The sequence below is a fragment of the Corythoichthys intestinalis genome, chromosome 14 (assembly GCF_030265065.1).
Source record: "Corythoichthys intestinalis isolate RoL2023-P3 chromosome 14, ASM3026506v1, whole genome shotgun sequence".
NCBI lineage: Eukaryota > Metazoa > Chordata > Actinopteri > Syngnathiformes > Syngnathidae > Corythoichthys > Corythoichthys intestinalis.
Genome location: NC_080408.1, coordinates 14,467,658 through 14,539,052, shown reverse-complemented (window position 1 = coordinate 14,539,052; position 71,395 = coordinate 14,467,658). Strand labels below are relative to the sequence as shown.

At 38.4% G+C, this 71,395-nt stretch overlaps 5 protein-coding genes across 8 annotated transcripts in view; 3 read left to right on the top strand and 2 right to left on the bottom strand.

The window, feature by feature from the left end:
• LOC130930410 (serine/threonine-protein kinase NIM1-like) overlaps positions 1-9,745 on the bottom strand; it is an 11,982-nt gene extending 2,237 nt beyond the window's left edge. Inside the window, exons 1-6 of one of the 2 annotated variants that reach the window (XM_057858357.1) lie at positions 8,077-9,745; positions 7,912-7,950; positions 7,554-7,829; positions 2,173-2,441; positions 1,173-1,889; positions 1-309 (exon numbers count right to left, since the gene is read on the bottom strand). The exon at positions 1-309 is cut by the window's left edge and continues 2,237 nt beyond it. In XM_057858357.1, coding sequence (XP_057714340.1) covers positions 298-309; positions 1,173-1,889; positions 2,173-2,441; positions 7,554-7,829; positions 7,912-7,950; positions 8,077-8,131 — 1,368 coding nt within the window. In that variant the 5' untranslated portion in view covers positions 8,132-9,745 and the 3' untranslated portion in view covers positions 1-297. Of the gene's footprint in view, positions 310-984; positions 1,890-2,172; positions 2,442-7,553; positions 7,830-7,911; positions 7,951-8,076 lie in introns of those variants that run through there. The other variant, XM_057858356.1, reaches the window with a different exon arrangement.
• Positions 9,746-19,326: 9,581 nt separating this feature from the next.
• Positions 19,327-27,630, top strand: pnhd (pinhead). The gene is made up of 6 exons (XM_057858040.1): positions 19,327-19,571; positions 19,669-19,811; positions 19,935-20,217; positions 22,553-22,734; positions 23,999-24,057; positions 27,422-27,630. Exons 2-6 carry the CDS (start codon positions 19,785-19,787, stop codon positions 27,570-27,572), a joined length of 702 nt encoding a protein of 233 aa, XP_057714023.1. The 5' UTR covers positions 19,327-19,571; positions 19,669-19,784; the 3' UTR covers positions 27,573-27,630.
• Positions 27,631-33,259: 5,629 nt separating this feature from the next.
• Positions 33,260-42,848, top strand: admp (anti-dorsalizing morphogenic protein). 3 transcript variants are annotated; one of them, XM_057857789.1, is made up of 6 exons: positions 33,260-33,299; positions 33,861-34,180; positions 37,425-37,561; positions 37,629-37,751; positions 37,838-38,030; positions 42,067-42,848. In XM_057857789.1, the coding sequence occupies exons 2-6, from the start codon at positions 33,871-33,873 to the stop codon at positions 42,495-42,497; spliced, it is 1,194 nt and encodes a 397-aa protein (XP_057713772.1). In that variant the 5' UTR covers positions 33,260-33,299; positions 33,861-33,870; the 3' UTR covers positions 42,498-42,848. The 3 variants fall into 3 exon arrangements, with proteins under 3 accessions (XP_057713772.1, XP_057713771.1, XP_057713773.1); XM_057857790.1 differs by lacking the exon at positions 33,260-33,299 and adding an exon at positions 33,530-33,826 and having other exon boundaries at positions 33,914-34,180; positions 42,067-42,847; XM_057857788.1 differs by lacking the exon at positions 33,260-33,299 and having other exon boundaries at positions 33,529-34,180.
• A 3,002-nt stretch (positions 42,849-45,850) lies between these two features.
• Positions 45,851-56,571, top strand: cib3 (calcium and integrin binding family member 3). The gene is made up of 6 exons (XM_057857908.1): positions 45,851-45,949; positions 49,509-49,543; positions 49,634-49,745; positions 52,570-52,717; positions 52,812-53,007; positions 56,353-56,571. The coding sequence occupies exons 1-6, from the start codon at positions 45,899-45,901 to the stop codon at positions 56,372-56,374; spliced, it is 564 nt and encodes a 187-aa protein (XP_057713891.1). The 5' UTR covers positions 45,851-45,898; the 3' UTR covers positions 56,375-56,571.
• Positions 56,572-58,196: 1,625 nt separating this feature from the next.
• Positions 58,197-69,055, bottom strand: LOC130930151 (ras-related protein Rab-8A-like). Its single transcript, XM_057857907.1, has 8 exons — positions 68,890-69,055; positions 68,411-68,471; positions 68,136-68,196; positions 64,655-64,732; positions 64,478-64,567; positions 63,675-63,740; positions 63,531-63,581; positions 58,197-62,211 (listed from the first exon to the last, which is right to left on the bottom strand). The coding sequence occupies exons 1-8, from the start codon at positions 69,011-69,013 to the stop codon at positions 62,122-62,124; spliced, it is 621 nt and encodes a 206-aa protein (XP_057713890.1). The 5' UTR covers positions 69,014-69,055; the 3' UTR covers positions 58,197-62,121.
• Positions 69,056-71,395: the final 2,340 nt, after the last annotated feature.

Here is a 71,395-nt window from a genome sequence, read left to right as displayed (position 1 = left end):
CAAAAGTTCAAGGGTTTATTAAATACAAACAAAAATACACGCGATCGCGGAAAAGGGGGAATAACACAATGGGTCCGTGACAGCAGATCGATGGGGATCAATGATACTAACCTAAGCGGTAGGCAGAGAGCCAATAAGACAACAAAACAAATACACTCAAATACCAGCACAACATAGGGGATTTCAAAACAAGTGCCCATCAAGTTAATATCTCGGCACCCTTCTCTTGGATCACCTGGGCTTAAATACAGTCTTGATGAGCTTGAATTGGCTGCAGTTACAATGTCGGGAACGCTCCTACAAACAGCTCTGTAAAAAAAAAAACAGGATTTGACCAACATTGTGACAGCCAATGCTGACCAAAAATGACGTAATGTCCGGGTTATAAAATCGTGCCAGCAGCCCTCCCTGCACTGAGAGCGCCAGTGGGCAACACGGGACAAGCCTGTGAAAGTGTCCAACTCGCGTCATTGCCGGGATATCTCTACATACGTAAAAGCAATGACGCGAGTAAATCCCGCATCACCTTACACGGGAATTTACCGGGATATGTTTGTGAAAGGGGTTCAAGTGTTGTTATTATCTCATCAGGAACGTGCATATGTTCTCTTCTGCCTCACCTCCCAACTCCACCCCCATGCACCCCCACTCTTTGTCTTCTCTCTGGCTGTTGACCCAATCCAAATTCTTGTCTTTCAATTGTCAAACATTGTAAGGTTGTGTTCTAGCTATATACATATGTCCTATGTATAAAAATATCATGCTACATTCGAGCTATTTCAGAGAACTTGTTGGTCATTGGTTGATTTCATGCTTCTCTTCAGTAGAGGAAATCTAGAATCACCTGGGAGCAATTTACCATTTCAGGACAGATTTAGAAAACAGTAATGGAAATGTGAAGAAACATGCTTGGCATATTATCAGAACATGTTGCATGTAAAGACATATGCAATCAACAAATGCCGAAATGTTGTGGGGGGTGAGACTATTAAATATGGTCCCATGATAATAAATTTTGAGCAATGTTTTGATAATTTCAGTTCTGATCTGAGAAATGTACCCAAGTGACAGAAAAAACCTGTAAATTCAAGCCAAATACACGAAATTTCCTCCTATTGAACGCTGGACTAAATGAGGGAAAGCATGCAGAGGGTTTACATGAGGATACAAACCGCAGAAGTACGTTTGTCCAGCTGCTTGAGTTTATTGCGCGTCTCCGTCATGCTCACGTAACCATAGCCCGCTGCTTCCACCGACGTCTTTCTCTGGAGGCGGTGCAACAGGATCCGGTAGGCACCGGTGACGGGGCTCCTCAAGTCTCGACTGTTGTCCAGAAGGTGGCGCTCTGTGACGCCCAGCTCTTCCAGCGCCGCTTTGACTCTCAGGTCGTCTGAGCTGAGGACTGTGGACGGCACGGCGAGGTGCGAGGGTGTAGGGCGGCAAGCGAGATACGCTTCGGGGTAGTCCAGACCCTTCATCCACTCGCCCATCATGATTTTAGCCACGCTGATGCGGTCCGCGGGCACTGGTCTCAGCAGGCCCCGGATGACCTCCCTGCAGGGTCCAGGCACATAGGAGGGGATGCTGTAGGAGCCTTGCAGAATGCAGCGCCTCAGCCTACTCGTGTTGGTGGCTCTGAAGGGCATGGTGGCAGTGGTCATAAAGTAGAGCAGGACGCCCAAAGCCCACATGTCCACATAGCGGCCAACGTAACCACAGCGGCCAAAGAGCTCGGGCGCGGCGTACGGCGGGGAGCCGCAGAACGTGTGCAGCACGTCATCGGGGCGGCACCATGTACTGAAGCCGAAGTCGCCCACTTTGACGCAGCACATGCTAGTGAACAACACATTTTCCGCCTTCATGTCACGGTGTACGATGTTGCTGTCATGCTGCCGTGAGAGGACATGTGGTTAGGTTAGTAAACTAAAAGAATAGAAGGAAAGCCACAAATATCACATACATATGAGAAAGGTACAATAAATAATTAAGGATAGGCTTCAGTTAGCCTTTGATCCTAGTGAGGACAAACGGATGATTGTTTGAGAAGCACCATAAGGCTAAGAATTTTTTTTTTATTCAATACAAAATACAATACGCATAACATAATACCAAATCAGAATTTTAAAGGACAAATATTACATTTGTATCATTCCTTGTGTGAGTGACATTTACCATGTGCTTGATTGCTGCCAGCAGCTGAGCAAACACCAGCTTGCTCTCCCTGTCGGAGAGGCGCCCCCTAGTGCAGATGCGTGAGAAAAGCTCCCCTCCACTGGCGTACTCCATGACCAGATAAAGCCTCTTGTTGGTCTCCACTACTTCGTAGAGACGCACGATGTTTGGGTGCACAAGCTTCTCCATGCACAAGATTTCTGAGGCGAACAGCACTTGGGAACACTTGTCCAGGCGCGCCTTGTCCAGGATTTTCACCGCCACTCGCTCTGAAAAAAACATTTTTTACATATCAACTTCATAGGCGGAGTTTGACTTTCGGGGCAGGGGGGGCACAATATGTTGATGACCCCTAAACGCAGTGCAATAAAATTAACTTACAAGTTTATAATAACAAGTTGAAAATGAGTATTTTTTTGTTTCCCATCATTCTTGAGGGGAATTCTAAAATCAGTCTGCTTTGGCTATATATTTCGCCAAGATCGTCATCCATTGAATATGGTACGCCCACCGGTGTCGTGCCAGTGTAATTACCCCAGTCTGGGTGGAGCCACTGCACTGCATGGATTTGCTTGATTTCCGTGTTTTGGTGATGTAGTTTTCTACGAGGTTTTAAAACATGGCACATCCATCATAAAAAAACTTTTTTTTCTGTCGTATACAGTGACTAATGTACTGAACGTTAAAAGAGGCAATAATTCACTGTTTTACTCGTAGGATGACCTACAGTGCCCTCCATAATTATTGGCACCCCTGAAAAAGATGTGTTTTTTAGTTTCTAATTAGGGCTGTCAAAATTATCGCGTTAACGGGCGTTAATTATTTTCTAAATTAATCACGTTAAAATATTTGACGCAATTAACGCACTAGGCCCGCTCAGACAGATTTAAATGTCAGTACAGTGAAAGGCCAACTTGTTAATTGTGTTTTATGGAGTTTTTCCGCCCTCTGCTGGCGCTTGGGTGTGACTTGAATATGTTATGTGGCGTAATGTCGCCCTCTGCTGGCGATTCAGTGCAGCTGATTATTTGGGTTTCGGCGCGCTTTTCTGACGTGATTATATGTCGACGCGAACTCACACTAATAGACAGTAGAGGTTAGATTTTGTGCCCGAACCCGAACCCGACCCGACATTCGGGTCGGGTCGGGCCCACATTTTAAGCATTCACGTTCGAGTCGGGCCGCCATGCCGGACTAATAAATTATTTAAAAAAAAAAAAAAAAAAAAATTGGGAGAGCAGGCTCTCTGTATTGCGCTTCTGCTTGTACGTGTGCACGAACGCTGTGGCGCCGGCCGCTTTTTCATTTCCTTGTCAGAGAGGCGCGTCCATGTGAGAACAATATCCCACACACTCAGAAATATGTTTAACAAACTTTCCCAGCGTTATTTCGTTGTGTGAATGCTTTGATAATTCTCAAAAAAATATGTAGATTATTTAAACATTAAGAAAACTTGCGTTTTTTTCTGCCAACTCGAAGAAATGAAAATAAATTGCTGCTGCTGCGTTTTTTTCCGCGTCACTCCAAAAAAAATAAATAAATGGAGAGCAGGCTCTCTGTATTGCGCTTTTGCTTGTGCGTGTGCACGAACGCCGTGGCGCCGGCCGCTTTTTTATTTCCTTGTCAGAGAGGCGCGTCCATGTGAGAACAATATCCCACACACTCAGAAATATGTTTAACAAACTTTCCCAGCGTTATTTCGTTGTGTGAATGCTTTGATAATTCTCAAAAAAATATGTAGATTATTTAAACATTAAGAAAACTTGCGTTTTTTTCTGCACACTCGAAGAAATGAAAATAAATTGCTGCTCCTGCGTTTTTTCCGCGTCACTCAAAAAAAAAAAAAAAAAAAAAAAAATCGGGTTTTTCGGGCTCGGGCCTGCAAATCTAGTTAAGTGATCGAGCTCGGGCCGGGTCGGGCCTCAATACCAGCGGGCCGTGTCGGGTCGGGCTGGATTTTTTAGGCCCGAACTAGGCTCTAATAGACAGTGCTATTCAGACCAGCTAACGTCCGCATCCAGTATTCAGTGGCAGTTCTCATAGCCCCATCACACTGTTTGTGTCTAATACATGCATCGCTTGTGAGTTATATTCCTCCTTTGTTTATATTCATGAGCATTAGATAGTTATTGATGATGTGTATTTGAATTTGTTCACATATATGGTGAAATGCAGTTACATTGTTAGATGCTTGTGAGCTAATTGGCTAGTGCTACTGCTCAAATGGACACGTGTGTGTACATTTTATGTTATTTTGTGATTTATGCAAGTTATTGACACATTGCCTTGTTATTTTCAGTTTTACAAAAATACAACAAACGTGCTCCTGTCAAAAAGAGATGACTTCAGTAAAGCCCATGCAACTTTGCCACACCGTCTGATTTCTTTTTGGAACTTATGTTCGCTATCTGTCAATTTGTGTACTCACACACATTGAGGACAGAATAGGGCTACTAGTTTATTTTTTGATTGAAAATTTTACAAATTTTATTAAAACGAAAACATTAAGAGGCGTTTTAATATAACATTTCTATAACTTGTACTAATATTCATCTTTTAAGAACTGCAAGTCTTTCTATCCATGGATCACTTTAACAGAATGTTAATAATGTTAATGCCATCTTGTTGATTTATTGTTATAATAAACAAATACAGTCCTTATGTACCGTATGTTGAATGTATATATCCATCTTGTCTTATCTTTCCATTCCAACAATAATTTACAGAAAAATATGGCATATTTTAAAGATGGTTTGAATTGCGATTAATTGCGATTAATTACGATTAATTAATTTTTAAGCTGTAATTAACTCGATTAAAAATGTTAATCGTTTGACAGCCCTACTTCTAATATTTTTTTAAAATTCAAATAATATGGGACCTTAATGGAAAAAAAGAGAAAAATCCAACCTTCAATACAAGGTCTCATCTGACCAAAGCACACGGTCCCAGTTGAAGCCTGGGACCGTGTGTATTTTTGTGTGAGACCAAGATTGAGCTTTTTTGGCAACAAACACTCAAAGTGGGTCTGGCGTGCCACGAAAGATGCGCATGCTGAAAAGCACCTCATACCCACTGTGAAGTATGGGGGTGGGTCAGTGATGCTGTGGGGCTGTTTCGCTTCCAAAGGCCCTGGGAACCTTGTTAGGGTGCATGGGATCATGAATGCTTTGAAATACCAGGACATTTTAAATCAAAATCTGATGCCCTCTGCCCGAAAGCTGAAGATGGGTCGTCACTGGGTCTTTCAGCAAGACAATGACCCTAAACATATGGCCAAATCTACACAGAAAGGGTTCACCAGACACAAAATCAAGCTCCTCCCATGGCCATCTCAGTCCCCAGACCTTGTTTTGTTGGCAAAAGGGGGTTGTGCAAAGTATTAACACCAGGGTGCTAATAATTGTGACACACATTATTTGATGTCACATAATTTTTTCTTTATGTGGGATTTTTTTCCCCACTGAATGAATGCACTTGTATTGAAGGTTGGATTTTTCTCTTTTTTTCCATTAAGGTGCCATATTATTTGAATAAAAAAAAAATATTAGAAGCTAAAAAACACATCTTTTTCAGGGGTGCCAATAATTATGGAGGGCACTGTATAACTGTTCTTACTGTCGATGCCCAAAATATATAACTGTGGTCCTTTTCTGGCTTCAATTAATTGTTTAAGTCGACAACCCTCATCATACCTAATGCGGCCAGGGGACACAATTTTTGACGGGGGTAACTATATTGGCAAGACACCGGTGGTGGCTCTGTTGTACAATTAGCGTCTTTAGTGGGCAAATTGAAACTTTGCTCACCATTTTGACAGTGGTCTCTAGCGTTTCACGGTCCACATTTTCAATCCTCGGTTCCTGCTCAGTAGTTGTTGTCGCTTTGAAAGCTTAAGTTTAATAAAAAATTACGTATAGCCTTTCCAGCTTGCCTTTTCGGTCCTCGAGTGGTTTTGGCTAAGCATACAAATGACCGTCTAAGGCAGGGCTCCCCAAACTTTTTCCTGTGAGGGCCACATAACCCTTCCCTTCTCTGATGAGGGGCCGGGGTCAGTTAATCACAGCTTAAAAATTAATTAATTGTAATTAATCGCAATTCAAACCATCTCTAAAATATGCCTTATTTTTCTGTAAATTATTGTTGGAATGGAAAGACACAAGACGGATACATACATTCAACATGCTGTAAATGAGTACTGTATTTGTTTATTATAACAATAAATCAACAAGATGGCATCAACATTCTGTTAAAGCGATCCATGAATAGAAAGACTTGAAGTTTTTAAAAGATAAATTTTAGTACAAGTTATAGAAATTTTATATTAAAACCCCTCTTAATGTTTTCGTTTTGATAAAATTTGTAAAATTTTCAATCTAAAAATAAACTAGTAGCTCGCCATTGTTGATATCAATAATTACACAATGCTTATGGTGCATAAAGTCAGTCGCATCCAAGCGCCAGCAGAGGGAGACAAAAAACACAAGTAACAAGTGGACATGACACTCTGCTGTCATTTTAATCTGTTTGAGCGGGGCATGTGCGTTAATTGCGTCAAATATTTTAACGGGATTAATGAAAAAAATTAATTACCGCCCGTTAACGCGATAACTTTGACAGCCCTAAATATAATATAATATAATATAATATAACATAATATAATATAATATAATACTGTATAATATAATATGATAATAAAACTATTAATTAAATAGATAATAACGCAATAACCCTGAGTTCTTCACAGAAAAAAGCCAGGAAATAAATAACACTATTGAGAAAAAAAAAAATAATAATAATTGTTTCTTTTTTTTTTTTTCGTTCAGGGAGCCGGACCAAATGTGGCTGCGGGACGTGTCTGGCCGGCGGGCCGTAGTTTGGGGAGCCCTGGTCTAAGGTGCAAGTCAGATGATCTGCTCGAAAAATAATTTTGGCCCATTATAAAAAAAAATTTTTTTTTGTTCATTTCATTCTTTTTTTTTTGTTTTGTTTTATTGCTTTACAGCTTTTATAGACAATATTTTACCGGAAAATTCTTAATTTTGAAATCATATATTGTATAGGAGAGTCAATTATATGCATTGACACTTTTCGGCTACCGGGGGGGCGTGGCTCCCCTGGTCCCCCCCACTGAAAATCCGCTTATGAGCCAGCTCCTATTTTATGGTTGTCATCACTCACTTTGTGGTAAAATGACAGGAAAGCCAAAGGGGAAAAAAGGCATAAAATCTGCTTGGAACTGAATATTCAACATGAAATGAACATAGAAGTTATTTAATCAAGTCTGAAATCATTATCATACAATCAAACAGTAGTTCATTCTGGGAATCTCTTTTACTGTCTTTAAGTAAGGACAACTAAAACCTAACAGTCTGACTCACCTTTGGTCAGGTCATGTATTCCGAGTCGGACCTGGGAGAAGTTCCCCGATCCAATCTCCCCTCTGAGTTCATAGAAGCCCACTCGTCGCCCAAAGGTGAGCTCGTCCATTACTCTCTCTGAGTGACTCAGGTCATGGGACGCCTTGGAAAATGCAGTGTGCTGCACTACCTCATGTTCAGCTCTGCTCTCCTTCCTTTCTGGGTTCTTGCTCTTTTCCATGACATTCCGGGATGTTCGCTTTAACACCTTCTCCGTGTGTTGTCGAGGGGGACCCCCTGAGAAGAAGAGGAACATAAAAGTTCGAGGGAAATAATATGTTTCTCTAACCTGCTTAACATTGATCATGCTTAAACACACCTGCTTTGTTCGGAGTCTTTGCTAAAGCCTTTCGTTTAGCTATCAATGTTGGAGTCAGATAAGTGGTAAGAGTTAGAACGAACGCGCAGCGTTTGACTGAAGAGATTTCACGTCAAAATATTTGTACATGTATACTTGCAAATGTATCACTTTAAATGTACTTACATGATTTTAGGTTGGTTTTGTTGTGCTCTGCACTGTTCTTGTTGTTCAAATACATAATGACGTTCGTTAACAACAGTCCTACAAAGAAGGAGGAGGCAATAGAGTTGGTGTGAAAGCACTCTCAGGTGATGTTGCCCATATCTCCCAACGCTTTTCAGGTGTCACTGTCGTTGCTGCTCGCCGTCCACCACTGTGGTGGGATCATGAGACAGCCTGTAATGTCCTAAGGGCTGTAATCCGGTCTCCTCCTTCATAGACCACAGAGAGGCTTTGCAGAAGCTTCCGAAACTGAACGATGAGACATGCTGGTGGGATTATCCTTTTGTTATGTGTGAGCTGTAAGTGACTGGGTCACGCCAAGCTGACAGTGGCTCTTAATTGAATGGAAAAACTTTCACTGTATGAATTGCTAATGAACCCTAAAGTGCCTATGACAACAAAAATCAAGTTTATTTCCTATTTCACGCGGTATTTTATGCTCCTGAATGATATGGACCGCTTGGATGTGTGTGGACGCCATCGTTTTATTATTTCAATTTTTTAAATCCAGCGCCATGAAAATTAGTGACTTCCAGCTCCAGTCTCGGGTTGAGGAAGAATGCAAATGCGACATTCCTGGGTCGGCATCTCAAAACATATCCAATGTTTTACAGCATGCAGGTGGACTGAGGATTCAGCTGATTTTGCGGATTAATTTTGTTTATTTTTCACATCACGCCAGTCCAATGTGCTGCAGGCTTTTGTTGTTGCACTAGGAAGAGTGGTATGAGGCTTTTTGGATTTCCAAAAGATTCTTGTTCACCGCGATGGGCAAAACAAGTCCGACAATCACGAGACCAGTGGACGGATGACTAAGTGAGTAAGCTTCGTGTTTTATATTATGTCAAATGCTGGGATCATGGTAAACGTTTTAATAGGGAGGTGGCTTGCATTTTGTGGGTGATCATACTACTCCTGTTTTTTTTACATTTTCGGCGTTTCCCCTTCTCTCCCCGGCAACGAGCACTGCCTGCCCTCTACCGTGGGCCGGCCGATCGGTCAAGACAATCAACCCCGCCGCCGTGTGTGACATGAGTTGTGATGTTTTTGTGTAAATTGTCATTTTCGGCATTTCCCCTTCCCGTTGCAGAAAAAAAAAAATGCCGCTCGGTTTGGGTTAGCATGTCGGCTAGCTGTCACGCCTCCTGCTTTGTTTACGCTCTTTTCTCCATCTCCGAAGCCAGGGCTGGGAAATGACAAAAGCCTGACTAAATCCGGTGGCATAAAATACCGTTCGGGAGGTGCAAGAAGTCGACAGCTTTGAACATTATGCAGTAATTTTGCCCTGTTGTATTGAATAAATGCATTTTTAGTATTTCATATTCTATTTAGCACAATATTGCTATTTGTCATGACCATACCATTGATTTAGCAATTGCGGCCAAATACCTGGATAAAAAGAATATCCTGTAAAAATACTGGAGTAGAGAGATTGAAACAATGACCTTTTGCTGCTCTCTGTCGCAATTTTTCTCGTTCTGAATCATCCCCCTCAATGGGCTGAATTCTAAATCAGCTGAAATTGTGACCCTGCCCACGTCATCCTCCAGCTGGGGACGCTAGAGAGCTATAATGACAGGCAAGGCTAAACAGAAGATTAAAAGACTAATTTCTCATCATCTGCGCTTTGCCACATTGTTGTATATAGTCAAATCGTCTAAAAATATGATTCTAATTCACATAATAAGGCTTTTTTTTTTTTTTTTAATGCTGTCACATTAGTTTTCTGAGATACAAGGAAGACGATTTCCAATTTTGCCGAAAATTAACCTGTCATTCAGATGATTTTTTGTTGTTGTCGTTGTTGTTGTTGCTTTGACTGCAAGGAGCAGTGAAATGTTCTTTTAAAGATGGTTCAAGCTGTTAACATTCATTCCCAGTTGGATTTAATTGTCAAACCAAACAAAAAACAAATACATTTACATGATGTGGATTTTAAACAACCACACAGCTTTCGTCACTATGTACAAAGTCATTAATGGGCGAACAAATAGTATCTGGGAGACAGTGTATTTCATAAAAGCATAGATACGTAGATAGATAGTATTGCACTGTACTATTCAGTGTGTTTTTCTTGTCAATGGTGATTAAAAAATTAAAAAAAAGAGAAACTACAATATTGCATTTTCCGTTATAAAATTGCACGTATATCTTACATGACAAAAGAGATTTTTAATAATTATGTACACAATACAACTTTTGCCCTAAAGTTGTGCATAGGGAAGCGTTTAATACCTAACTTAAAATGGATAACTAACCATAAATAAGATCTCCTCCACTATGTCACATGATTTTTAAGACAGTCAACATAACCTTTCCCACCCTAGGGGAAATGATAACCCTTTGACACAGTGACCCAGACACATGGCAATATAAGACCAGACAAGACACACAACATAACACCAGACAGTCGGTTACATGTCACTGGACTGCGAAGACTTCATCAAGAATAAGCCTTACATACTTACAGTACATGTTGCCAGTGTATAATCCAATTATCTCCTGCATGGTGAGCAAGTCAGCACGTGATGACACTGCAAGTAAGATTTGAACGTCATAATTCACAATGACAGTAACGTGCAAGCCTAAACATTTTAAGGTACACCTGCACGCAATACAATCTGACATCTTGTAGTGAATATTCAGATGTGGTAATGAGGTAAACAACAACTATTTTGAATTACTGTTAGATAAGTAGTGGATTGTGATCGTTTACTTATTGTATTTGTTTTTATTAACTTAAATCAATAGTTTTGGTCATTTTATTCAATATTTCAGTTATAGTAAGATTCAACTAGTGATGAAAAATATTGGAAAAAACTGACATGCAACTTTTTGGGGGTTTGCAATATATTGCCCTATATATTGCGATATTAAAACTATAAGAATTTTCACCAGATGACTTGAATAGCTCTGTTTGGGAAGACTTTGGTTGACTCACTAGGACCACAGTTTTTATATTAGAGATGTCCCGATTCGATCACATGATCGGAAATCAGGCCAATTACACCATTTTTCAATTAATCAGAATCGGGTGAAAATGATGTTTTTTAATTTAAAAAATATATTTGTTTTTCTCCTTCATGCTTATCTTATTTGCTCCCAAAAACGTATAAATATGTTCTATTTTTAACTGTTTCAATGTCCCAAAGGCGTATAAATACGTCTTTTACGTTTTTTTTTTTTTACAAGAGACATCTCTGGGTTCTGATTCAATTTAGCTCCAAAGCACAAAGCTGAAAATCCATTTTAAAGCAATAAAACTGGCCACTGGATGGCAGTTACGCATTTGGTAAGACCCGCAATCCGATTCAACGGCAACTAACGGCCGGGCCGCACGGCTGGGGCGCCGGCGGAAGACGACCGAATGGAAAACAACCCAGAGGACACCCGGGATGCCAGGCGCTGGACGACCGAGCAGAACGACCGGGACCACCAGTGCAGCGGAAAATGCCGTTGAGTCCGTGCTGCTCGGCGAGCAGACCCCGCAGAGACTCAAAAAAATCCATCTTTATAACACAGGCGGCGATGTGGGAAAAGTTTAACCGGCTGTCGCAGCGACAACAGCATCATCTCTCAGTTAGTTATGTGTAAATAAATTGTTACTTTGCGATCAAAAGCTCTATTTGTCTTGTTGTTTATGTTATTTTGTAAAAGGAAAACATTATTCAGATGTTTGGGATGTAACTAAAGCAAAAAAAAAAAGCTGTGTTATAGTCAAAGTTATGTTTGAAATGTATGCTTTCACAAAAAGCTAATTTTCTGTTTTTTCATCAGAAATTGGAAAATTGCTCAAACTAAGCTATTTTTTAATGCTAATTTCTAAAGAATGGAAAAAGATATTTAATGCTGATTTCTAAAGAATGGAAAAAGATATGAACTTACTTTTTTTTGTCTTGCTGAAAGAAGAGAGTCTAATCTTTCTTTCGGTGGGTTCCATGTTTATATAGCAATAGAACAGAATTTTCTGTGTGCCTTGCAAAATCAATCAAAAGCCAGTAAAACGAAGGGCCTTGCTCCGGTGAAAATGGCTGGGAGTGAATGAGTTAAATAGCCTCTCACCCTCCCTCCAGCTAAGAGGTGTGACCGACCTGTTTTTCGTTGTCACCAGTGCAGCTGGCGTTTGGTACTTAAAGTTAACGATGATCGACAGGTTTGTAGCATCGATCTGGCCAGAGACACTTTGGTAGCTCTACGACCAAAGGCACAAACGTCTTTATTATCGTTAAGGTTGGTACACCGTCTGAAGTCTGCTGTGGCAACTCATTCATTGTCTAAGTGAGAGTCTGTTTTCGGTATCGGATCGGGACTTGGTATTGGCAGATTCTCAAAATCAGGTGACTCGGACTCGGGTGCAACAACAGGTGATCGGGACATCCCTAGTATTCATATAAAACTGTTTACTCCAGGTTTAGAGGGTTTATCAGTGAATGATGAAGGCTGGTGTATATAAGAGGGACCCGGGAAGTAATATCTCTTCACAATTGCCGCTTTTATAAAGAAAAACAAAGTCTACCTTTAAAAAAAACAAAAAAAAAAAAACAATCGCACGTCCTGAGATGGGACTATTGCGCATGGGCACATTCTGATGGCGATGATCAAACGATACAGTATATTGTTCAGGCCTAGATTCAACCATTCATTTTGTATACCGCTTATCCTCACATGGTTCACAGGTGTGTGTGCTGGAGCCTATCCAAGCTAACTATAGACAGAAGTCAGGGTATACACTGAACTGGTTGCCAGCCAATTGTGCAGTGTGTCCTAAGATATTGTAATTATTTATTCATAATTATATCACTAAAGCCTGAAATTCAGTCATCAGTGAGGTTTAATAAGTACGATTACAGCAATAGGAATTGCTGCCAGAATTTGTTTTGTAAAGAAATGCAGAAGTAAAACTTGTCTTTGATAAAGCTGTCTGAGTGCTGACAATGATGCGATGAAGTTTGGGGGGCACATCAGCATATCAAATGCGGACTAACACCCGATTAGCACGTGAGGGTGTAGTCAAATTTCATTTGTTGACAGCTAACTGTTGGTGTCTCCCTTATTAAACCACAGCCAACACTGCATTGAGAGGCAACAGTAAAAAATGTTCTAACATTTCATATTTGACAGTCGTTCACTTGTCTTCGAACTCTAGTTTGACATTAATGAACTGTCACTAGGTCACAAATAAAAGCACCATGAATTGATACGAGCCTGAAAGAATTTTTTTTCCCAAGCTGAGTTCTCATGTTTGACGTGGGACACAACTGGTAAGGCCTCACAAAAATGTTTTACAAAAATATGAAACGTAGAAGAATCTGAGCCATTTGTTTGATACGCCAGTTTGAAAGCTACATATTCATTTAAGTTGCTAAGTTTGACTATGAAGCTTGAAAAATTAGATTTAAAGAGAAATGAAGTGTTCGTTTTTAGTGCTGAAACGATTAATCGATTAATATGAGTAATTGAATTAAAAAAAGCTTCGAATCAAATTTTACTGATTCGAGTAATCGTTTAATTAGAATGCCGTTGTCATAGTTTGTTTTGAAAGTGTTTGCATTTAGTTTTATTGATCTGGGTGAATGTGGTTCCCTCTAGTGGCAACAGTGAATATGACATAACTCATTTAACAAGGTTGAATCCGGCTGCTCCTTGTTATGACCAACCAAGTTAAGTTTTTGTTTGAGCTAATATGTATATTTTATGCTTTCGTAATTTAGTTTAAAGGCATATTTAGCTGTTTTTTGTGGGAATATGTGTGTTGACCGATTTGTTAATAATATTGTGGGGGGAAAAAAAACTTTAGCATTTTATAGCATTTAAGCTAGCGGACTTTTGCTTTGCAAGTAAGCAAATTGTTCTTTTGTTTTACTTAGATCCTCATTCATTGATTTATTCATTTAATACCATTTGAGGCTAAACTCAGATATTTTTCATTTTTAAATGAAAGTGCAATTCTGCACAGTATGAAGAAACACTCAGGAATTTTATTTTGTATTCGCATTTAATGGTTTTTTTGAAAGCGCAAACTTGGCAAGCCTTTGTTTTACATCTCCTAAAATTTAATCTTCAGTGCATTAAATGTTCCTAATCGAATAACGCGATTATTCGAACTAACGATGATATATAGATTAATCAACTTCTAAAATAATTGATAACTGCAGCCCTACTTGTCTGGTTTTATTTCTAACAAATATACTGTCCTTCGACTCGAGAAGTGAAAAATGTAGTCATCGAGCGGAAAGCCTGTATGCCGAAAACCATCACATTTCAGGAAACAAACGGAAAACGACATTGGTCGAGCCATTGACATTGCATCGTCAAAGAAAGTGTGTCATTGTTTACACTTAAGATAGGTCAAGAATTTATAGAAAAAAAAAAGACACACATGGAGACAGACCAAGAATGTTGATTTGTGAAAAAGAAGTGACATTTTTTAGGCCACAGCGAGTGATACTTTCCATGCAAAAAATACTGAAGTCAGTGATGTGAAGCAATCTTGAAATGTGTTTCTCGTTTGAAAAAGAAGTAGCTCTGTGACCATTTGTCGCCGGGCTGAATAAACACAAAGGTGCTGGAGGACAGTCCGGGAAGGTGAGGCCCAGGGCGCCCCCACGCTGATCCTGTTTATGTGTTGGGGCCGGGTTTTTGTTTTAAGTCGGAGGTGCTAAATACCTTCCCCCTGAGATAAAAGATGATTAATGCCTTTGATTGAGTGTCATGTTTAATGGCTGCGGGGCTACTTAAGGCACTTTATTAGGCCGAGCCGAGGCTCCGTTCGACACACTCGAGCAAGCTGGAAAATTGGGCGCTGAGCTTTTTTGGGGAGGTTTCCCTTTGAAGTGGCTTACAGGAGAACAAGTGTCCCCAACAAAAGCATGGAAATTTGATTAGCTCTCACTTGCTTCTTTTGACTCCACACCGGTGACATTTAAGGCCGAAGCTCGTATAAATAACGGAGGAGTTGTCTGTGGCACAGGGACACTCGGGGTCTGGCAAGCCAAGGAGAAGTTTGGAGAACTTTAAAGCAATGGACTTATCCCAACACTGCCTGGTGCTGTTGTGCGCACTCCACATGACATGTAAGTACTGTTTGCTTTGTGGAGTACTCCTAAGCTCCTTGTTTACTCAGCGTCATTCATCTGCATTTTTTTAGAGGGACTTGTGTCAGGATTTGGGGCAAAACAATGGCATCTGATCACAATTTGAATGGACTTAAAAAATTATATGGATAAAACACCTTTTTGGGACAAGCCAGTATGGAGACTGGCAGCAGGAACCAACAGGAAGTTGTAGACCGATTGAGATAATCATTTCCTGTAGGTTTTTGTTTTCCATAAAATAAATACATTTAATCTGTTAACTAATTTTCCATTATTTTTGTAATTTTTCTCTCATTAATTTTCAAAAATTTGTATGATTTTTTAAAAATTCAAGTTTATTTAAATACCATAGTTTGGTACATTTTTTGAGATAGTCTTATAATGATTACAGTCAATAAATTTTGGGGTGCGAGTCTAAAGTAAATGTTTGATTCTTTTTGTGTGCCTTTTATTTATTCTTTTTTTTTTTTTTTGCCATTACCACATTTGGATGAATAAAATACTTTTTTTTTTTTTTTACTGCATTTCCATATCAAAATAAAATGAGAATTAAATCTTGTGCTGGGTTGTTTAAAAACTTTTAATGGGGAAATCTTTAAAGCTGCCACTATTACTGTGACAATTCATTTTAGCAAGAATTGTTTTGGATGAATCAATTGATCAAATTTAAATATGTTTTTAAGGATCTCCGTATGGCTTAATGGCAAGGGCGTAGGTTTGGTTTCAACATTGGTAGGGATGATATAACCGCAGAACCTGCATGAACACTTTTTGCCGGGGCCGAGACATTAATAAGACCAAACAGATTGGGTGAACACAGCTCAGGGCTACATTTCTCACGAATATGAACCTAATTAATTTTACGATAAATGATCAATCCCGGAATAAATCTGTATTTACTTGTGTATTGGTTCAGGTGATACACCGTTTGTTTCAAACATTTGTTTTAAAAAACTACTATAGAACCATTTTGAAAACTTTCAGAATAAATGTCTGGATTTTATTAGCAAGTTTAAACTGAAATATTTGAACATAACTGAAATTATATTAACATACATAATAAATACACTCTTGGTAATAATCTCTTAACTATCCCTGAATGCAAAAAAAAAAACTACAAAAAAACCTCTCGGGGTATAACAATTTTTTTTTAAAGTGTAGCCTTCCTTTAGGTAAAACAGGATTGTGTTTATCCACAAGTACAGCTAAACGCAACAAAAAATGAAAACCTTTTAACTCGACTATGATTAATGTATGATTATATGAAAAAAATGTCTGCATAGGCTAGAAATCAAAACATTTTTAAATAAACAGTGTAGAAAAATAAATCAATACATTTTAAATAAATGCAAGTCATCAGCTAATCAAACGTGCGTTTGACGGGAAAAAATGGACCGGCTCACTCAGAAACTGAAAAAGGGTAAATATAAGGTGTGAACATAACAAAAATAATTCACTTAATATTGGTAGGGTCAATTCTATCCTTACAATATAAGTGAAGACGATCTAAATGACCTATCGAACTGAACTCATTTTATATAATGCAAATAAGGTAGTTTAAAAGTTGGTGGGGACAATTTGGCTACGTTCATACTACAGGTCTTAATGCACGAATCCGATTTTTTCGTGTTTTTCCGACTCGAGTGAGGCATTAACTTGACGGTCTGAACGTGACAAGTCGCATAGAACGGGACCATTTCAAATCTGATATGGGTCACTTTGGCTATGTTCATACTACAGGTCTTAATGCACGAATCCGATTTTTTGTCATATCCGTTTTTTTGGCGTGCCCGTTCAGACTGCCTTTATCCATTGAGACCGTTCAAGTATTAAGCATGCGCACTAATTCGCAGTCCGACACGCGCTAAGCAAGAAGACCCGCATGCGCAGAACCATCAAAACAAATGACAGATGTCATCCGTCATTCCAGGGATATCATATTTTGCTTTTCAAAAGGTGGACACAAATAACAGACATAAATAATCCCCGTTTAGGCTTATATTCAAAGTTTATATTGATCGATAGATAGCATGCACGCACTGTCCGTGCACGTCACACACACATACGGGCAGTTTGTCCCGACTCTCGGCCGTGGAGGCAATGTTGAAATATTGCTCACTTGGAACAGAGAGAAAACTGAGCATTCTCAGGCTTATCCTCAACCCATTTATATTTTTAATGACTGCTGTCAAGCTCAGCCCTTCCTCAAAAGCCGTGTTCACTGCAAGCTAGGCGCTAATAACGCACAGGTGCATCGCTACGGTAACTACTCTCTCGCTATTTGATGACGTAATTGCTGCATTAAATCCGATTTGCGGGACTGGACAGTACAGACCGCCGCGACAGTCTGGAAAAATGTGGCCCAGATCGGATTTAGACCACATACGAAAGTGATCCAGATCGGATTTGAAATGGTCCCGTTCTATGCGACTTGTCACGTTCAGACCGTCAAGTTAATGCCTCACTCGAGTCGGAAAAACACGAAAAAATCGGATTCGTGCATTAAGACCTGTAGTATGAACGTAGCCTTTCGTATGTGGTCTAAATCCGATCTGGGCCACATTTTTCCAGACTGTCGAATATAAGCCTAAACGGGGATTATTTATGTCTGTTATTTGTGTCCTCCTTTTGAAAAGCAAAACATGATATCCCTGGAATGACGGATGACGTGTGTCATTTGTTTTGATGCTTCTGCGCATGCGGGTCTTCTTGCTTAGCGCGTGTCGGACTGCGAATTAGTGCGCATGCGTAAAACTTGAACGGTCTCAATGGATAAAAGCAGTCTGAACGGGCACGCCAAAAAAACGGATATGACAAAAAATCGGATTCGTGCATTAAGACCTGTAGTATGAACGTAGCCTTTGAGCATCCTGAAAAGTTGGTAGTGTTATGTCCATACCGTCCCGATCCAAACTTACACCCTTGCTTAATGGATATTAATTGAAATCGACAGTGCAGAAAATTTGATAGATGAAGATTCAGTTGATGGTTTGCATGTCACATTTTTAATCGTCACCAAGTGATAAATCAATTATGAAAATAGTTTCAGAATCAATTAGAGCTGAAACGAATACTCTAGCAACTCGAGTAACTCGAGTTTAAAAACTGATCCGAGTAATTTTATTCACCTCGAGGAATCGTTTAATTTTGCCAGCTCTAACCATCAGGTTTTGGCCGGACTAATTTTAATGCGGGACAACACGCTGACGTCACGTGTGTAGAGGAAGACGCAAAAAAAAAAAAATATACGCTACAAACTACGCTGACGTTGCTAAAAACTACGCCGCATGATGCTAGTGCGGTAGAAGCTAGTATCCGATGAGTCTCATAGATATCGCATGGATTTCGGACTAGATGCGAAATGGCAGACTTGGCCGCGTCCGGGCAGCGTTAGTAAACAGCCGCCATCTTTAAGCAGTAGACTTCTCTTCACTAATAAATATAACGTTACTGTCACACGCTCACGTAACATTAGCCCTTCGGAGGGCTAGGTTTCTATTGATTATGACCACTGTCGATGCATGGCTAACGTGTCTTACATACAGGCTTTATTTAATCTGTAAAAACACAGCGCTGTAGAGTGATGAGGGTGTAAAATTCAAACATAATAAAGCTAACTGTCAGTTTTAGCTCAGTAGTCATTGCTGAATAAAACACCAAGTAGCACTGGTCCCTAATGTGCTCCAATACAGCAGGTATTATACATTTATTTTGAACACTGCAAAAACTCAAAATCCTATCAGTACTTACAGTTTAAACTTAAAACTTAACTAGAACTTAAAAATAGCTTGACAGAAATAGAATTTAAATTAGCTTTCAAGTGATGTGTGTTATCAAGCGTAATTACATTTTTAGGTAAGAAATATGTTTTGTTTTTTTTATAAGCTCTAGAAGTTTTTTGAGTGAAAGCAGTGATTTTTTTTCTAGTCAAATCTTAGATGCAATTGTTGGCTGTTATCAACAATGTACATCTTAAAGACATTGATTGACTGAAAATGGTTCAATATTGGATTAAATGTCTTTTATTCTCATGTATATTTGTAATTGCTCTTTACCTTAAAAAAAAAAAAAAAAAAAAGATGTTTTATCTGATTACTCGATAAATCGATAGAATTTTCAGTCGATTACTCGATTACTAAAATATTCAATAGCTGCAGTCCTAGAATCAATTAATAAATTGATGTTGCACCCCGCAAAAATCTTTCGCAACTGCTTAGAAGTGTTTTAGAGGCGTTAATCAGACAAATTTTTGTTGTGGGTTTGCAGTGGCAGCGGTGCTCAACAAACACACGGACCACCGGAACCTATTCACTCAGAGGGCCTGCTGCAGGCGGCAGACTCACTTTGTCTACATTGGTCAAGGTAGAGACCTAAAACTTTCTATCCAAACACCCATCCATTACCCGTACCACTTCTTCATCTTTACAAGCTATGATTACTGCCCCCCCTTTAATTTTAGACATTTCAGGCAGTCCTATCAGTGTGGACGTGGGCATATGCAGGTCTCACTGTGGAGGGGCAGCAGCCAGGCCATCCCTTGAGGCCAGTGCGCTAGACTACACGCAACACGTATCCATGTTGGAATTCCTCAGGAACAAAAAAGTAGGTGCACTGCAGTAGCCTCTAGCTACCACAAGAGGGCGTTATGTCTCTCATCTTGTACCCTTGAGGCCCCATTATATTTCCAATGCCCTATTCTGACTTGGAACCCTATTTCTGAATCAGCAGAGGATGCACAGACCTGTCGGCCAAGCCCAAGTCGGACAGCTTCAGAAAACATCGCTATCTTCGTGTAGCGTAAATCACGCTTGCGAGCCTACGGGCATGCGTGTGGACAGGGTGCTCCTGTTCGAGGGCCCCCATGAGGTGGAGGTGATACAGGAGTGCCACTGCGAGATTCAGCCAGCTCAATGCATGCGTGTACCCTCACTGAGGACCTTTTTCTCAGAGACGCCCTACGAGAGTGTGGTGGATGTGGGCAGGTGCTCGAGATCCAAGGGTGTTCCGGGTAACTGATTTCTTAAACAATTTTTTTTTCTGTAGCTTATGTGAAATTTTACCAAATTATAATGTAGGCTTTAGATTTCTAATGAGATTTTCCCTGAAAAAGTGTGATTTAGTTTCATTTATAAATATAACTTTTAGTGTATTTTTATTCCAATTTCAATAAACTATTTATTATAATTTAAATAATAATATAATATAATAAAAATATTTTTGTGTTTTTTCCAATTTATACAAATATTTTTAATAAAAGTAAATTAAATGGACTTGTACTTTTAGTGTATTTTCGAAATTTGGATCACATATCTTTGGTGCACCAGGTGGGTGTAACTTTGAATTTTAATCAGGTTGTACACAAACTAATGCAATATAATGTAATTATTCGAAAACTAAGTCTATAAACCAAGGGCGTAGGTTTGGTCTCAATATAGGTAGGGACGATAACACTAACTCTAACAAAAATAAATAAAAATGTAGCCTTCCTTCAAGTAAAATACTACTGCTTTTTTTCCACAAGCACAGCCAAACTCAACCAAAAATGAAAGCTCCTTTGGGCTGCTTTAAGACCACATAAATAAAATAAAAATGAAAACTGGGAAAAAGGGGTTAAACCTTGGTTCACTACATTTCTTACAGTTTAACATTAACAGCAGAAAACATACAGGAGAATATTTCTCTCAAAGCAGCTTCCTTCTAACATTAACAGCAGAAAACATACAGGAGAATATTTCTCTCAAAGCAGCTTCCTTCTCGAATTCGAGAAATTCACATGGATTAATTTCATGCTAACTGATGCAGGTCGGACTTTCAGTAGCAAAAGAAGTGGTGTGTTCCCCACCTCCACAACATTGACATCTTTTTACATTACTTACAGTGGCTGCTGCTATCGGAAAAAACTTCTAATATCAGTCGTATTCGAAGGGGGCGGAGGAGGCGGCATGTTGTATTTCTGTCGGGGCTGTGAGTGCATGTGTGTGTGGGGGGGCTTAATCAAGTCATCGGCCAATCGAACGTGTGTTTGAGGGGGAAACATTCAGCAAGTGAAAAGGGGTCAGTGTAAGTCTGAACATAATGAAAATACTGTAATTCACTTAATAATCGTAGGGTCAATTCTATCCTTACAACATATGGGAAGACAATCTAAGTTACCTATACACCTGAAGTCATTATATAATGCAAATTAGGTTGCTTAAAAGTTTGTGGAGACAATTTCAGCAAAAGTTTCTGAAAAGTTGTTAGTGTTATGTCCTTACTGTCCCTATGCAAACCTATGCCCTTGCTATAAATATATTACTAAATATAACTTGGATGGCACTGAGTTTCGCCTTTTCAAGCTAGATGCATATCCTTAGACGTTGGTTAACCCTAACCTTAGGCCTCCAAAACCCATACTACATTTTTTTTTTTTTTTTTATACTTATGACGAAACATCTTTTAAGGTTTGTTTTCAGAGTCTATGTACGTCTCCTATGGCTCGTTTTGGCTGGTCGGCACTCTTCAAAACCCTAAAACTGTACTTGCAAATACTGTATTTTAGAGTGGGTAATGAAACAAGCGAATGCAAAAGGCACTTTGTCAAGGCGTTTTATTCCCTTGAAAATATCTTTCGTGTCATGCTGACCCCAGGCGATTTTCCTCCAATGACTACCATTGAGTTTTCCGTTTCAGCCTAATTTTCATTCTTAAAATATCATGTAATGACTGTATCTGCCAAAAGCACTTAAAAAAAAAAAAAAATTATAGTACTGTGTCGACAGAGCAAATTTAACAAGTCAAAGTCAAATACTCTTGTTTGAAAAAGTGGCTTGGCATAGCTTTCTTTGACATTACTAATTTATGATTAATACTAACTAATTAATGATTATGCTTAATTCTGTCTGACCACCAAATAGAACGAGAACTATACTGAATTAGTGTAATTATATTCTTTAGATACGTGATATTAATTGATTTTCTAAAGTATTATTGATACTGTATAAGACCCTTGAGTTCTACACCTAAAACTTATTTAAGTGACTTATGTAGTAATGCAATAAGATGTATTGCCATGTTTTTGCAACGGTTGACATTAAATTCTAGGACTTACGGTAATACAATGACCGTCACATGACGACCACTATACAAACTGAATTTCCTCCACTGATTTCCCATCGTGTTAAGGTTAAAGCCCTCATTTTCATTTGAGACAATAATAAATTGAACTATTTTCCCATTTGTGTCACCAAAACAAAGAAATTCAGAAAACAATCTTATGTTTCTTTTTCAAAAAGCAGGCTTTAGCACATTTTTTACATTTAAATTAGACATGTTCAAAGCGTACTAACTCAGCTTTTCAACAGAAGGATTCTCCTGCATGCCCACCAAATTTGACTCGGCCTTGGTGGACACGCCCAACAAAGTGAATGTGATCCCCACTGTGGCAGCCTGCGAGCTGAAGGAGAGCTGCTACCGTGTCCCTTACGTTGAGTACCACTACGAAATTGTGCACCATGGTGACGGCGTCAAGGAGGAAAGACTCAGGGTACGTTTAAAATGAGGACAGGCTCTCCTGGTTAACTTTTCTTCCCCTTAGCAAATGCAAAGCGGCCTCAATTGTGATTCTACTTTCACAAGTCGAGAGGAAATGCTGATCATGCTGGTGCCAGACACTAATGAAGTAGTTTTATTCGTACTGGCCTGTGTGCAACAGACAGCACTTAATCAGCCTCGTGACTTCCTCTTGCTTTTTCACACCACAACTACAGGCACCATGCTAGATATGCTATATGTTGACGGAATAAAATAAGAAAACAATTGATTTCATGTGGTTTTACTGTAGGGGGAACCCATAAATGAGGAAATTAAGCCTTTTAGACAGGGCTGGAGGAACTGGAGAACTGGCCCAACATATCATTTGATCTGACGCACGCGCCATGCGATTTACAGTATGGTTTCAATGTTATCCGCCACAAATGCACACCAAACAAGATAATAACTCAATTTAAGTTTACTATTAAATAACAACAACTTTAAAGCCAATGTTGTTCAAATTTCAAATGTCTTATGTGAGACAATATTCTACCATAGTATTTTTTTATATGTATTAATATAGTCTTAACTAATTGCACTAGGTAACGTGAAACTTGTGCATTTTTAAAAACAATGAATTGTGTATTCAGGCTGGAGTGTATTGTTTAAGACCTAATAATAACATTTTGGAATGATAAAACTATTCAAATTACTTTTACACACTGCATTTGATGCATGCACGTACACGAATATATTACAAAAAGTTCAAAGTCAAGCTTTTAAAATGGGAAAGCAACAACAGTGATATAAAGAATACTAAAAATTACAATCGATAATTTACATTTTAAAGCACAGTATTATTATCTCTTACTTGTGTTATTACTTATTTTGATTATTCACGAAGATAATCAGCCTGCTCTCCTGGAGGACAACAGAAGACTGAATATTTAATGTTGAGAGTCTAATATAAAGTTAAACAAGGCGATTAATCATTTAGCAAAACAGTTTTCAATTAATTGATCACTTGCTGTGCCTCTTTAGGCAAGGTTAAAACCTGAAATTTAGAAAGATGTCCACATGTATTAACTTAGCTTAACTGATTTGGCTACTTTGATGGGTGTGTGGGGGTGCTATGATCTCAGCAGTGAAGGTGCGAGCATGGAGGGCAAACACAAATGGGCCCCTGCAGATGTCAAATCAAAGCGGCGAGCCATACTAAACGACGTCAATATTTGTAAGTTGACGGCCCGTCTCTCTGTGTTGCTAATGTTCCGCAGGAAGTGGACGTGGGCAGATGTTTGGGAGGCTGCGCCACAGGAAACCGGTGCCTTCTTAGGTACGTATGAGCACAGCTGCGACCGACACACACAAGCGACCATCACTTCGCAATAACCCGCGAGCTCTGACACCCACTCAAGCACACTCTTTTAAGTTTCGTCTTTAAACACCAAATGTTCTTTTTAACACCCCAGCTCTCCTCTGGGGCTTGGGTGAATACATGAAATACTTTTTTAAAGTTGTTTGAAATTTATATATAGAATGAACTACAGTGTTATGAAAAAGTATCGGAACCTTTTGGAATTTCTAACATTTCTGCATAAACTCACCATCAAATGTGATCTGATCTTTGTTAAAATCACACAGATGAAAACACAGTGTCTGCTTTAACTAAAACCACCCAAACATTTATAGGTTTTCATATTTTAATGAGGATAGTATGCAAACAATGACGGGGGGGGGGGGGGGGGGGGGTTAGGTAAGTGAACAATCACATTTAATATTTTGTGGCCTCCTTTGGCAGCAATAACTTCAACCAGACGCTTCATGTAGCTGCAGATCAGTCTGGCACATCGATCAAGACTAATCTTGGCCCATTCTTCTCTACAAAACTGCTGCAGTTCAGTCAGATTCCTGGGATGTCTCGCATGAATCGCTATCTTTAGGTCATGCCACAGCATCACAATGGGGTTCAAGTCTGGACTTTGACTTGGCCACTCCAGAACGTGTATTTTGTTCTCCTGAAACCATTCTGAAGTTGATTTGTTTCTGTGTTTTGGATCGTTGTCTTGTTGCAGCATCCATCCTCTTTTTAGCTTCAACTGTCTGACAGACGGCCTCAGGTTTTCCTGCAAAACATCCTGATAATTTTTTAAATTCATTCTTCTATTAATGATTGCAAGTTGTTCAGGCCCTGAGGCAGCAAAACAGCCCCAAATCATGATGCTCCCTCTACTATGCTTCACGGTCGGGATGAGGTGTTGATCTTGGTAAGCTGTTCCATTTTTCCTCCACTCATGAAGTTGTGTGTTACTCCCAAACAATTACACTTTGGTTTCATCCGTCCACAATACATTTTGCCAAAACGTCTGTGGAGTGTCAAAGTGTCTTTTTGTTAACATTAAACGAGCAACAAAGTTTTTTTTAGACAGCAGTGGCTTCCTCCGTGGAGTCCTCCCATAAACACTATTCTTGGCTTTAGTTTTACATATAGTTGATGTGTGCACAGAAATATTGGACTGTGCCAGTGATTTCTGTAAGTCTTTAGCAGACACTCTCTGGTTCATTTTTACATCTCTGAGTATTCTGCGCAGAATTCTTGGCGTCATCTATGGTGGACGGCCACTCCTTGGGAGAGAAGCAACAGTGCCAAACTCTCTCCATTTGTAGACAAGTTCTTTGACTGTCGATTGATGAACAGCCAGACTTTTAGAGATGGTTTTGTATCCTTTCCCAACTTTATACAAATCAACAATCCTTGATCACAGGTCTTCAGACAACTGTTTTGACTGAGCTATTATGCACATCAGACAATGCTTCTCGTCAAGACATTTCTTACCGGCTGTGTGTTTTGTAGTGGTCAGGGCAGCTTTAAACCACTCATCAGTGATTGGGCACACACCTGAATTTAAGTGTTTGGTAAAAAATTCACTTACTTATTTTTTTCCCCTTCAGTCATTGTTTGCATGCTATCCTCATTAAGATATGAAAACCTATAAATGTTTGGGTGGTTTTAGTTAAAGCAGACACTGTATTTTCATCTGTGTGATTTTGACAAAGATCAGATCACATTTGATGGTGATTCTATGCAGAAATGTGAGAAATTCCAAAAGGCTCAGATACTTTTCATACCACTGTATGTTCTATGGCTTGTATGAGTAACCATCACTACAATAAGGTAGTCGCATTAAAAATTGTTTTTACAACATAAGGGCACTCATCTAACATACTTGCAAATGCTCTAACTATGATATTAATTTCTTCTACATTTAAATGAATTCAAGAGAGAAGAGTAACTTTTTCAAATTGTAGCGAAAAAGTATTTCAAAACAAATTAGAAAAATAGTTTTAAACCATTTTTTATTTTGAAAATGATTGCATTATTGTAACTAAATTATATATATAATATGACCATGTTATAATGTAGTGCTGCAACGATTAATTGATTAATTCGAGTAATTCCATTAGGAAAAAGCTTTGAATCAAATTTTGCTGTTTCAAGTATTCGTTTAATTAGCGTGGCATTTTTATGGTTAGTTTTGAAAGTGTTTGCATTTAGTTTTATTGATTTGGGTGGGTACACTGCCTTCTAGTGGCAACGGTGAATATCACATAACTCATTTAACATGGCTGACTCCAGCTGCTCCCTGTTAAGACTAACATACCTTATGTTTTTGTTTGAGCTAATATGTTTTTTTTTAAATGCATTTGTAATTTAGTTGATAGGCATATTTACAATTTTTATGAGAATATGTGTTTGAACGATTTGTTGAGAGCACTGTTAAAAAACGTTAGCATTTTATAGCATTAAAGCTAGTGGACTATCTAGCCAATTGTTCTTTTGTTGTACTTAGATCCTCATTCATTTATTTATTTATTTTTATTTTTATACCATTTGAAATTGAGCTCATGTATTTTTTATACATGATATAATGATATGTTATTTTAGTTTTAAATGAAAGTGCTGCATAGTTTGAAGAAACACTCGGGAATTTTATTTTGAAACTGCAAGCCTTTGTTTTACAAACCTAAAATTGATTCTGCAACGCAATAAATGTTCCTAATCTGATTACTCCACTATTCGGGCTAACTAACTAGCTAAAATAGAATAATCGATCGCTGCAGCCTTATCATATTGCTCATTTAAATACTCTAAACCTTTTTCAGTGGTCACTACAACACTAGCAAATTTCAAATGTAAAAAGGTTTTTAACGTAGAATACATAGGGAAAACAATCTAAAGATTTGTTTTTAAAAATACACTTTGTTACTATTCAGCCAATATGAAATTTATAAATAACTTCAAATTTCACTTTAATAACAACAATTATAATTTGATTTATGAATAATACATCATTTAATAACTGTTTGATTCAGTCTATTTAATAATACTTTTTTTAAATTAAGTAATAACTCGCCTTTTTAAAAATAAAAATTGAATAGAAGTTGTGATTTTCCATCTGTAGTTTGGTGTCTTGCAAAGCCCGGGTTCTTCAACTGTTCCTTTTCAATTCGGTACTACAATACACACGCACATAACAACCATAATTCTATTTTGGTTTATGTATTCTGTTGTCTGCCATAGCACTTTGTTAACTTTTTTTTTTTTTGAGTGCCACAAAATATAACTGGGTATTAGTAAAAACATTACTGGAGGACAGCATTAGAATTCCAATCTTATTGACTTAATTTCCTTTCTCCAGGAGTCCGTCAGACCCTGAAATCTGCCACTTGTGGGCCAAGAAACAATCTAGCTCATGTGTACCTCAAGGATATGAGAGCCACAGCTTCCTGAGCCAGCATGGCAAGATTAGCACCATCCTATCAATCACTTCCTGCCACTGCCCAAACTGAACAGCCATAAAGAGACACAGCCCCCACCTGGATAGATCTGCACATCACATGCTTGATAAGCAACACCTTAAAATATTATTGTATAATATGTAATATAGGTATATAAAAAGTGATAATTCTTGTAAATAAACAGAATGCTGAAATAAATGTGCCAGTTTGTGTATTAATGTGAACTTTAGTTTTGAATACGTGAATGTATACAAGTCGGCAAATTCCCAAGTTGGAGTCTTTCTAAGTAAGACAGAGCCCCCATTCATGCAGATTTAAAATACAGTACATTTCCACTAAATGCACAATGCAAAAATGAACAATTAGAGAACAAGTATTTGATACACTGCCAATGGGTTTTCCCATTGGCAGTGTATAAAATACTTGTTCTCCCCACTGTATGTGAAAAACAGTAAGTACAGCGCTCACCTGAACATGTCTTTTAGTACCGCGGTACCCAGGGGTGAAAGTGGGCCAGTACGGTCAGGAACGCAGTTCCGTTATAGGATTCAGGGCCAGAATGCAGTTCCGGTATAAGATTTAAGGCCGGAATGCTGTTCCAGTATAAGATTCAGGGCCGGAATGCTGTTTCAGTACACGGTGATTTGATTCCAAAAATATGACGGCAACTGTCAAAATGCCATGTAAAAAAAAAATAAAATAATTTAAATGCTAAGCTGCCACACATGCATTTCATCTCCAAGAAGAAAACAATCTACCAACATCAGATTTACATACACAAATATTAACAACAAGCATAATAAAGTGCTTGAATACCGTAATCCGCTTCCACCAATATTTGTTATTTATTTTATTCCACGGACGGCATGGCGGTTTCCCCAGCTGCTGCAGTTATCTGATGAGTCACGTCAATGTGCGAATGCAAGCAGCAAAGCAAAACGCCTGGATTCATTTATCCGTTCAATTGGCTGACATACTGACATGTGATCAGCAGAGATAGTTAGCTCATATTGGTTCATATGTGCATGTTTTCTGGAACAGCAACAACAACAACAAAAAGGTTGTTGAACTGATTCGACAAAAAAGGGCTATGCAACATAAAATGAATCAAATCTTTAGCAACGGAAGAGTTGAGGAGGCTTATTTATCATATTTAGTTTTATTTGCTCTGATGGGGAGGTTCAGAACATCTTAGCTGTCAATGTGCACTTTGGACTTATGTTTGTTCATTTATGTTAGGCTACTTATTCATTTCCTTATGATTTAAAAAAGTCAATGTTTGCGCGATCTTCTAAATATATTCCATTTCCCTCTGCATAATATAAGTCATTTGTACTAATTTTTCTGAATGTATGTTACTTATATGTATATTATTAAAATAATAATAATAATAAATGAAAAACTTCAATTTTAATATACATCCTATGTTCCTAAATAGTTAAAATTGAGATTTGGCATTTAGTGTGTGAGGAAATGAGGGAAAATAAAAATTAGGAGATAAGGCTGGGTTATTGCTGTTTTGTTAACTTTTATTTTGCAAATCATTGAAAAATACAATTTTGAATGAAAATCAGTTTTTGTATGTGTTATAGAAATAACTGTGATAAAACAGTTTTCTTAGCATTTCAGTAGTTTAAAACATGAGCTGGTGCAACCATTCCCTCACATTCACACCATCACCGAGGTGTATCTAAACACATGCTGGCTGCACCAAAATTAGTTTCTAAATATATGAAAAATGTTACCGTAATTTTCGCACTATAAGGCGCACCTTACTATAAGCCGCCAACCAAATTTGACACGAAAACAGCTTTTGCTTATAGATAAGGCGCACTGGACTATTAGCCGCAGCTGTCCTCACTGTATTATGGGAAATTTACACCAAAAGATATTAACCCGTAAAATTTTATTTGACACTCCATCATACGACTGTCATAAGACCAAATGAACCACCATGGTTCATCACAATTGGCTGCAAAGCTTCATTGCTTCAAGAAGCTTCCTTTGGCCCTCACTTCTCCCTTGGGGGAAACAGTCAACCTCTGCTGCCACCTGCTGTCAACACTGTTGTTGTCCAACATGCCTCCTAGCATGCATTGCAGCGCTACAGATGTAAATCACAATCAAAATTCATGCTCTGTGCTAATTATTTTTTTACTGTTCAAGTTGTTTTATTAATTGCTAATTATGGTTTTTGGTAACACTTTATTTGACAGTGGCGCCATAAGACTATCATAAGTCCATCATAATTATGACATGAGCGTTAATGAATGCTTATGACAGATGTTATTTTGTGTCATCCGGCAAATTATCTCACTTTTGAATGGATGTTATGTCCGAGCTGAACATAAATGGAGTTAGTAACATAATTTGCTGGATGACACTTAATGACATCTGTCATAAGCATTCAGGACTGCCAATGACAGTGTCACGTCATAATTATGACGGTGTTATGAGTCTTATGACGCCACTGTCAAATAAAGTGTTACCAAATACCATAACTAGCAATTAATGAAACAACTGGCACAGTAACTGAATAAATAATTAACACAGAACATGAATTTTGATTGTTGTTTACATCTGTAGCACTGCAATGCATGCTAGGAGGCATGTGTTACCTATTAACCCAAATAAATCAACAAATAAGCCACACTGGACTATAAGCCGCAGGGTTCAAAATGAAAGATAAAAGTAGCGGCTTATAGTCCAAAATTATGGTACTAATAACGTGCAATGACTGTGAACAATTTACCATTGTACAAAATTGTTGATATTTAGCATGAAACTCTTTCAGTTCTCTCTGCATATGTTTTGGAAATTGCCGAAGCTGTGCCAAAGTACATATTTGGGCTTTCTGCCACAAATTGCAAGTACAGTATGTAGTTGTTTATTTTTTTGCATTATAATTTAGCAGGCTTGTGAATGACACGCTGCTCTAGAGGTATTAAATGCAAGGCCGCGGGCCAGATCAGGCCCAACAGATCAAATTGTGTGGTCTGCAAATGCAAATCATTTGCATCGGCTTCACGTTTCTTGTTAAAATACCAAAATTGCAGATGGTGTCTCTTTTAAAAATGTTTACATAATGCAAGCGTTTCGATACGAATCCAACTTTTAAAATAACTTACCAAAATGTTTTACTTGCTTTTGACTTCAAAATAAAGGCTCATTCAATTTGTTGTCTCTAGACATGTGCCGATGACTGGTTTTAAGGTATAAAGGTACGAAAACGTCAAGGTTTCAAAACCGCAAAAATTTTCCTTCATACCGTCCCTACGGTATTAGCTATTTTTTATGTCCCGAAAATGCAGGGAGAAATCCCTCACTTGCAGCTGCAAGGCTCAACCCTCCCCCACCCGTTGTTTCTCAGTGTCAGTGAGTCAGCTGTGCTACACGATGGCTGGAGGAGGTGAAACTCCTGAACCTTTTCCCCTTTTCGAAGAAAACGAAATCCCTGGTATGGGAATACTTTGGCTACAGAAATGTTACAAACGGCCGCGGCTTAGAGGACGAGGGCCAACAGACATGTAAAACATGTTTGTGGAGGGTGGCTGCCGAGGAGGCAATACCTCCAATATGATTTCACATTTATACAAAATTAAAGGTTAGTAAACACTATCATGAACGTTTCCCACCAGCTATGAGAGTTAACTCCAGCGTGTTTAGTGTGTCTAGCGGTGGTAAAACAGGCGGTGTTTTTCTCTCTGGCATATCTCTGTGTTGAGAAAGAGCGTGTGTGTATAATGTAAACATGATACGAGTCATACACACGTGCTTTTCATGGAAAATAATTCAATTATTCTTGTTCTCATGGTATTATGTTGAGCTTTGGCTTTGGGTTTAGGCTCACCTAAAGGACCGCATTTATTTTAATTTTATATAGAATATTTTTATTTATTTATTTATTTTTAACTTAACATTATACTTGTGTTCCAATGTACCAATATGTTTTGAGAAATTAAAATCCTGTTCAATGCATTTTTTTTTTTTTTTTAAACCCAGAAATCTCAGCGTAACACATTTTAGAGCTGTAATAGCAATACCGTGATTCTGTAACTGTTTTGGCTTAAGGTTATCACCGTCAGAAAATCATACCAGCACATGCCTACTTGTATCTGTTATTATATGGCGGAAAACAGACAGGACTGAAAAAGCAGTTTCTACCCTTGCACACCTCTTTAAAAAACTGCTGTATTTTAAGCCAACAGAACTTTTGTGTTTGAAAGAACAATATGTCTATATGCTGCCATAGCAGATTCATGGCGCATTAAGCCCCCAAACTATTTTTAATTTTTCCGTTTTACCCTGCAAACCCCCATTTACAGATGCGCGCAACCGCTTTTGTTTCAACCCAGCCATAAAGAGAAGTAATTATATTTATTATTCAAAATGTCTGTCATTTTTAGGTTAGAATCATTAATTGATATCTAATATTTCGTTTAAAAAAAAAAGAAAATTAAAAAAGTTATTCACTCGCATATTTTAACTTTTAAACAAATTACGTCACAATGAAAAAATTGGTGTCTATAAAAAAGTCACGGATATCTACCTCATAACTATCGCTTAATTGTAGTAAATTATGTTAGATGATAAATAATCGATCCAAACAAAGAAAAATGGGGGGGGGGGGGGGGTGTCTGCGATTTCTGCATCGCGACCCTTGTTATACAGGGTGTCCACAAAGTCTCTTTACCATTTCAAAAATGTATTAAAAATGCAATTGATTAGATATTTTATTCAGATTTGTTCTATTGTATTCAGCGTTTATTGAAGTTTTTTTTTTTTTTTTCACCTCTTTTAATACACTTCTACATGGGCACCATTTGTTGCACAAAGCACATCAAGACGGTACTCGATTTCTTGCCTTGTTCGCTGTAGCATAGCCTCATCAATTGTGGCAATGGCATCAGTAATCCTTCGCTTAAGGTCAGTAATGTCCCTTATCTTTGTTCGATACACGATATCTTTAACATAGCCCCATAGAAAGAAGTCCAGGGGAGTGATATCTGGTGAACGTGGCGGCCAAGGAATTTGCCCATCCCTTCCAATCCATCGGTCTGGAAATGTTTGATTGAGGAACCCACGAACATGCAGCCCCCAATGTGGTGGTGCACCATCTTGCTGAAAAATGATGGTTGGTTGAAGGTCATTCAGTTGTGGTGCCACATATTCAGTTAAAAGGTCAAGGTAAACATTTGCAGAAATTGCTGTCTCGATGAAGATAATTGGACCAATTATTCAATAAAAACTTTAATAAACACTGAATACAACAAAACAAATCTGAATAAAATATCTAAACAATTGCATTTTTAATAATTTTTTTAAATGGTAAGGAGACTTTATGGACACCCTGTATTACCATGTTTCACCCATAAATAGCCTTCTGAAACCTTGTGGCTCATGACAAAAATTAGCTGCTTCTCAATTGCGAATCCAATTCACAAGACACTCTTATTCACACTTTTCAGGGATTTAAACATGTTTTGTTTATATTTTTCACTCAGTATACAGCAAATCATATCACCCCATTGACTGTAATGGATGGATTGCTAGCAATAGGAGCTAGCATACCAATACACGTTCACATTACCGAGTCGATGTACAAGAACTTTATACAAACCCACGCGTTTAAAGGGCTCTTACTTTGAAATTGAGATGTGTGAAACGGCACGTTTGCGTGACACATCCCAACATGTGTTCTCCTTTTTTATGGTTTGTTTGCTCGGTTCGTCGTTGTGTGCAGCGGGAACTTTGATCCGCCGCGGCCATGTAGAATCGGTAAATTTGTGCCGTAAAGAAAAGCACCAAGGAAACGGCTCGGGCCCCCTACCGTGTCAATAAATTAAAGTCGATGAACCAGCTGTAATTCAATACGCTAAGCGGTTATGCAAATGTAGATAAGGACGTGTCGCCCACGACACCTCTTAATCGATTTCCATTATTCCAAATTAATGGATCCAATGGCGGCGGGACGTTTCCTCGACGGGGGCGAACTCGTCACTTCCACGTTTAAACCTAAACCTGCATACTAAAACTTACATTTACTGAAGTTTGTTTCCTCCTCCTCCTTTCTTTTTCACATTAAGTTGATTTGAGCGTTTATTGCCAGATGCGAGGACAATAGCGGCCAGTCGATGGACTTGACACCTTTGTCAACACCGCCATTAGTCTCCCTTTACATTGGCTGATTGGTGATTTACATTTGCGGCCAAATAGCATCTTTTTTTTACTACTGTTTACCATGAGATTGTGTGAGGAGGAAGAGGAGGGGTGCAGTATGAAGATATAAATGTGTGAAACCCACGGTATTCACTATTCACTTCATAACTCACTTTTTAGGGCTTGCAAGATGTTCACGCTTGTACTCCTGGTCGCTTCGACGTGCACTCTAGTCCGGGCGCGGCCGTCGCTCAACTACCTGGAGGAGCCCTACACTAATGAGTCCGCCCAATCCGGGCCGGAAGAGGTCCGCTCGGCCGCCATCAAGAGGCTCCTAGCGGTGTTCGGCATGGATGATCCGCCCGCTGCCGTCGCACACCGACGCAAACAGCCGCCGCAGTATATGTTGGACTTGTACAACACCGTGGCCGACGTCGACGGCGTGACCAAGGATCCCTACCTGCTGGAAGGAAACACCGTGCGCAGCTTCTTTGACAAACGTGAGTGACAAAAAAAAAAGTTATCGCTGAATGTCAGTGAGAATTTTCTTGTGCGACTGAACTGCCTAGCGACTAGTTCAGTGTTTAGTATGGCTTTTTCTTCAACTGGGATAGTCTCGATTTCCCCGCAACGCCTAACAGCATAATGGATTAATATAAAGCTCATGAATAGATGTTTTTATTTATCCACACATTTTTTTCGCATAAATTTACAATTTTATCGTTGTAATATTATTTATTTATTTATTTTTATTTTTTTGCAAACATAGAAAAGAACTTAAAACAATATCGGGATATCGGGGCTCTGTCATTAAAGCAAGGGCGTAGGTTTGCATAGGGACGGTAGGGGCATAACACTACCAACTTTTCAGGATGCTTTAATTCTCCCCACCAACTTTTAGGAAACTTTATTTGCATTATATAATGACTTCAGTTATATATAATTCAGGAAAAACCCACCTCCTTAAAAATGGGGGTGGGGTGTGTGTGTGTAGGGGGATTCCTTTGTTTTCAATGTAAATCTACTAGAAATAAGTAGAATTATCTGCCAGTGCTTCAAGTAAATTTTTACAGATTTCTTCAAATAAGAAGATAGCTAGCTGAAAATAAGCTTAACAGACTTATTTTAAGCAAAAAGTTTGTATATTTAATCTTTAAAAAAATAAAAATAAATAAAAAACGGGAGAGCCGAGAATATGTTCCAATCCACGGTAAAACCAGTTTTAAATTACCAAAAAACACATCGAAAAAAGTAATTGACAACAGTTAACATGGCCCGCGCTAGCCATGTTGAATAAACTTCTCCATTCTCCGCTCATGCTAATTGCCCTTCGCTTTAACAACGTCACGTCTGCCCGTCGCTGACTGGTCCACTCCGCTGTCTGTTTGCTGTGGCTTTCTCTGCCCTTGGAATTTGATCTGCCGGACGGTCGCCAGACTCAAATTTTAATTTATCCACATTTTTTTTTTCACATAAATTTACAATTTTATTGTTGTAATAATTTTACCTTTTTTTTTTTTCAAACATAGAAACGAACTTAAAACAATATCAGGACTCTGTCATTAAAGCAAGGGCATAGGTTTGCATAGGGACGGTAGGGGCATAACACTACCAACTTTTCAGAATGCTTAAATTCTCCCCACCAACTTTTAAGCAACTTTATTTGCATTATATAATGACTTCAGTTATATATAATTTAGAAAAACCCACCTCCTTAAAACTGGGGGTGGGGTGTGTGGGGGGTATTCCTTTGTTTTCAGTGTAAATCTACAAGAAATAAGTAGAATTATCTGCCAGTGCTTCAAGTAAATTTTACTCAGATTTCTTAAAATAAGAAGATAACTAGCTGAAAATAAGCTTCACAGACTTATTTTAAGCAAAAACTTTGTATATTTAATCTTTAAAAAAAAAAAAAAAAAAAAAACTTGTCAGAAATGTTCGTAATTCAAGAATGTATATTGTTCAAAACACTATTTGAAAGCATTTTTTTTCTTGATTTAGGTGAAAAAGGACCAACATTTTTTTTACTCAAAGTAAATGGAAGAATCGCATTAATCTGTTAAATAGCCTTCAACACTCAAGACAAGATGGAGAAAATTATTCAACTAGATTAAGAAAAATGATCAGATTAAGATGTTTAAAAAATTGTAATGTGAAAGTTAGAATAAGTCAATACAGATTTATTTTGTATTAATCATTTAGCCTATCAATTAATTAGGATGATATTGGTGAGAAATTTAGCTCTGACCCCCGTTCACCCAATCTGTTTGGTCTTATTAATGTCCCGTCCCCAGCAAAAAGTGTACATGCAGGTTATGCTGTTATATCGTCCCTACCAATACTGAGACCAAACCTACGCCCTTGCATTATAGAAATGTGGTGAAAAAGTATACAATTTTCCAAGGGCATAAGTTTGGTCTCAACATTGGTCGGGACGCTCAATGATCAATGCAAAATAAATCTGTAACTTTCATGTCTATTGGTTCAGCTAAGAGACCATTCCATTCAAACCTTTGTTTTCTAAAAATATTAAAGAAACATTTTGAAAACTTCCAGAATAAATGTCTGGATTTTATTAACCCTAACCCTAACCCTAACCCTTGAACATAAATTATATTAGCATACATAATACATACGTTATAATCTGTTAACTATCCAGGAATGCAAAAAAAAAAAAAAATAATAATAATAATAAAAAGTTGTCTTAAGACCACTCAACATTGTCTTTCTAAATAAAGAAATTAAATGTAACTGAAAAAAACTTAATCAGTGCATAACCAAAAAAAAAAATAAAATAAAAAATGGAGCCTTCCTTCAGGTAAAAACAACTGCGTTTGTCCACAAGCATAGCCAAAATCAACAAAAAAATGAAAGCTCTTTGGGCTGCTTTAAGACCACATAGATAAAATAAAAACGGAAATTGGGGAGAAGGGGGTAAACGTCAGTTCACTACATTTCTCACACTTGAATGTTAACAGTAGAAAACACATACAGGAGGAAAATTCTCTCTTAGCAGCTTCCTACCCGAGGTTTGCAGATTAGCAAATTCACACAGATTAATGTTATGCGAACTCTGATGCAGGTCAGACTTTCAGTAGCAAAATTAATGATGGGTTCCTCACCTCCACAACATTGACGTCTTTTTACATTACTTATAGTGGCTGCTACTGTCCGGAAAAAAATAAAACTTCTAATATCCCTCCTCTTCGAAGGAGGCAGCATGTTGTCTGTGTCGGGGTTGTGTGAGGGTATGTGTGTGTGGGTTAAGTGAAACAGGGTAAATGTAATGTAAATGTAAGTCTTTACGTAATCAAAATAATTCACTTAATAATGGTAGGGTCAATTCTATTCCTACAACATATGTGAAGACAATCTCAATTACCTATATAACTGTACTCATTATATAATGCAAATAAGGTTGCCCAAAAGTTGGTGGGGACAATTTGAGCATCCTAAAAAGTGTTATGGCCCTACAATCCCTATGCAAACCTACGCCCTGACAATTTTCATCTACATCACTTTATGTGGGACTGCTTAGACTGCTTTGAGTCTGCTCAAATGATGTTCAAATACAAGAGATATACAAAATAAAAATCAAATTGAGTGTCAAATATGTTCGAAATCATCCAAGGTGTTCAAGTTTACAAAGAGTTCAAGTGTATTCCACTTTGATATCAAAGGTGTTAAAATTGATTTTGAAAAGACAAATTAAGTTTTTCTTAGAAAGGCTCTTTTTCATTGCAGTGCACAGTGAGCAGGTGGAGTTTCGGTTCAACCTGTCCACTGTCGCCAGAACGGAGAAGATCCTCACAGCTGAGCTCCATCTGTTCAAGCTTCGACCTCAACCCACACTTACGTTCAGTAGGCATCACTATTGTCAGGTATGCTGAGTCCTGCATGCATTTTAGCTGTATATGTGGTGCATGCGCTAACCAAGCTTCAATCCAGGTTAGCGTCTACCAGCTGCTGGATGCCACCATAACCAACAGCACACTAGAGAGAAAGCTATTGTCGTCACGACTCATCCCGATCCACTCCAACGGTTGGGAAGTGTTCACCATCACTCAAGCCGTAAGTGCCCCACAATACCTAAAAGTCTAAATTTATCTATGAGCAATCTCCATTTTATGGCCTTGACTCGTGTTTTCCCTCAAAAGGTCCGCTCATGGACGGTAGAAGAGGGCAGCAACCTGGGGCTCCAAGTGGTGGTGCGGACCCTGGGTGGCAGCCAGATGGAACTGAAGCTGATTCGCTTCGCCTCAGGACGCAGCCACCACCAGAGCAAGCAACCAATGCTGGTGCTGTTCACCGACGATGGAAGACGGCGGTCCACCACTCTTGAGGGCATAGGTAAGGTCATGGGATTAAAATACAATTTATTGATTATATAATTTAGGAGTAGGAACCTCTCGGTACCTCACGATACGATTTACGATATAAAGCTCACGATAACGATGATCTGACGATATGGCGATACAACGATTATCGATACATTGGTCAGGAAATAATTCTATGATATTCTACAAACAACTAATAAACAGAAAAACAGGCTTCTGCTGTGAATTGGAATGAGTTTATCACTTGTAGATAGGGTTGTTCCGATCATGTTTTTTTGCTCCCGATCCGATCCCGATCGTTTTAGTTTGAGTATCTGCCGATCCCGATATTTCCTGATCCGATTTTTTTTTGTTTTTTTTCTCCCGATTCTGTTCCAATCATTCCCGATAATTTTTCCCGATCATATACATTTTGGCAATGCATTAAGAAAAAAATGAATAAAACTCGGACAAATATATACATTCAACATACAGTACATAAGTACTGTATTTGTTTATTATGACAATAAATCCTCAAGATGGCATTTACATTATTAACATTCTTTCTTTGAGAGGGATCCACGGATAGAAAGACTTGTAATTCTTAAAGGATAAATGTGACTTTGTATATTGTGACTAAATATTGCCATCTAGTGTATTTGTTGAGCTTTCAGTAAATGATACTGTAGCCATTTAACTGTTCTGCCCAAATGCATGATGGGAAGTGCAACCATGACTGTGCGTAGTGGCACCAATTGATATATCTTCTCTGCGTTAGGAAGTAACATAGGGTGTTAAGGAAAAGATCAACCTCTACCGTTCTTCCCCACATCGCTTCCCACGATATTTCTAATCGTTGAGAGAGGGATTTTAAGGCTTTAGCCAATTGAAAAGAGGCTCCAAAGACTGCGAAAATTCTCTCTACTCATTTTACGTTGCCTGTTAGCTCTATATATAGGTAAAACGGCGCCATTATAGATTGAACGCGACAATGCGTGAGTGGGTCGTGCAGCACATGCGTTAATTGCAGTAAATATTTTAACGTGATTAATTAAAAAAAATTTAATTACCGCCGTTTACGCGATAAATTTGATAGCCCTACTTTAAGCCAAAACTAAAGACTCTAGATGAATGTAAGACATTTTGTTTGTAACGTTAAATACAATTAGAAAACGATTTAATTAAAAAAAAAAATACATATATATCAAAAAAAGGCATGTCCGATATTTTTTTGCCGATTCCGATACTTTGAAAATGACGTGATCGATCGGAATGCCGATCGATCGGGACATCTTTACTAGTAGACGTCCAATCCATTTGAACTGGGAGGGTGGCAGCGAATGAACGAATGTTCATCCCTCCCACTTCAAACGGATTGAACGTCTATGGCTGTTAGTGGCAGCCAATGCCAGCCACGAGGTAATTTTGGGCCATTTAAGATCATTTACCTGTTGATTTTCAGTTACTTCCTGTTGAATTTGGGGTATTTTATGGGTCACTTCCTGTTTATTTTGAGTTACATAACAGTAAGTGACCTGGGAATCACCCAAATAAAAAGGCAGTGACTCAAACTCAACAGGAAGTGACCTGTAAATGCTCTAAAATGAACAGCAAGTGACCTGTAAATGCCTTGAAAATCGGACAGAATGACTGTGAATGCTCTGGTTTCGAATGAACAAACGTTTCTAGTCTAAATGGATTGGGCGTCGAGCACCATCAATGCAGCCTTAGGGGCCGTTTACATGGTTACTCTCTGAGAATACGAAAAATTTCAAATTTGCATTTATATGGGCCCGTGTCCATTCGAACGATGTCGGAATTCCGCATGAAAATGATGTAGTATTCATGCCAGGCCCTAGGGGGCAGTGCAGATTTACAAGGCGACAGCGAATGATGCACTTTGACCCCACCGAGCTCCTCAACCCGGAAAAAAATATGGCCGCCCACTCGAAGAAATGGCATTTTTCTTTTGTTCAAAAAGGCACAAAAATGGAAACATTCAACCTATTTAATTTAAAAATATTATTAAAACCATAAATTAAAGCCGACATTGCGCTATATTTGCTGTTTTTAATGTTTAGTAGCACCGCTGCGCACGCCCAATGTGACGTGTATGAGTGCTGATGTTATCGGCGCGGTCTCTCGCCGCGGGAGCCTTTGATATGCATGCGGAGCAAGCCCCCCTTAATCCCCCGCAATCGAATTCTTCCACTTTGGAGGCAAGATTCAGAATTTTTCTTCTTCGCCGACACCATATGTATGCGAGGCCATTCCGCTACTCAGTCATTGCGTTTTTGTGTCGCAGAGTCGCCATGTAAACTGCCTCTTAGAGTTAACTGAGACACTATTATGGTGGAAGATTTTGATAGCAACTTGTTGGTTCCTTTTTATTTTTTTAGACATTGACACCTTTTTAAAACTATATCTTGATTCCTGGCAGAAGCATATCGATAACCTTTGGGGATACAAAGTATCACGATATATCACCATTTCGATATTTTGCGCACCCCTAATAAATTTGTATTATTTGAAAACTGTGTAATTAAATAGTTTATATTTCACTGATTATCCTTTACAGCAGGGGTCCCCAAACTACGGCCCGCGGGCCGGTTACGGCCCGCCTCCACATTTGGTCCGGCCCCCTGAACAAAAAAATGTTTTTTTTCACTAGTGTTCTTTATTTCCTGACTTTTTTTCTGTGAAGAACCCAGAGAGGGTTATTTGGTTATTATCTATTTAATTAATAGTGTTGTAATATAATATAATATAATATAAATAATGATATTATATTATATTATATTATATTATATTATATTATATTATATTATATTATATTATATTATATTATATTATATTATATTATATTATATTATATTATATTATATTATATTTAGGGCTGTCAAACGATTAAAATTTTTAATCGCGTTAATTACAGCTTAAAAATTAATTAATCGCAATTTATCGCAATTCAAACCATCTATAAAATATGCCATATTTTTCTGTAAATTATTGTTGGAATGGAAAGATAAGACAGAAGATGGATATATACATTCAACATACGGTACATAAGTACTGTATTTGTTTATTATAACAATAAATCAACAAGATGGCATTAACATTATTAACATTCTGTTAAAGCGATCCATGGATAGAAAGACTTGTAGTTCTTAAAAGATAAATGTTAGTACAAGTTATAGAAATTTTATATTAAAACCCCTCTCAATGTTTTCGTTTTAATAAAATTTGTAAAATTTTCAATCAAGAAATAAACTAGTGGCCCGCCATTGCTGATGTCAATAATTACACAATGCTGATGGGTGCTGAAGCCCATAAAATCAGTCTCACCGAAGCGCCAGCCGAGGGCAACAAAACTCCAAAAAACACAAGTAACAAGTGGGCATTGCACTGTGCTGTCATTTTAATCTGTTTGAGCGGGGCATGTGCATTAATTATGTCAAATATTTTAACGTGATTAATTTAAAAAATGAATTACCGCCCATTAACGCGATAATTTTGACAGCCCTAATTATATTGTATTATATTATATTATATTATATGGAAAAACAATGAATTGTTACATTTAGGCACTCCTGCTATCGTCACACCTTTTCTGTTACAAACTGACCCCGGCCCCTCATCAGAGAAGGGAAAAGTTATGTGGCCCTTACAGGAAAAAGTTTGGGGACCCCTGCCTTATACTGTGGGTGGGAGTTCGGTCTGGAACATACCACCTGCAATAAAGGAGTTCACTGTAGTTATAAACTTTTTTTTTTTTAGATCGCTGATACCGATACTTTTTCTTCATATGTACTCCGGCTTCCTCCCACATCCTTAAAAGGTGCATGGTAGACTGATTGAACACTCTAAATTTTCTATAAGTATGAATGTGTGTGAAAGGTTATTTATCCATATGTGCTCTGTGATTGGCTGTCAATTAGTTCATGGTATGCCGCACCTTCTGCCCATAGTTAGCTAGGATAGGTGCTAGCACCCCCGCTCTCCTCGTGAGGATAAGTGGTACAAAAGATGAATGAATGTAATCACTAAAGAAAATATTTTGTCTTTGACAGATCCAGACAATTCCCAGGTTACCTCCATTTTGCCACAAACCGCCTTGGCCGCCCCTGCTTCATCCCGCAGCGCCCGCTCCGTGGACCAGGTGACGGAGGAGGAGGGCGCGTTAAAGCCTTGCCAGCGTCTTCCCCTCTACGTGGACTTCGAGGAAATCGGCTGGTCGGGCTGGATCGTGTCACCGCGAGGCTACAACGCATACCACTGCAAAGGCTCGTGCCCCTTCCCGCTGGGCCAGAACATGAGGCCGACCAACCACGCCACTGTGCAATCCATCATTAACGCCCTGAAGCTGATCAAGAGCATTGAGACGCCTTGCTGCGTTCCTGACAAGCTCTACTCCATCAACCTGCTCTACTTTGATGATGATGAGAACGTGGTGCTCAAGCAGTACAACGACATGGTGGCAGGAAGCTGCGGCTGCCACTGACACCGCACAACAGTTCATCCCTGTTTGCCATTGTACAATATGTAAAAAGCTATATATTATAATATATGACAGTTGTGATATCATGTGAAAGATGTAAATGTACATATTTTATGTTTAATGTTGCGAATGTTGATGAAGTTAGAGTAAATTGTAGATTTGTATAAAAAAAACCTTAATCATCATTGTAATCATCTAAATAATTGTACAGTTATTTTTTTAATATGTTCAAATAAAATATGTACAACGACTCCTACAAATATACAAAATGTCCACATCAGCTATCACTGCCATAGAAAAATTTCAGCATAGTCTGTTTTCTGAACCAGCAAGAGCATAACCAAAACAACAAATCTGGATTTTGTTGGATTTGTATGATACTGGTCTTCCTAGTACTGAAACCAGCATTTGCTAGATTTCATAACAGAGATATAATAATGATAAACCTGTAGTCATGTGAAAAATTAGGACACCCCATTAAATATTCAGTTCTTTATTAAGAAATGTTTGCATATCAATGTCTGATCTTGTTTTTCTTTAACACTGAAAAAGTGATTTAATTGCAGGTAAACAACAAAAATTAACATTGTTTTACTCATTAAACCAAATATATCAACAAAAATGCATATTCTAACTGAGGAAAAAGTTAAGGCATCCTACCACCAAATTGCTAGTGTTGGAATGTCCACTTTGGCTGAAATAACTTCAGTGAGAAGCTTTTTGTAGCCATCTACCAGTCTTTGACATCAGTCTGGAGAAAATTTGCCCCACTCATTAACACAGAATACAATCAGTAGTGAGATGTTTGAGGGGTTTCTTGCATGTACAGACCGTTTAAAGTCGACCCACAGCATCTCAATGGGATTAAGATCTGGGCTTTGACTCTGCCATCCCAGGACCCTCCATTTCTTTTCAGCCAGTCCTTGGTAGATTTACCGTAATTTTCGGACTATAAGCCGCTACTTTTTTCCGCCATTTTGAATCCTGCGGCTTATAGTCCAGTGCAGCTTATTTGTTGATTTATTTGGCTGAATAGGTAACACTTCATTTGTCATAAGACTGTCATAAGACCATCATAAATATGACATGACACTTCCGTGGGCATTCCTGAATGCTTATGTCAGTAGGTGTCATCCGGCAAATTATGTCACTAACTCCATTATTTCCAGCTCAGATCTTTAACATCCATTCAAAAGTGAGATAATTTGCCAGATAACACTAAATGACATGTTATAAGCATTCATTAATGCTCATGATAGTGTTATGTCATAATTATGATTGTCTAATGATAGTCTTATGGCGCCACTGTCAAATAAAGTGTTACCAAATACCATAACTAAAAATTGATGAAACAAGCGGAACAGTAACTGAAGAAACAATTACCAGAGAACATCTGCAGCGCTGCAATGCATTCTAGGAGGCATGTTGGACAATAAGAGTAGACAGCAGGTGGCAGCAGAGGTTGACTGTCTTTCACAAGGGAGCAGTGATAGCCAAATGAAGCTTCTTGAAGCAATAAAGCTTTGCAGCCAATTGGTTCAAAGCTTCATGGTGGTTTATTAGGTCTTATGACAGTCATGTGATGCCGCTGTCAAATAGTATCATTCTTTCATTGTCCGAGCCGCTTATGTTACCAGTTAATATCTTTTGGTATAAATATCCCATAATACAATGAGGACAGCTGAGGCTTATAGTCCGGTGCGGCTTATCTATGAACAAATACCGTTTTCGTGCCAAATTTGGTGGGTGGCGGCTTATAGTCAGGTGTGCCTTATAGTGCGAAAATTACGGTACCTCTATGTTTTGGGTCATTGTCATGTTGCAGGGTCCAGTTTCGCTTCAGCTTTAGCACCCTCTGATACGCGATAGATTTCATGGTAGATTCTATGATGGTGAGGTGGCCAGGTCCTGCTTAAGCAAAGCATCCCCAAACCATGTCACTTCCACCTCCATGCTTCACAGTAGGTAAGTGGTTCTTTTCCTGGAATGCTGTATTGAGTTTTATTGGTGTCCAAATAATTCAATTTTAGATTCATCTGTCCAAAGAACATTATTCCAGAAGTCCTGATCTTTGTCTGCATTCAATCTGGCAAACTTCAGTCTGGCCCTCATGTTCTTCTTGGAGAGCAAATTTTTCCTCCTTGCACACCCCCCATGGATGTTAAATTTGCGTAATGTCTCTTTCTGATTGTAGAGGCATGCACTTTCACATCAACAGTAGCAAGAGCCTGCTGTAGGTCCCGTGATGACATTTTAGGGTTTTTGGAAACTTCTTTTAGCATCTTGCGGTCTGCTCTTAGGGTGAACTTGTTTGGACGGCCAGACCTGGGCATATCCGCAATTGAATGTCCTCCACTTGTAGACTATTTTCCGGACAGTGGAATGGCGGATTTCATATTCTTTTGAGATCTTTTGAAATCCCTTACCAGACTCATAAGCGTCTACAATCTTCTTTTTGAAGGCCTCAGACAGATCTCACCATGCTGTTTTCTCTCACTTCAACTGTCAGTTACTGTTGAAAGTATTCTGCGTTGAGGAGTGATGCAAACCTTCTTCAGACCCATGTCAAAGACTGGTAGATGGCTATAGCTATTGTGTCCTTTTTCGTCAGATACGCATTTTTGTTGATAAATTTGTTTTAATGAGTAAAACAATGTTAATTTTTGTTGTTTACCAGCAATTAAATCACTTTCTTTTCCAGAGATAAGAAATACAAATTCAGACATTGATATGTGAACATTTCTTAATAAAGAACTGAATACTTAATGAATCCTATTTTTTCACATGACTGTATGTTAACCAAACAACTGCACTTTGCAGTTAAATCCTTCAACAGAAACAAAGTTTTCGTCAATATTAGCCAGTATACTATACGGAATAACACTAGTATGGCAATAATTACTTTCATTTTTGCCGGGCCTCGGTCCAACATACATTACCATTAATATACTGGACTTCATAGTCCCCAAAATAATGACTAATGTATGCAGAATGAATATGACATCAAATGCACTTTTTTCTTTGGGTCAATTATGAATTTGGCATTGTGCAGCTAAGTTCCCTACAAAGGGGCGTCTGAGTGGAGCGTAACCCGAGCATCGGCGGAGGCGTCGGCCTTGGAGTGGCACCAAAGGAGGGTTTGATAGCATTTGGCACGATACTGGACGGCAGCCCTTATTCCCTTTCAAAAGGAGCTGCCAGTCACAACGGAGGGGAAACTATGTTATAAAGGGCCACCAAACGAGGGCCCCGCGGAAGCCCGACACCCGATCTCCCCCCGGCCCCACCTCGCCTCCCTGCAGACCTGGCTCCCTTTTGTCCCACTATTTCATATCTGTCAGTGCCCACCAGGTGCCCAACAACAACGACGATGAAACCAAGGCCAGGCATCCATCCGCTCTAACATGGGGAATAAGCAGACAGTCTTCACGGCAATGCAGCTGGACGCCTACCAGGTTAGTGTAGCCGACGTACTGACTTGCCCAAAAACTTTGATGTTTTTATTTGAAAACTCCTAAAATTAGCCAGTTTTTCCCTTATCTGATTTTGAAATAAAATTGATAGCAACTAAAGAGAAAAAAGGCTTTAGTCATAGCTACAGTAGTTTGTATAAATCTTCATGGAAACAAATGGAAGTCTAGAGAACTGGCAAACATAAATTAGTTTTTTGTCAAAGACCACTCCCTAGAGTTGGGGCTGAAAACACATATCCTGATACATAACCAAAAACTGAATACATGTGCAAAAAAACTTGCAAAACGACATTGAACCATCAAGACATTACTATATGAATCACACCACATTCTGTGTGGGTAAAGAGTTCAATGATATATCGATCTGGAGCAATATGTCGGTTGGTTAAGATTAGTGCTGCAACGATTAATCAATTAACTCAAGTATTCGATTAGAAAAAAAGATTCGAATTAAATTTTGTTGCTTCGAGTGTTCGTTTAATTCAGTACTTCTCAAATAGTGGGACGGGCCCCCCCAGGGGGGCACAGAGCAATGCTCGAGGTGGCGCATGTGACCTTGGAGAACATACATTTTTGTCATACTAGAATTAAGTGTAATTGCACATCCACTCAGTGGGTGGCAGTGCCGCTCTCATTTTCAGCGTGTGCACAGTATTTTTGAACAAAACAAGAGCACACAGCAAAGAGCTCTGGAGATATGAAAACCTTAGACAAGGAAATATGACGAAGCATATGTAGCATTTAGCTTTTGGCTTCGACTTTTAGTACAGTGGGAGACGAGGAAAGACCAGACTGTTTACTTTCGCAGCGGACAGCATTATTTTATTTTTTTTTTTCAGCGAGTGCCAAATATTGCCAACAATCCTCCTGCTTTGTTAGTGTTACATCAGTAAACCAGCGAGCACTGTCAGCATCATATAAGGTGGCATTCCAAGCTGCTCAGTGCAAAATAATAATGAATAAAATAAAAACTGTCCCTCTGTCCAATGACATTGTCCTTCTTGTTGTATTAATTTTTGTTTTTCGGTCTATTCGACATATTGTCCTAATGAGTTAATCAATTTGAATGTATTATTATTTATTGATTTTATTTTTCAGCATCAAACAGTCAAAAAAATGTATCTTGGGTGTATTTTAACACAATGGATGTGTTTTTTTTTGTGTTTTTTTTTTTTACAGTTTATTGTAAGTTGATCTTTATTACTTTTCTCTTTAATATTAAAAAGAACACAATGTATGTTATGCAGAGTAAAGAGTTGTACTTATAATAAAAATAATTGTATATACAAATGATACTACAGTATATTTACAGTGGTGGCAGAGAGTTGGGGGGGCGTGGAACGTTTATGTCTACCTGGGGGGGCTAACAGAAAATAAATGAGAAGCACTGGTTTGATTAAAGTGGCGTTGTAATGGCTTATTTTGAAAGTGTTTGCATTGAGTTTTATTGACTTGAGTGGATACACTGCCCTCTAGTGTGCCTCATTTCACATGGCTGAATCCAGCTGCTCCATGTTAAGACCAACATAAGCTAACTTTTATTTTGAGCTAATGTTTTTTTAATGCATTCATAATTTAGTTTATAGCTATATTTAGCCTTTTTTGTGGGAAATTGTGCCCCAGCCATTTGCTAAGAGCATTGTGTTAAAAAAAAAAACCAAAAAAACGTTAGCGTTCTATAGCATTTAAGCTAGCGGAATTTTGCTATGAAAGTTAGCCAATTGTTCTTTTGTTGTACATAGATCTTTTATTTTTCATACAGTTTGAGGCTCAGCTCAGGTATTTTAATGTTCCTTATCCGATTACTCGATTATTCGAACTAACTAGTTCATCGATTAATCGACTACGAGAATAATCGATAGCTGCAGCCCTAGTTAAGATAGCATCGAATAACAAATTTTTAAATTTTAGTTTATAAGAATAGGTTTATTCAAATGTCTCAACTGTTTTGACAACATAATTGTCAAAAACTTCACAATTGCCTTATATTTTCTATTAGGGGTGTGACAAAATATCGAAATGGTGATATATCGTGATACTTTGTATCCCAAAAGGTTATCGATATGCTCCTGCCAAAAATCGAGATATCGTTTTAAAAAGGTGGCAATGTTTAAAAAAAAAAAAAAAATCTTTCCCAAAATCTTTCACCATAATAGTGTCTCAGGTAACCCTACAGATGCTACTGACTGTGCTCAACGCCCAATCCATTTAGACTGGGAACGTTCGTTCATTTGAAATAGGGCTGCAGCTATCGATTATTTTTGTAGTCGATTAATCGATGAAATATTTCGTTCAAATAATGGAGTAATCAGATAAGGAACATAAGAAAGTAAAATACCTGAGCTGAGCCTCACACGGTATATATAAAAAAAGATCTATGTACAACAAAAGAACAATTGGCTAACTTACATAGCAAAAGTCCGCTAGCTTAAATGCTATAAAATGCTTACACTTTTGTACAATGCTCTTAACAAAAGGCTCAGACACATATTCCCACAAAAAAATGGCTAAATATACACCTTTAAACTAAATTATGAATGCAGCAAAAAAATCATTAGCTCATACAAAAACTTAACAGGAAACAGATGGATTCAGCCATGAGAAATGAGGTAGAGGGCCGTCTATCCATCCAAATCAATGCAAACACTTTCAAACAAACCATTACAACGCCACTTTAATTGAACGAATACTCGAAGCAGCAAAATTTTATTTGAATCTTTTTTTTAATCGAATATACGACTTAATCGATGAATCGTTGCAGTACTAATTCGAAACCAGAGCATTCGCAGTCATTCTGTCCAATTTTCAGGGCATTTACAGGTCACTTGCTGTTCATTTTAGGGCATTTACAGGTCATTTCCTGTTAAGTTTGAGTCAGTGCCTATTCTTTCAGGTGATTCCCAGGTCACTTCCTGTTCTGTAACTCAAAATAAAAAGGAAGTGACCCATAAAATACCCCAAAATCAACAGGAAGTAACTGAAAATCAACAGGTAAATGACCTTAAATGGCCCAAAATTACCTCATTGCCTGGCATTGGCTGCCAATGACGGCCATAGACGTTCAATCCGTTCGAAGTGGGAGGGATGGCAGCGAATGAACGAATATTCGTTCACTGCCCCCCTCCCAGTTCAAATGGATTGGACGTCTACTCGTGATAAACTCATTCCAATTCACAGCATAAGCTTGTTTTTCTGTTTATTAGTTGTTTGTAGAATATCCTTGAATGATTTCCTGACCAATGTATCGATAATCGTTGCATCGCCATACCGCTAGATCATCGTTATCGTGAGATTTGTATTGCAAATCGTATCGTATTGTGAGGCAACAAGACGTTACCACTATTTTCTATTGCTTTACACTGGTTTTAGTAAAACTGTAGGCCTACATATAGTATCGTATCCAATCGATCGAAGGCCCTTGAATCGAATTGAATCATAACAGACAGTAATATCGACAACTATCGTATTGTCATTATAGTGATAAATTACAGCTCTAGTAAATTTACCATGAAAACATTTTGGTTTGCAACTTTCCTTTTAGGACTGTACATACTTTACAAGGAAAGAAATTCTCAGGTGAGTAAATGTTGAATGGCCTTTATTGCCAATCCAATTTTAAGCTACATTGATAACACAAGATTAACATTCGGCTTCCCTTTCATTCAGACTCTTCCACCGCTATCACGATCTGGCGCCGCAGCTTGTTCCCCTCGACTACACTGAGCAGCCAGATGTGAAGCTACCATACGAACTGATTGGCAGCATGCCCGAGCTGAAGGTAGAGAGACACGCGCACTTGCCACAACCCCGCCAACACTCCGGCTGCCTCCATAATTGATGAGCAATTCATCCACAGAATTCTTTGAAAAGGGCTCCTGTCACTTGACTCCTTTCATAACTTTAAGAATGTGACTGCCACACAAATGTTAGCGAATGGGAAAGCCTATTAGTTCTTGAGTCTGCAACGATCAGATTCTGGCACATCTTTTTTCATAGTAAATTCTCCAAATGATCATTACACCATACCACATTACATTACCCATCTGTCAGTGTTACCAGTTTCCATTTGGGGCTCATTTGAAAATTCTGGAGTTCGTCAAAGACTTGGAATTTTCCACCTCCTTCCTCGCAGTTGCAGTTGACATTACAGTGAATCCATGCATAATCAAAGTAGGGAACCTGTGAATTGACAATTTCAGATATTTTTTCTCGCCAATATTTACAATTTACTTACCATACTTTTCGGACAATAAGCCGCTACTTTTTTCGCTCATTTTGAATCCTGCAGCTTATAGTCCAGTGCGGTTTATTTATTGATTTACGTATTTGGGCTAATAGGTTAACACTTTATTATACAGCGGTGTCATAAGACCGTCATGATTATGACATGACACTATTATGGGCATTACTGAATGCTTATGACAGATGTCATTAAGTGTCATCCGGCAAATTATGTCACTAACTCCATTTTTGTCCAGCGCTGATCTTTTACAATCATTCAAAAGTATGATAATTTGCCGGATAACACTAAATGACATCTGTTATATGTATTCATTAATGCTCATGACAGTGTCATGTCATAATTATTATTGTCTAATGACAGTCTTATGGCACCACTGTCAAATTAAGTGTTACCAAATACCATAACTAGCAATTAATTAAACAACTGGAACAGTAACTGAAGTTAATTATTGATTTATTTGTGTTAATAGGTGACAGTTTATTTGACGTCGGCGTCATAATACTGCCATAAGACCGTCATAATTCTGACATGACACTATCATGAGCATTAATTAATGCTTATGACGGATGTCATGAAGTGTCATCCGGCAAATTATGTCACTAACTCTATGTCCAGCTCGGATATTTTAGATCCATTCAAAAGTGACATAATTTGCCGGATGACACAAAAAGACATTTGTCATAAGCATTCATTAATACTCATGGCAGTATCATGTCATAAGTGTGATGGTCTTATGACAGTTTTATAGCACCATTGCCAAATAAAGCATTACCAAATACCATTGCTAGCAAATAATGAAATAATTAGTACAGAACATGAGTTTTGATTGTTATTTAAATCTGTAGCGCTGCAATGCATGCTAGGAGGCATGGTGAATGACAAGTGTTGACAGCAGGTGGCAGCAGAGGTTGACTGTCTCACCCAAGGGAGCAGTGAGGCCAAATGAAGCTTCTTGAAGCAATGATGGTGGTTCATTTGGTTGAAGACAGTTCATTTGATTGAAGACAGTCTTAGGATGCCACTGTCAAATAAAGTGTTGCCGCTTAATATCTTTTGGTGCTAATATCCCATCATACAGTGAGAACAGCTGCGGCTTATAGTCCAGTGCGGCTTATCTGTGAACAAATACCATTTTCGTGTCCAATTTGGTGGGTGGCGGCTTATAGTCAGGTGCGCCTTATAGTGCGAAAATTACAGTATTTTCAGAAGCGGATCTAGAAAAATATTTATGGAGTGGCGAGAGGGCGGAAGGAATCCTAACCCAACATTTCTTGATGCTATAATACACTGATTCTTTGGACAATGTGACGATTAATTGAAGAGCCTTCGAATGATTTAATACAAAATTATGAAGACATTCAACGCAATCAGTTTAATCTACATCCATTCACATATAGCAGTTAAAATAATACAAATCGGTTTTGATGAGTATGACAATTTTGCTGAAACATTTTTTCTAATTATATATATATACTGTTTTTTTTTTTTACAAAATGGCATCTCGAAATTAAAATTACATTTTGATCAAATTCCATTCAATTGGGCTTAATAGATCGAATATATATTGAACTATACTATATATTGAAATGTAATATTTTGAACCACATCGATTAACTGTTACACCCCTAGTGTCAACATATGGCAGATGTGTCACATATTGAATCAGAATTTGTTAAGAAATCGTATGTAGACACGACAAAAAGGCCAAGTGATATTTACAAACTGATAGAGAAACCTAGCTTCATAAATCTTTTTTTAGATTAGTACAGTGGTACCTCTACATACACATTGTAATCTGTTCCAGGACCTGGGTTGTTAGTCGACATGGTCGTATGTCGAGTGGGATTTGCCCATAAGAATACATTATAATTCGATTAATTCGTTCCACAGGCCAAAAAACTATGCTAAACCCTTCATAAATACTGCAGGTACAGTACAATTATGAATAGCAATGCAAATAAATTATAATAATTACAAATCGGACTAATATAATAATCCAACAAACCGGGTTGTAATGTTTTGCATGCTGTTCCTGAACAGACTAACGAAAGAGTGAGAGCAGTGCGGATGAGATTTTACTTTCACTTCATGTTCTGTTGTTGTTGGCTTCGACTTCGGCGGACAGTTGCAGTGTTGTGTTGCATAAGTTGTGAAATAAATTATCAAAACCCCAAGGAATCTGGCGACTTTCTTGCCGATGTTACAGTAATAATAATAGTGATAAATCAGAAATTAAAAAAGCATTTTTACTGTCACCTTAACTTAAATGTCAAAGTTCTGTCCAATTTCAGGCATGCGTTTTTCCTTTCATTTTTCAATTCCAACAACCATAATCTTGTGGTGCCATCTAACTGTTCAGGACAACCCGTTCCGCCAGAGGATTGCGGAGGTTTTTTCTGAGGATGGCCAAGGCAACATGACTTTGGACGACTTTCTCGACATGTTCTCAGTTCTAAGCGAGATGGCACCACGGGACCTCAAAGCATACTATGCTTTCAAAATTTATGGTAAAATTTAAAAGTGGACATTTTACAGAAAGCACTAAAATACCGATATTGACCCGTACGACTTGCTTCTTCTACTTCTATTCTTTTTGGGAAGACTTCAACAATGACGATTTCCTCTGCAAGTCAGATCTGGAGAAGACTCTGAACAAGCTGACGCGCAATGAGCTGACGGAGGACGAGGTGCGCATGGTGTGCGAGAAGGTTCTGGATGAGGCCGACATGGACAATGATGGCCGTCTGTCGCTGGAAGACTTTCAGCACATGATTGTCCGGGCACCAGACTTCCTCAGGTTGATTAGTCTGTACTGCACTACACTAAATTTGGACATGGTAGCTTTCTGTTGAACAGATAGTTTTGAACAATATACTTGTTTTAATATAAATATTATTTTGGGCAATACAGAATTATACTACAGTCCCTGACAAAAGTCTTGTCGCTTATCCATTTTGTAGAAACAATTGGTAATAACCTGACTTTTAATTATTCAATTGGTTTCAAAAATGGCTCATATGAAAGCTAAGACCCTCCCAAATGATGTTGAATGTACAAAAATACAGTGGGGAGAACAAGTATTTGATACACTGCCAATGGGTTTTTCCAGTGGCAGTGTATCAAATACTTGTTCTCCCCACTGTATATCTGTTTCACTGAAAAAAGATTTATCATTTAATGAAGACATAAAGGTCAAATTTTGGCAAGACAAAAGTTTTGTCGCCTACAGAAAGGAGTGTGAAAATTGGACAAAAAAATGTACTTCAAAAACAAAAATATGTGACATAACATAAGCAAATTAAGTAGTGGTGCTATGAGATCCAAATTTAATATTCTGGTAATGCATGCCTCCCAGAGTTCATCAACATTCTTGGGTTTCGTCTTCCATGCTTCCTCTTTCATCCTGTTCATGTCTGGTGGATCTTGATCTTCTTTGCCTTGAGGAACTTCGAGGTAGAGATTGAAGTATGCAATGGAGCACCATCCTGCTGCAGAATTTGTCCCTTTTTAAGGTCGAGTTATACTTCCGCGTCAGACCTGCGCCGTCAAGGAAGACCCGATTTCCGATCCTGCGCCGTAGCCTGACGCGGTCCTATTGATTTTTCAAACCCTAGCGTCAGCCTAGCGTCACGTCAACGCATATGACGTGGCGGAAATGGACTGTGATTGGTTCGCTCAGACTGTTGTTTCCGGTTCAGCGGGAAATCACCGCCATTTTAAAACATTATTTTTCTACACGCAAAAATGGACCAAGCCGACGGGAGTATCATCGAAGAGCAAGTCTCGTCAAGACATTATTATGATTGCCACATGGCAAGGTCGGCGATTGAAAAAAAAAAAAAAATGGAAGAACCACCGAGACGCGTGTCTTCGAAATCGAGTGGCCACATGAAGCGGTGACCCAGTTGGCTAAAAACTGCCAACTTTTTATCACTTTATGTCGTATTTTTGGTTGGTGCACTTCATCATTTATTGTGTACATATGTTTGCTGTGAGTCTGTGACTTACTAATGTGTCACACTTCAAGTATATGAAGAATAAAGCACAGGTTTGGTGTCAAAAGAGTTGTTTTGATCTTTAATTTTCACTAACAGACAGTTCACACACGATTCATCATCACTGATTGAGAGTGCTTCGGTGCTTTTTATGATAACGTTAAAATCAAGGCTCCCAACGCAGTTTGGGAAGTTCCATAGACGCCAGAAATCTGCTATGGCTTCCCACTGGCTGGTTGTAGGACACGGGAAACAAATCGGGCTGGAGGGCTTTGCAGACCTTGGACACAGTGCTCGACGCCAGTTTGAAGCTAGCCACCACAGCTAGCTGTCTCCACCCGAGTCTAGAACTCTCTGTGCGGCATCAAAAGTCGGCCAGACCGCCTCGAAACCGTCTTCTGCGTCTCCTGCCCCTCAACATTTGAATGATCAATATTAATTCAATGTTGATGACCAGAAGATTTACATTCAAGCGTTCCATCTTACATTGTTTATTTTTTCTCCGTTAAACTAGACAAGAGGACGTCAACAAGCATGCCCCAAAACCGTACAAACATAACGCCACACTCCTCTAGTGGCTTGGCGGTGAATTACAGAGCAACGCGTCACCTGGCCGCGCGTAGTCGTTGCGCCGTCACAACACGCAGGAGTATAACTCAGGCTTTATGGTTAGGAATGTAAGAGGCAGCTAAGATTTGTTGATATTTCAGACTATTAATGTTGCCTTTCACCCTGCAGATCTCTCGCACACCCCCATACTGGATGTAACCCCAGACCATGATTTTGCCACCACCAAACTTCACTGTTTTCTGAGTGAATCTCGGGTCCATGCGGGCTCCAGTAGGTCTCCTGCAATATTTGTGGCGACTGTAGTGTAATTCAATGGAAGATTCATCTCAAAAATCCACCTTTTGCCACTTTTCCAGCGTCCATCCTTTTGACAGGCTGTGGGCCTTGGCAAATGCCACGCGGTTTTATAATTGTCTGCACCGAGAGATCCGCAGGGTGGAAGGCAACATAAGTAGTCTGAAATATCAACAAATCTTAGCTGCCTCTTACATTCCTAACCATAAAAAGGGACAAATTCTGCAGCAGGATGGTGCTCCATCGCATACTTCAATCTCTACCTCAAAGTTCCTCAAGGCAAAGAAGATCAAGATCCTCCAGGACTGGACAGCCCAGTAGCCTGATATGAACATCATTGAGCATGTCTGGGGTCGGATTGAAGAGGAAGCATGGAAGACGAAACCCAAGAATGTTGATGAAATCTGGGAGGCATGCAGGACTGCTTTCTTTGATGTTCCTGATGACTTCATCAATAAATTGTATGAATCCTTGCCAAACCGCATGGATGCAATCCTTCAAGCCCATGGAAGTCATACAAAATATTACATTTGGATCTCACAGCACCACTACTTAATTCGCTGATGTTATGTAACATATTTTTGTATTTGAAGTACATTTTTTTGTTCAATTTTCACATTACTTTCTGTAGGCGACAACACTTTTGTCTTGCCAAAATTTGACCTTTATGTCTTCATTACATGATAAATCTTTTTTCAGTGAAACAAATATATTTTTGTACATTCAACATCATTTGAGAGGGCCTTAGCTTTCATTGGGTATGAAAATACCACCGCTGAATGCAAACATAAATTAACCTATTGACTTTTTTTGTTGTTGTTGTTTTTAAGTCAATCTCAGTAGAATTGAAGTTTGAGAGAAAGAGACAGGGTTTATTTTTTTGGGCTGGGAGCGTGTATATGAGGGGAGGGCTTTTGACATTGAAGGTGAAAGTAAAAGCGATTAAGGTTGCAATTAAAAAAATAAAGCTATTTAGAGGAATGTAATTGTATGAGAATGATTTTAAGTAAATGTGCCACTCAGGAAATTATTTATACCAAAGTTGTAAATATAAGAGCAAGACAATTTTTTAAAATGTTTTTTTTAATTGATAAACTCTTTCAAGGAGGAAAAAAAGATTTTAAGAATGAAAAACTTTTTTCCCCTAGAAATGAGTTCTAGCGTTACAAGGGGTTTTATCTTCTGATAATAGCCATTCTTTTTTTTTTTTTTCTTTTCAAATGGCCTGAAAAATAAATTTCAAATCTATTGATTAACAATTTGTCATGTTTTCTTGTTCTCAGCACCTTCCACATAAGAATATAAAGGAAAGGAAGGCAACTACCCCATCAGAACGGACATGAAATACTGACAACTGAATCTGAAGTGGAAAAGTGCTCAAATTGATGTTTGAGGATCTTTGGATTTTTTTTTTCCCCATTATTTAAATTTATATATATATTTAGTCCCTATAAAAAAAACTTGAAACATCAATTTTTGTTTTCAATCTACGAAAGCTCCAAATACATTTGACTGAAGAAAAGACAGGGAAGATGGAACCTTCCACAGATCACGTCAGGCCAGCTGTTATGAACGCTCTGGGTCCATTGCGGGAACATGAACTGGTTTGACTGACTTTCTAGTGAATGCCTGCCAGGAGGAGGAAACATCAAAGCATGTTTGCTTTGCTTTTCTTTATTCATCCCAAAAAAGTAGACATCTCTAAAAACTGCTGATACATATCTTCACGCTGGAAGTAAAAAGTACAGTACGATAAGTAGAACTCTCAATAGAATATTCACTGTTATGTACTTCATGTATGAAATGCACGTGAAAATATGAATGTAAAAATACACAAAGTCAGATTTATTAAAAAAAAAACAAAAAAAGTAATATTTAGCCTGTTCACGCAGGATGTGTGGCTCATAACACACCACAACATTGTGTGTCTCAAAAAGTAGAACAATAAAATACCTGGATGAGCTGAGACACTACAGAGTATTCAGGCCACACTGCAAATAGAAATAGATCATTTTTTTAAATGTATTATTATTTTTGCAAAGTTTATAGTCAATATACAATGCTAATAATTTTCAGAATAGTGATTTGGAAATACAAACTTTTTTTAATGGGAAAAATATTGTTGCAATCTTATGAAGTTTTTATAAGGGTGTTTTATACTTCATTATGTTTTAGACAAAGAATAATTTGACTTTACAAAAATACTAAATTATATGAGGAAAGAATTATAGAAACTAGGTAAAATTATTTAAATTTTTTATTTTTAAGAAAAGTCAATCTTGCATCGTTATATTTCTTAAGGGTTTTAATGTCTTCTAATTTTATCTGTTTTATTTGCTGTTTTGACTTTTAGCGAAATGCATTATTTTTTTCCCTCAGTTTTATTGTATAATACTTTCCTGCCTATTATTTATCATGAACTATTTTTTGTTGTTGTAAAAAACTCGGGTTTTTGTACAGGGCTATTTAAATAAACTTGAATTTACATAATGTTATCTTTAATGTATTTATATTTAAAGCAACACTTGGTAACATTTTAGTTTTGGTCGATTTTAGAGATGTCGGTGGACAAAAGCGGTAATGTTTTGCCTTGAGGAAAACTGCGTTTTCCGTGAGGACTAGCACTGCGTTTCCATTGAGGACCAGCGCACACCCGCACAGTGTTGTAAAAATCATGACGGTCACCTGCAGATGGATCAAACAACATTTACGTTTCCAGTGGCTGTGTGAAGGATGAAAAGTAATAAGGTAATGAATCCAGTTGTGACTAAACAATAGCATATGACAGTTAGCAACCCTGCGGCTTAGTGTAGCTAACCCCGAACCCCAAAAGTTGAATTTGGCATGAAAACGGCATTTGTTCATGGATAAGCCGCACTAGACAATAAGCCGCAGCTGTCCATACCGTATTTTGGGATATTTACACCAAAAGATATTAACCGTCAACACTTTATTTGACAGCGGCATCATAAGACTGTCATGAGACCAAATGAACCACCATGAAGCTTTGAACCAATTGGCTGAAAAGCTTCATTGCTTCATGAAGCTTCATTTGGCCATCACTGCTCCCTTAGGGGAGACAGTCAACCTCTGCTGCCACCTGCTGTCAACACTGTTTTGTCCAACATGCCTCCTAGCATGCATTGTAGCACTACAGATGTAAACAACAATCAAAATTCATGTTCTGTGCTAATTATTTCTTCAGTTACTCTTCCAGTTGTTTCGTTAAATGCTAGTTATGGTATTTGGTAATACTTTATATGACAGTGGTGCCATTAAGAAACTCATAATTATGACATTACACTGTCATGAGCAATAATTAATGCCTATAACAGATGTCATTTAGTGTTATCCGGCAAATTATCTCACTTTTGAATAGATGTAAAACATCCAAAGTGGACATAAATGGAATTGGTGACATAATTTGCCAGACGACATTTAATGACATCTGTCATAAGTGTTGAGTAATGCCTATGATAGTGTCATGTCATAATTATGACAGTCTTATGACGCCACTGTAATATAAAGTGTTACCTATTAGTCCAAATAAATAAACAAATAAGCCGCACTGGACTATAAGATGCAGGATTCAAAATGAACGAAAAAAGAAAGCGGTTTATAGTCCGCAAATTATGGTAATTAGTAGAGGTAGGAATCTTTGGGCACCTAACGATTCGATTACGATTACTATTCAGAGGCTACGATTCGATTATAAATCGATTATTGATGACCCCCCCCACCCCCGCTATTAGCTGCTTTTAATGTTTTGTACATTAGTTACAAAAACTGTTAAAAAAAAAAAAAAAAAAACTCAAGTATCAAGTTAACAGTTAAAAACAATTATATACTCAAATCCCCATTCTTTATCAGCAGCTTTAAACTACATTCAATTAATTTAATGTTGTGAATCAACCGTTAAAGTTGTTAAAATTGCTCCCGTTATTCCATAATTTCCCTTCTGTCTACTTTCGACATGTGAAAGTTTTAAAACTATTTTAAAGATAGATTCAAGTCAATATTTTGCCGATTTAGGAGTATTTTAGATAAAAAGTTAATTAGGTTCGCTTGGAAGGTTCGCTACAACAGCCTTGCAGGGAAGTCTACTGCTTTAAGATGGCGGCCGTTTACTAATGCTTTCTAGCTTTCTGTGCATGTGCTGCTAACGCCACCGAGTCTTTCATTTTGCATCTAGTCCCATATAAATATGATATCTACCAAACCATTATGTGGACGTAGTTTGTAGCAGCTGTCGGCAGCAGTCAGGTATGTTGTTGTTGTTTTATCTCGCGGCATGAGTTGAGCTAGAGCCTTGAGTTGAGCATTGTCATTACCCGAGGGGCCGGGTAATGACAAGCATGATGTTTAGCTACTCTCGCTCCGTTCCTCATTGCGTCCCGAAGACCGCGCGGCGTGCTGAGTGTGTTTTACTTCTGCTTTACTTGACATATTTCAATAATCGGAATTTGGATGTTTGTGAATCGTTCTCGAATCTTCCACGGCCGAATCGCGAATAATCTAAGAATCGGAAATTTCACACACCTCTAGTAATTAGTGCCGGTGAAAGCAATACAGACCCCTTCAAAATATAAAAGAGGTTTCACTCAAGTAGTTGTCAGTCGACATATCGCAAATGTTATGAAAATATTTAATTAAAGTTGAAAAGTTACCTAGTGTTACTTTAAAAGGGAAAACGGGGTACTGGTAGCGAAGTTGAAAGTTCACCAATTCATTGAATTCTGAATGTGATCCTGACTCCTTAATTAACTGTCAAATTGTGCCTTTTTTTGCCTTAAAAGACAGATTGTAAACTCACGAATTTACTTTATCCATTTCTATCCAATATGGCTCGAATACACCTGTGACACATGTTAACACTACAAAAAAAATGTCCTACTTAACTATCATGTTGAACATTTACAAGTGCAAAATAAAGGGAGCTTTAGTGATACGAGAAAAAAATGTATCACTAATAACTTCCTGACCCAAAATTCTACGATTGCATTGATATTAATTTTTGTTTATTCAGAAAGCATTCTGTATTTGGCTCAACACTAGAAAAGGTCAACATGACTAAAAGAGCACTCACACTCACAGGTCCAAGCATCACAATGCATAACCGCACTGAACTATAGGACAAATGGACACACGTGAGGAAAAAAGGTGCAGGAATGAAGTGAGAAGATGTGTGCGTGTTTGAGGTCTGGCGATACGTTGAGATTACAAAATAAATGAATGACGACAGAAAAAATGAACGGTTTACAAAAGGAGAGCTCTGACATTGATGGAAGCACAAAAAATTAATGCAGAGCTACTGTATTGTATTGCATTTTGAACACCTAAAAAGTACTTCTTAACTTATTGTCTGTCAGCAACAAACATCCAATCCATTTGAATTGGGTTGGGTTTAAATGGACTGAATGTCCATTGCTGTGAATAGCAGATAACGAGTCAAAATACTGACTACATGGGATTGGGATTATATGACAACTGCAACAGTACTTTTGCCTTTTTGTTTTTTTTAAACAAACAAAAAAAAAAAATAGAAAAAAAAAGCTTCTTTTTTTATATAAATAGATGAGGCAGAAATCAAAGAAAGTTTGTCAGTCAAATACTGCGCTGGGTTAACATACGTCAGTCATAAGAAGCATTACGCCCCCTTATATGACGCTATGGAAATGTCAACTGGATTTTGTGGTAAAGTGCGAGAAGAGCCAAAGAGGAAGTAGGGAAGGTGGATTTTTGTTCAAACTGCCAGAAACATTTTATCTTGACTCAGAATTAAATCTGAATCTATCAGGTCAAGTCTATCAAGTTAAAAAATATCATTAGCATAGCATATTTTTCACGAATTTTAAGTGTCACCATTTTTTGTAGGTCCATTTTCCTACTTTGGCAGAAACCGTTGCCGCTGTTAAATAGATGCGAGCAAAACTACGCCATAATCCCTATTGGCTGGCTCTGTGGTTGCACGTGAAACAGGCTATTGTTAGAAATGCTGGTCAAAGAAGTCCAATAATTGCCGTTTTACCAAGCAGCCGGCAGGAAATATATTAATAATACATAATAGTAATGAAAAGAATTAAATGGGCAAGCCGCCAATTTAAATTGTCAGTTGTGTGCTCAATAGGCATCGAAATTTCACCCTTGGACTCTGAGGACATTTTTAGAACAATTTTGGCAATTGAAATATCTGCCAAATTTCACATAAGCAGTGAAAACGGCTTTGGGTGCAGAATTTTGAGAAAGAAAATGCTACCAAATCCAAATTCTCATCTAAACGACCCTAAAATGGCTGCTTTAATCCAACACGGCAGATATCTTCTTTTTTTATGTGTCTTAACATAGGCATGCCAACCCAATTTCAGGACACTGGCTCTAGCTGCCGAATTTTCCAAATATTGCTAACAAAATTAAATTTTCACCAAAATTACTCTTAAACAGCCACACATCCACTGTCACTGAAGGCAACAGATGTCCAATCCATTAGAACTGACAGTGTTTGATGAATGCCAACCCTCCCAGTTCCAAAAGATGTCTATTACCATCAATGGCAATGAACGAGTTGATACATCAATTTGCAGTCCAAAAAGTAAAGTTAACTTTTGGTGTTGAATTTTAGCACATTTTCATTCGAGCAAGAGAGCTTTGAATCAAAATGTCACACTTCTTGTGTGTTTATATTCAATTGAAAAATGATGCTGTTCTACTGACAATCAGGATTGTCAGTTTTTGGCAGAAATATGCCCCCCCCCCCCCCCCAAAAAAAAAGTTGACATACCCAATCTGGCGACCAGGTAAAGTATGACAAAGAAAAAGGAACAAAAACTGCGGTACAAGCCTGTTATTTGTACTACATCTCGTCGTTGCCGTCCTCCACAGAGCGGGCCGCAGAAATCTCTTGTAAATGGAAGAGATGGTCCAGCTGGAAGTGCTCAGAAGAGGCGGGTATGCTTTTGTGCATGAGGAATGGGAAACGAAAGGAAGTGCTCCCAAGCAAACAAGTCTTATTTGGGCTTGAGCGGGTTCTCCTGTAAAAAAAGGCCTCGTGGTCCTCAAAGGAGGCTGCAGTGAAAGAAGCTGCTTTTTTTCCGTGGCTCCAGAATCTTCACTCCTTGGCTGGTCCCTTGCGGCGTGTTTCCCTCCTGCGCCAACATAAACGGTCAACACTTTTATGGGAGAATTCCAAAGTGTTGGTGCCTGCTTTTTTCCCTCATAATTAGGGTTGGACATCGTTTGAAAATTGAACGATTCTGGTTCCGATTCCATGTTTCGATTCCGGTTCTGAACAATTCTTGATTCAGATTCTTTTAAGAGGCAGGGTAAAAAAAAAAAAAATACAAAGAGGCAGGGTAAAAAAAATTTAAGTTTAAAGAATTATTATTTTATATTAATGTCTTAACTTCTGGATGATTTTTTAAATTATATGAATTTAAAGTTAATTATTGTTATGTTATTATTTATTATATTCATTATTAATATAATGAATATGAAGTTTATGGATTATATGAACTTCTCACAGGGCTATTTTTAACTTGTATATAAATATCAGTCTTTGAACTTGAATGTGATTAAGTTTCTGTCCACAGAGTGCACTCTCACAAAGATGTTTATTTTTCAAAAGCTCACTGAAAAAACATTTACACATATTCTTTAACTATACATGTACCTTAGCTGGGAGTTACGACGAAGCATTAGTAGAAATTCTTCTATTGATAATAATTAGATCTTTTAATACTGTTGATCTAAACCCTAACCTTTAACGGAGGCATCTACTGCCTTAAGATTGCTGCTGTTTGCTAACGCCAGTAAGTGTCATTTCCCATCCGGACAGCAGAAGAAACAAGTAATTTATTGTTTTACTTACCTTTCTGACTGGTTAGAGTACCGAAGCGTCACTCGGCTATGCTAATCGGCTCTTGTATTCCAAGAAGCTGGAAGTGTTTAATCATACTGCCACCTTTGCATGATATAGTTGTGTTGCAAATGTTACACTGAGCTGACTGGTCTTTTTTTTTTTTTTGTAAAGTTGAGCCAAACTTTTGAGCGCCGCCTCACCATATCCATGGTTGTAATCAAGCTGCAGGGCACAAACGCGCGCTTATTGTGGCTTCCTCTTTGTTTGTTTTCGTCAACAATTTTTTCCCGCTCGGCAGTCAGGGCATCGAAACATGGAATTGAAATTTAAAAATTTGAACGGTTCCGGGTCCCATCGATGTGCGATGTCCAACCCTACTCATAATAATATGTAAGAATACAATAGCAACAATTTCTGTCATCTAATCTGTATAAACTGCAGCAGCACAAAATTGGCCAAAACCCTTTGGAAATTATCAGACAGAATGACACATTTCTGAGATACAGATGAATTTGATGAGGGCCCAATTCATGTCAGACATGTCTAGTAAATCTCAACTAACATTTAAGTAAATTACATTACTAGAAAAATTACTATCTTTCTTACCATTTTCGTGTCCATTTTGGATTTGATGTCCTTAGCGAGTGTTAAAAAGGCCTGAAAGGTAGACTTGTTGTCACATACAGTACGGTAAAGTGCATGTACAGTATAAAACAGTATAACTATTATCAAAGACGGTTTGTAACCTACACTCTCAACGTTGATGTTGGCCTTCGCGCTCGTCTCCATGAATTTAATGCCGTATTCTAAAGCAAGCTATGAGAAAATGACAAATAATCAATTAAAATGCTTATAAATTCCACAAAACAGAAACATAAAAATAAATATACAGTGGTACCACGACAAACGACCGCTTCAATGCACGAGGGAAAAGGTGACGCTTACCATTGAAGTGAGGATGGAAATGAGAGAAAAATATGACCGTGGTGTAAATGTCCGTGAATTGGCACGACAATACGGCCGTAGAATGTCTACGACGGTCCTCCTCACACCTCTGTTCACCAATCTTTATAAGTTAAGGTGACAATTACTATGGTGGTAACATCGCCAAAGAAATCGTCAGGTTTTTAATCATTTATTTCAGAACTTTTGCAACACAACACGGCTACTGTCCGCCGCAGTTGACCGTAATAACAACATTAAAAAATGAAGTAAAATCTCTACCACACCTCTTTCACGGTCACGCGTTCAGGTACAGTACGCAAAACACATCCCCCCTCATTAGAACCCGATTCGTTACATTATGTATAATTATTCCAATTTATAATATATTTGTTTTTTTATGTGTAATTGCCATTTGTAATAGTACCAGCCGTATTTATTAACGATTTAGTGTAGTTTTTCGTGGCTGTTGAACGAATTAATGGAATTATAATGTATTCTTATGGGAAAATCCTGCTCGACATATGACCATTTCGACTTACAAACAGGTCCTGGAATTAATTAACTTCGTATGTAGAGGTACCACTGTAATCTTTCAGGCTCTTCCTGACCTTCTCGCCTCTGTCTTTGGTCACCTGTCGCTTGTCATTGATGTCACATTTATTGCCGAGGACCATTTTCTCAACGTCAGAAGACGCATGCTGGAACAAAACCAAAATTTAATGCGAATAGTCAAAATTTTCCTAAAAAGTCATAATGTTTCAAGATTTACAAGTGCAAAAGTTTACCTCCTCTATGTTTCTGATCCAGTTCTTGATATTTTCAAATGACTTCTCATTGGTAATGTCATAAACAAGCATGATCCCCTGTAGAATAAATAGCCAAAGTAAAGTTTGGTCCACAAACAAACATTTTTTGGTATTCTGTTATTACTAGGGGTGTAACGGTACACAAAAATCTCGGTTCGGTACTCGGTTTTGAGGTCACGGTTTGGTTCATTTTCGGTACAGTAAGAAAACAAAATGCAAAATATAAATGTGCTAGTTGTTTATTACACACTTTTGTGCTTTCAACAACAGGCTAAACAAAGCTAGAATTCAGCTCAAAAAGTAGCGGGTATTTAAAGATAATCCAACAACAATTTGCCTTTCAGACCCCAGGGTATTGGTCAGCTTTCTTTCTGAAAGAAAGGAGAAAAAAAGTCCTGAGCTAAGAGAAGGAAAATCCCAATGACAAAGATTTTAACATGTATTTTACAAATGAAATGCCTCAATGAAACATTTTTCTTATGAACGGTTTTCAAAAGCTTTATTGGTGGATTTTCTCAAGTTAAAGCGCCACACAGAAATTAATAAATTTAATTGTGTAAGCAGGATGTGTGTATTATTCTTTTTAATTACAGGTGTTTTAGCTCATTTCAATTTATTTTATTTAAATGGGCTATTATTTATTTTATTGTGTGTTTATATTTTACAAATGTGATTTAGTATTCATTTATATTGTATATTTTATGTTGTATAACTTTAGTTCCTATGTGAATATTAGTTCCTACTTGTTTTGTTGTGGTGGGAGGGTTTTGTATTGAACACGGGGCCGTGTTGGTTATTATTACCGTAATTTCCGGCCTACAAGCCGCTACTTTTCCCCCTCATTTTGGGTCCTGCGGCGTGTGCAATGATGCGGCCAATTTGTGCATTTTTCTGACGGCTGCTAGGGGCGCTCGAGCATGGAATGTGGGAGTGAGACACGTGGAATATATGCGTTGAGGAAGACACTAGTTTGCACTATTACCGGTGGTTTGTTTAACTTTGTGCGTTGTGCATGAATAGAGGAGGCGGACCCTTGTCTTTGTGCATGAGTAGAATTGGCAGACCCGCATCATGGAAAATGCTAGAAAAAATTAAATTGGCCATTCGAGTTGTATGGAAGCTTAGATGACTAGCAGCGAGAGATCGTTTGCCAAGACTCGCCGCATGCGAAGAGCAGCTTTTTCACAGGTATGCCGAGGGAGTCTGGCAGCGTGAAGTGGTGTACTATGAAAGAAGTCCGCCATCACCAACAGGTTTCGAGGGGCCAGTCTGCTGCGTGACGAGGAGGATGGCACTGGCTTAGGAGCGCATTTTCCTCATTATGGGAGACATTGAAGGCGACAACGAAGGAGAGACTGAGTAGGTGCGTGGCGAAGTGTATCTGGAGAAAGATGAAGATGAAGGTAGCTAACAAAGACTTTATGTTTTTAATTACCAGCCCACTTAGTGCTGTTACCGCAGTGTTGATGCTATGTAACTTCCGTGCCGCCGCTATATAACTACCGTGTTTGCTGGCGCTGTTTGGAACGAAAAGTTGAGGTGTGTTATTAAATATTTTGAAAACTGTGTATTTCTTTGTCAATATCTCTATGTCTATATCTATGTTACTAAGTGGGCACACGCGGCTTATAGGCAGGAGAGGCTTATGTATGTACAAAATGGTTTTTCCTTTAAAAATGTACTGGGTGAGGCTTGTAATCAGGGGCGCCCAATAGTCCAGAAATTACGGTATAGCAAAGAAGACAGCAGTAAATCAACAAAGACAAGTTAACTGTGCCCCGATCTACCACTCAAGAGATCTGATGGACTCAAAAAGTGGGTTACGATTGCATATTAGTTTGAAAATCGACCGGATCCACCGTATTTTTACACAAGTGACTTCCGGCCCGATCCTAGCTACCGGTAGCAGTATTGACGCAGGAGGGCCGCGTCTCGCGTCAGATAATAAACTCTGCCATTCTTTTCGCGTGCGTCGCGTTGAGCCGCTTCTGGGATGCATCTAACACGCGGTCGCACTGCGACTGGTGTGCAATGGCTGATTGACATTAACGCCCGCGTTTCACTGCGTTCTCGCGGCGGCCACGTTGTCGCGCCGTTGACGTTTCTGGGTTATACTGTCCTACCGTGTTGGTCCTCATTATAGTAGAGAAGACGGAGTAAATATAATCTACACAAAGAAATTGTTACCCGATCGACTCACAGCCTCAAAAAGTAAGGGTTATATTTAGGCATGTGCCGGTATGAGATTTTGACGGTACGATAACCGTGAGCAAAAATACCGCGGTTTCACGGTATTGAGATGTATGGGTTTTAAAAAGAAAAATTTTTTTTTTCCATTGAACAGGATTTTTTTTCAAAACATATTTGCAAATTGGAACATGAATATAATGTGAAAATAGATAAATTAACAAAAAATAACAAATATTTTATATAAAATTAAAATAAATAGAACCTAGACTATATTATTAGAGTAAGAACAATATAATTGCTATAAAAAAGTAAAAACACTTCTAAATAAAAATATATACTGTATGACTTTTTTTGAGGGGGGGGGGGGGGGGGCTCAAGTGAAGTTTCGCCATTTTCAGCCACTGTGTCAACTCTGGTCTACATGATGCCATGCCTTTGTGTTAAAAAGAACAAAGAATTCATAAGTTAATAAGTTAGTTAAAATGTATAAGTTAGTTTTATAAATTAGTTAAAATGTAAATATTGTTTTTTCATCAAAAAAAAAAAAAAAAAAAGTGAGGAGTGAGACCTCCTTTCTCAATTAGCGATCTTTGCCGCGATCCTTTTTCTTTCCCCCTTCATTCAAGCTTGTTTCTCACTCAGCGGCTGTGAGACATAAAACCTCGACGAAGCTGCTCTCCCAGCTTAGCCTAGCCTAACATTCGTCTTTGTAAGTTTTAGTTAGTTTGTATATTGAATTTGAAAGGAAAATGTGTGTTTTGTTTTTGGCGAACTTTTTAACGGTGCTACTGCTATCCTGTTGAGCCTAATCACACGTGGAAAAATCGAATTGTACAACGTTTTAAATGTATTCATTTGTATATTTCACCACGATTTGAGAGCTCAATAAATTGAAGAAAAGTACGCCTTGTGTTTGGAGGGTGTCTTTTTGGGTTTGCTGGCTGTTTAGCAGAATAGCGTCACTGACACTCACGGCAACAAACAGGGGAAAGGTGAGCGCTGCCGCACCAAGCCATTTCGGCTGCATTTTGGCACATGAAAAATAGCGAATACCGTACTAAGGTATGACGGAAAATTTTAGTGGTTTTGAAACCGCAACGTTTTCACACCACAGTAAACCGTGAAACCGGTAACCCGCACATGTCTAGTTATATTACGTCAGAAACCCGTTCGGTACGCGTCTGTTCCTAACCGACCACCACGTACCGAAACGGTTCAATACTATTACATGTACCGTTACACCCTTAGTTATTACGACACACAAACTGACCATCGCCCCTCTGTAGTATGCAGTCGTGATTGTTCGAAAGCGCTCCTGGCCAGCAGTATCCCTGAAGAAGATCACACAGTGATTTATTGCAGTGTTTTCAAACCATTTTTGAGCCAGGGAACAAACTTTAAACTTGACAAACTTCATGCAACAAGAATGTCACACCCTATGATGCACTCACTGATTTATTGTCAGTTACAACCACTAGCAAAGGAAGGAAGTGAAACTGACTCTCGAGTAAATAAGCAAAATGAATATCATGAGCGTCAACTTACCATATCTGCAACTTGATCTTCTTGCCGTCAAGCTCTATCGTTCTTATCTTGAAATCTATGCCTGGACGGACAACAGTAGTACACGTCAATCATAGTGGCCGACTCACTTGATATGCTTAGCATAAATAACTAGATGGCTCCCAATGACGGCAATAGACGTCAGTCCATTCGGACTGTGAGGACTGGCAGGTCCCAGTCCAAATGGATTGGACGTCTATCACCGTCAATTGCAGTCAATGAGTTAGCAGTTTGAAAAACCACACGAGTACAAGGTGACTATTCTGCATATATGAGCTGGCGTTAGCACTGAGAGCTAATTGTAGCTAACCACTGGGTGTTTCTATACCGATAATAGTTAGGGGAAAATAATAGCAGTGCTAACTACTAGCAATGAGCCCGCCAGTAAATAGACTCCCCCTGTATATTCGCGGCTGGTAAATTTTCTTTGACATGCCAGTTTAAATCCTCTTTAAACTTACCTATGGTAGATATAAACGTAGAATTGAAGGCGTCCTCGGAGAACCTGAACAGGACGCACGTCTTTCCGACACCAGAGTCTCCGATTAATAGTAGTTTAAACAAATAGTCGTACGTCTTCGCCATATTGTTGATACTGAGTGCGGAAGCGGCGCGCCCGGTGAAGCAGAGGTAAGTCAATGGTATTCGTGTTGGGAAAAAAACAGCGTCCTCTGTAAGGCTTGGAGGATAACTGCATCTTACGATAGCTTGACAAGGTCTTTTTTGCTTAATCTAGTAATGCAGTGGTTCTTAAATTTTCTAATTTTGCCTTTTGCTGTTGATTTTCACGTTGGTAAAATAAATGAAACTAATTTCACACTGTTCCCTTTTTTCCATTTCTACATTCTCATTTTATTGTGGCATCCTTTTATCACATACTATTTTCATGATGTAAAATGGCGCAAATTAAGCCTGCACAATATATCGTTTTAAACATGTTTTGTTTTACTTCAGAAAAGCAGAACTTGTTAGATGCTGGATCACGTGACCGATCAGATCCGGTCACGTGATCAGTAATCGGACTAATCGCGCCATTTTTCAGAGGATTGGAATCAAGATTTTAATTACACAAATATATCCATGTTTTTCTGCTTCATCCTCTACAGCGCCACAGCCTCTCACTCTCCCTCATGCTAGGCAGTGCGACCAAACTGACTTTCTTACCGTTAACGATGATTGACAGGTATGTAACTTTGATCTGGCCTGAGAAGCCTGGGTTTTTTAATTATCTACATAGTTAAAGCTGCCAGTACGTCTATTATACTTCCTTATTCCTAGTGCGAGTCAACCTTCCACCGAGCAAACAGATTTCTCCTCCCATTTGACAGAGGGCTAGCAGTTGAAAGAAATAAAGCCTGTAAATTGAGTGCAAACCAGTCCAAAACCCTTTGCCTTGATTTAGTCAGCGTACAAAATAGGGCTCTGTGTTTAACCTTCACCGAACTCCTGGGCTTACCCACCGAAACCATGGGTTTCGATCGAATCCCAGTTAAGAACCACTGTACTAATACAAACGCAGATATGAGAGTAAAATAATAAAATACTGTCATGCTCGATATAAGAACACAAGTGCCCCCCCCCCCCCAGAATAAATTTTGTTTTTCCAAGAGTGGATATTTTTTTTTGCCAACACCACACAAAGTGTACACATTTGTCACAAATCACTCATTAAACAACAACCAACCTCTGGTCATTGATACAAATGCCTTGATAACCCAAATCTGTTGTGTCATCGCTAATAATGCTTATTGGTTCAAATTGCACTTCACAAACCCCAATAATTTTAATCAACAAAAATTTTAACCGCAATTAAAAAAAAAAAAACTCTTTTGATTACCTTTCTTTGTCGTTAAATATATATACAGTGGTATGAAAAGTATTTGAATGTTTTGGAATTTCTCACGTTTCTGGATAAAATCACCATCAAATGTGATCTGATCTTTGTCAAAGTCACACATATGAAAGTACAGTGTCTGCTTTAACTAAAACCACCCAAACATTTATAGGTTTTCATATTTTAATGAGGATAGCATGCAAACAGTGACAGAAGGGAGAAAAATAAGTACGTGAACCCTATGCCTAAAGAGACTTAAAGAGCAATTGAAACCATTTTTTACCAAACATTTTAAGTCAGTTACTGATGAGCGGTTTAAAGCTGGCCTGCCCACTATAAAACACACAACTGGTAAGAAATGTCGTGATGAGAAGCATTGTCTGATGTGCCTCATGGCTCGGTCAAAGGAGCTGTCTAAAGACCTGCAATCAAGGGAATTTTGATTTGAATAAAGCTGGGAAAGGATAAAAAAAAAATCATCTCTAAAAGTCGGGATGTTCATCAATCGACAGTCATAGGAGTTGTCTACAAATAGAGACGGTTTGGCGCTGTTGCTTCTCTCCCAAGGAGTGGCCGTCCACCAAAGATGACGCCAAGAGTTCAACGCAGAATACTCAGAGGTAAAAAAGAACCCTCGAGTGTCTGCTAAAGACTTACAGAAATCACTGGCACAGTCCAATACCTCTGTGCACACATCAACTATATGTAAAACTATGGCCAAGAATGGTGTTCATAGGAGGACTCCACAGAGGCCACTGCTATCTTAAAATAACATTGTTGCTCGTATGTTCGGAAAAAGGCACTTGGACACTACACAGGAGTTTTGCATAATATTTTGTAGACTGATGAAACCAAAGTTGAATTCCTTGGGAGTAACACACAATATCATGTGTGGAGGGAAAAATGGAACAGCGCACTAACACCAACACCTCATCCCCACCGTGAAGCATGGTGGAGGGAGCATCATGATTTGGGGCTGTTTTGCTACCTCGGGGCCTGGACAACTTGCAATCATTAATAGAAGAAGGAATTCAAAAGTTTATCAGGATGTTTTGCGAAAAAGCTTAGGCCATCAGTCAGACAGTTGAAGCTAAAAAGAGGATGGATGCTGGAACAAGACAATGATCCAAAAC

Bases quoted from the DNA above. Each gene is read 5' to 3' on its own strand.
- pnhd (XM_057858040.1), top strand. From the start codon at position 19,785: ATGTTGGAATTCCTCAGGAACAAAAAA. The intron at 19,812-19,934 runs GTAGGTGCACTG...TTTCTGAATCAG, and splicing joins AATTCCTCAGGAACAAAAAA to CAGAGGATGCACAGACCTGT. The intron at 20,218-22,552 runs GTAACTGATTTC...GCTTTTCAACAG, and splicing joins GAGATCCAAGGGTGTTCCGG to AAGGATTCTCCTGCATGCCC.
- admp (XM_057857788.1), top strand. From the start codon at position 33,811: ATGTGTGAAACCCACGGTATTCACTATTCACTTCATAACTCACTTTTT. The intron at 34,181-37,424 runs GTGAGTGACAAA...TTTTCATTGCAG, and splicing joins GCGCAGCTTCTTTGACAAAC to TGCACAGTGAGCAGGTGGAG. The intron at 37,562-37,628 runs GTATGCTGAGTC...GCTTCAATCCAG, and splicing joins GTAGGCATCACTATTGTCAG to GTTAGCGTCTACCAGCTGCT.
- cib3 (XM_057857908.1), top strand. From the start codon at position 45,899: ATGGGGAATAAGCAGACAGTCTTCACGGCAATGCAGCTGGACGCCTAC. The intron at 52,718-52,811 runs GTAAAATTTAAA...CTTTTTGGGAAG, and splicing joins CTATGCTTTCAAAATTTATG to ACTTCAACAATGACGATTTC. The intron at 53,008-56,352 runs GTTGATTAGTCT...TCTTGTTCTCAG, and splicing joins CGGGCACCAGACTTCCTCAG to CACCTTCCACATAAGAATAT.
- LOC130930151 (XM_057857907.1), bottom strand. From the start codon at position 69,013: ATGGCGAAGACGTACGACTATTTGTTTAAACTACTATTAATCGGAGAC. The intron at 68,472-68,889 runs GTAAGTTTAAAG...TTGTCCGTCCAG, and splicing joins TACGTTTATATCTACCATAG to GCATAGATTTCAAGATAAGA. The intron at 62,212-63,530 runs GTAAGAAAGATA...ATGTTGGCGCAG, and splicing joins CCAAAATGGACACGAAAATG to GAGGGAAACACGCCGCAAGG.